The sequence below is a fragment of the Furipterus horrens genome, unplaced genomic scaffold (assembly GCF_987537825.1).
Source record: "Furipterus horrens unplaced genomic scaffold, mFurHor1.1.pri manual_scaffold_6, whole genome shotgun sequence".
Classification (NCBI taxonomy): Eukaryota; Metazoa; Chordata; class Mammalia; order Chiroptera; family Furipteridae; genus Furipterus; species Furipterus horrens.
Window position 1 is genome coordinate 125,239,424 of NW_028327176.1, and position 72,089 is coordinate 125,311,512.

Sequence of the window (72,089 nt, forward strand, 5' to 3'; positions counted from 1 at the left end):
CAAATGATGCATGCTTTATTACTCAGGTGAATTTTCCCCAATACTTTCAGTTCAGTAATATCTTGAATTATAAAAAGGAAATAAAACGCCCTTTCCTTCTCTTTCTTTTTTTAAGAAAAAGAAAAAAGAAAAACACCTTTAATGCCTTGGTAAATTCAAATAATCTTTGATTTCAGCTCCTGAAAAAATTTTCTTGATAGTTAAACCAGTAAGAAACTAATTTCAGAAATGTGATTGCAAAGGAAAAGAAATTATAAAAGGTATTTAAATTTCCTTCTCAGTACAGCTATATAAGTAACTTAGGCTAAGTAAAGCATGGAGAACCCACATAACACACATAACACAAGGGAAAACATGACAAAAACTATGAAAGTAGTGTTGCCAACTTAACACTAGTGGTGCTTGATTAGTGGTCTATGGACATAGTATTAAATAGCTGGCTTCCAATCTTTCTAAATTCAAGAAAGAGAAAAATCCCTGGTGGTCATCTTTAGCACCTTGCCAATGCTTGCTAATCTAATCATTAAAGAAGAAAAGAGCAGACTTTTAATATAAAAAGTTTGCATGCAGTAGTATCTAGCTAAAATGTAATAACTATGTTTAAATTCTATCAACTTTCATAATTTCTTTCCATTTATAAATAACACTGACTTTTCAGTGATGTAAAGTTTCCTTATATTAATACTGTAAGTGACACAAAGAAATAGCAAAGATCCTGAAGGCAGTAGTCATGGGAAACCCAGTGCTCTACAGTTGGCTACAGGCATCACCTAAGACCCTGTATCTCTTTCTGGGGGCAGGGGTGGTATGAGGAACATATATTTACACACTTTAAAAAAAAAAGCTATTATCTCTATTGTCCTGCTTCAAAAGTCTGGACAGTCAATCATTAGTGATTAGTAAACCTTGGGGAAAAATATTATATGAAATATCTAGACTAGGCAAACTCATAGAGACAAAAAGCAGAATAAAGGAAACTAAGGGACTGAAGAGGGGAGAATGGGAATTATTACCTAATGGATACCAAATTTTTATTTGGAATAATGAAACATTCAATGGACAGGGGTCGTGGTTATGCAACATTCTGAATGTCTTAATGACAATGAATTTTATACTTAAAAAAGGCAAATTTTATGTACAATTATGTATATTTTACCACAATTTTAAAAATATTGCTATTTATGGCTCTTGTTAGTCTTGGCGAAAGAAGTTTTAGTAAACTGACATAGGCAGACACTAGTGATGGGTCAGAGAATCTGGCATTAGAGTTTAGTGAAGCTGACATGCACAGGATGTCCTTTCTGAAAATTCAAAGGCAAGCAGGACCTGTGGCAAGTCTGGGCTTTAGCTGAGTATCAGGAACCACACAATTCACTGCTAGATCCTGCGACAGGAAGGAGGGATCTGGCTGTGAGGCTCAGGTAAGAAATCCAACTGCAGAAAGCATGAGCCCATTTGTCTTGTTCGGCCTCACTGAACTCTCTTCTTATCAAGGGCATAATGGTCAATTGCCTGCTCTCAGTGACAGAAAAGAGTGAACCTGAGGTCATGGTATCTGGACCAGGGAGCAGGGGAGGGAGAACAGGGTAGTCAGTTTCATGTGCCTTGGTCCAGGCTATAACAGCAAAATTATAATTGGGAAAAAAAGCCAGGTAGACTTTAACACTATGACATTATACAAGACATTTAGAAAAACCATAATAGTTGGATGACTTAAGAAGACTTTTTTTCAGGTAATACAAATTAAAAAATACAAATAGTGTAGTGAAAAAATAATTGAATTTGAAAATGTCTTTAACCTTTCCCTTTTTTACTTTTGCTAAGTGGAATGTGATGTGGGATGACTCCTGTTGCCCCAGAACTGGCCACTGCCCAAAGTTGAAATCATTCTCTAAATAATTAGCACTCAAAACCTTCTGCAGCAAAATCTCAGATATTACTTGTAGAAATTTTTGTCAGATATATCTCCCCAGGCAAGGGAAACAAAAGAAAACATAAACAGATCAGACTACATCAAACTAAAAATTTTTGCACAGCAAAGGAAATCATCAACAAAATAAAGACAATCCACAGAATAGGAGAACATATTTGCCAATACATCTGATAAGGGGTTACTTTCCAAAATTTATAAAGTACTTATAAAACTCAACACCAAAAAAACAAACAACCCAATTAAAAAATGGGCAAAGGACCAGAATAGACATTTCTCCAAACAGGACATACAGATGGCCAATAGACATATAAAAAGATGCTCAATGTCACTAATCATCAGAGATGCAAATTAAAACCACTATGAGATAGCACCTCACACCTGTCAGAACGGCCATCATCAATAAATCAACAAACAACAAATGCTGGCGAGGATGTGGAGAAAGGAGAACCCTAGTGCACTGCTGGTGGGAATGCAGACTGGTGCAGCCACTGTAGAAAGCAGTATGGAGATACCTCAAAAAATTAAAAATGGATCTGCCTTTTAACCCAGTAATCCCACTTCTGGGAATATATCCAAAGGAACCCAAGACATTAATTTGAAAGAACATAAGCACTCCTATGTTCATTGCAGCATTATTTACATTCACCAAGATTGGAGGCAGCCCAAGTGCCCATCAGTAGATGAGTGGATAAAACAACTATGAGTCATTTACACAATGGAATTCCACTCAGATGTAAAAAAGAAGAAAATTTTACCCTTTGCGACAGTATGGATGGACCTGGAGAACACTATGCTAAGTGAAATAAGCCAGTCAGAGAAAGACAAATACCATATGATCCCACTCATATATAAAATGTAGTGAACAAACTGAACTAACAAGCGAAACAGAGTCAGACTCATAAATAGAAAGCAGATGACAGCTAAAGGCAGGGGTAGTTTAGGGGGTGGAGGGATTGAGCAATAAGGACAAAGGATTCATGGATATGGACAACAGTGCTGGGGGTAGGGGAGTAAAAGGGGACTAAATGATAATGGAAAAAAATACAGTAAATATTAAATTTAAAAAAGAAAAGAAAAATGTCTACAAGTAACCTAACCGCTATCAACCACACTCTAGGAAACTCCTCTCTTTGCCCTCACTTTGCCAAAGGAAAGGCTTAGTGTGTGGTAATGAGGGGAGGAGATCCAGAAGAATAATTCACAGGGATTCTTAAATTGCCTTGAAGAAGGGGAGACTGACATCTCATTCCCTGACTGATGCCTGCTAAGTTGCAGCCTATTTGTAACTTTGTGCTGGCCCTAGAATAAAGCATTTGAGGCCATTCTTTGTAGAGTTTCACACTGTTCTTGGGGCATCCATAGAGAAAAATGTCTGCTTCTAGTCTAAAAAATTCTGAAGGTGGGAATAGAAAAACCACTGCCAACAAGGTTTAATGATGTAGTATACCTAGAAGAAGAGGAGGGCTCCTGCCCACAATCTGGTTCTCCATGACCTTAAAAGTATATGGCAAGAGCATCTGAAGTTTTATGATTCCATGGGAAAGAGTAGGAAGTTAGAGGAGAAGCAGAAGAGCATGAGGCTGTCCAGGAGGCTGCTGGTGGTAGATGCACAACCCAGATAAGAAGCTGGGAAAATGAGCTGTTGATAGACTTGAGGAAAATCTTCTCTCTTCCTCACAGCAACAGAGCGGCCTGGGTAAATCTGAGCATTGTCCCAAGGAAACCACACTCCACCTCCTTGGATACCAATTCCTCACTAGCATCAGGTATGAACTTGTTAAACCAGAGTGAGGCCAGTGAGGCCTCCTCACCCTTGACCCTTCTACCATAGCCAGCTGCACTGCCTCCCTTACTTCTACTGCGTCGGGGAGAGAAAAGCAATGGGATCAGAAACAAGACTAAAGGTTTGTTTTTTTATTTTTTATTTATTTATTGTTTTTCTATTACAGTTGTTCCACTTTTTCCCCCGTTGCTCCCCTCTACCCCTTCTCCCACAGTCAATCCCCACCTCGTTGTACATGTCCACGGGTTATTTATACCAGTTCCTTTACTAAACCCTTCCTCTACTTATCCCGTTTCTATCCCTCCCCCCGTCCTCCCTGGTAACTGTTAGTCTGTTCCTTGTTTACATGCCTGTGGTTCAATTCTGCTTGTTTGTGTTGTTCATTAGTTTTCTGTATGGTGATATTGAAGTTTTAAAAATAGACTATACTTCAAAAATGGAAATTAACCAGAATATTATGGAATCTGTCCAAGATGTTAATCTGAGCTTCAATACAGCACAGCTGAAAATAACAATTGACAAAAAGCAATACTATTTTTATTATAATTACACTAAGCTGAAATAGCTCAATTATCACTCAGAGTCAAACTATATACATAACTTTATACTGTGATTTTTCACTTAATAATAACAATTTTTCATCTTAAAACATCTTCATAAATATCATTTATAATAGTCTCATATTTCCCTTTTACAGATGTGTCATAATTTATTTAACCATTACTTTATTGTAGGACACTGATGTTCTCAAATTTTAAGAATTAAATTATAATATTTATTTATTCCTTTCATATGATTATTAGTATTAGTAATATTAAATAGCCACTGATCTATGAACAAAGGGATTCTGACTTCCCAGTGATTCATCAGGAAACAATCTGGGGTGTTGATAGGCTAGCCAACAGCTCTAATGATGTGTTTACTAAGCTGGCAGCATTACCCATTTTATCTTTCTAGTGTTTGCCAGTTGTGTGGAGCTGACAACTATAGTCCTACAGGATATAACGTATCCCTGCCTTGTAGAACAGAGGTCCCCGAACATTTTGGCACCAGGGACTGGTTTCATGGAAGACAATTCTTCCATGGACCAAGGTGGGAGGAGGATGGTTTACAGATGATTCAATAGCATTACATTCAAATTCACCTCATGTGGTGCAGCCAGTTCCTAACAGGCCTGGATTGGTACTAGTTGGCCAGGAGGTTGGGGACCCCCACTCTAGAATATAAGGGCCACCAGGATGGGAATTTGTTTCTGTTTCATTTTCTGCTATATGCCTAGCACCTGAAACAGACCCAGCACAGGGTAGGCACTAAAAAAATATTTCTTAAAAATAAATAAGTAAATGTGATTATAAGTAGGAGTGAGGCATAATTACTCCTGAATTTCCCTTCAATTTCTGCATAATAGATTTATGAGAACCACCTAAGTAGGCAGTTAAGGTAAGAATGGATCTAACAGAAGAAACAGTGGAGGCAGGGCATAGAGCAGAAGTCAGAGACAAGGAGAAGAATGAGCTTCAGGGCCCTGGAATGTGAAAAAATATTGATGTGATCTTATAGCTTTGTTTTTATTAAGATCTAAATTAATTAATCCAATTAGTAAGATATGAGTCTCATAATAAGATGGCTGAAACTGAACAATGACTACATGGGGGAAAATTATTCCTAGTGTTGCCAAGTGGTGAACTGAATATATATGTTAAATTGCTGCCTCCCAGAGTCCCCGTGAAATAACAGAAAAGCTATAAAATAAATGAAAAAAAAAGTTTAAAGATTAAAAATATAGCATCAAGGGATAGGGATTCCCAGTCAGGGCACATGCCTGAGTTTTAGGCCAGGTCCCTAGTTGGTGGGGCATGAGAGGCAAGCACACATTGATGTTTCTCTCCTTCTCTTTCTCTCCCTTCCCCTTTCTCTAAAAATAAATAAATAAAATGTTTTTTTTTAAAAGAAACTAATAGGATCATACTGAAGGAACAAATAGAGGAATATAAAACTACAGCCTAAAACTTCATAGATAAGAAAACTCCTTTCTAAATGATGCCCAGAAATATTTCAAGTTCAGAGACGATATTAGCAAAAGTCCGTTCTGAATAGGAATATCATCAGCAGTTAACTAAAGAAGTGCTGTGGCAATTGGGTCCTGCTTGATTCCCTTTCCCTCTCTTTTCCCTAGGTTTACATTTCTATACTCAGTTTATAAACACAGCACACACAGCTACTTAAAGTCCTGAGACAATATCAACATTATAAACTTCAACAATTAAAAAATACAGAAGTCAGGAAGGAGGAGGATGGAAGAATATGTTTTCCTAATTTGCTCATCTTTCATAACAAGTTGATGAATACTTGTCTAAAATTAGTAAGTCAAGAAATGGTAGTAAAACCTATTATTGGAGGCTAAAGAGTAACCACCACACACAAACAAAAATCCCTTAAAAACATTCAGTGTCTACTGAAGAAAATCTATATCTCTGTGTAGTGAGATTTAGCACAGGATGTTGGGGAAGGGGCAAGGAGTCTTAGACACATTTGCATAATTTAAAGGTTTTCTGAGTTTTGATATTGCTTTAATAAAAACATAATTTTAAGTGCTTAGTAAGAAGAAAATGTAAAGAAATACACTGAAGTTAATAGTGATTGTTTTTGAGTAAGAACTACAGACAATTTTTATTTCAGTTTTCTATAATTCTACATTTTCCAAATTTCCTATCTTCATTATTTCTACAATAGAAAAAAAAACACAATTAAGAAAATGTTGTGATCATAGGTTTTTTTGTAAAGTACTTCACATATGATGCTTAGCTGAAAAGAGAGAATCAGAGACCAACAGGGAAGGCTGGAATTTGTAGCTACTGGTAACAGGGAAGGACAGACATTGGAACTGAACAGAGGAAGTTTGCACCAATTTCATAAAGGAACAAGTTTTGAATATACACTGGAATGGAAAGTTTGACCAGCCATGGAGTTTACTGAGTCACTCCTGGATTTTTCCCCATTGTGATCTTCTGCTTATTTAGATTGTTCTGTATGATGAGACATGCATATGTACCCCACTCCATGTTTATCACAACCAGTTAAAAATCTCACCACTGCAGAGATCACAAATTAGAACTTCCCCATTAGGACAATACCTGGAGCTGCTTGCTTCCTGCTTTTGTACTCATGGGTCATGTCCACCACAGGTCAGACATGATCTTACAGAGTTAGCTTCGTGATCTCCTGACTGCTGTTCCTACGTGATCAAGGAGTCAGGGCCATGCAGGCTGTTGAGTTCTTCTACAGGATGGTCACTACATATGGTGTGGCTAGTGTGGAATATTATCAGAAAGTAAATGATTACTATATGAGTGCCTCTGCACAGCAACCGCAACTATTAGTGCCTCCAGCAAAACTGTCTTAACTTGAACTTCAATGTCATGACCATGGCATCTATCTCTGTGTATTTCCTTTAATATTTTTTTGGCCAATGTCCCAGGAGAGCATATTCTATCATGCAATATTCGGCAAAGATCTACAAAAGCCAGTGGTCATGGATGCAGTGTTAATTGAACACCAAAAGGAGAGCATGCCAGCCTACTATAAACAAAGAGCCCCTTTAGAAATATTCACCATGTCAGGCGACATGATGAAGGCCATTTGAGAATTTTCATGCAATGTTTCCAAAATTTGAAGAACTATTACTTTTTGAAGGACCTTTGACTAACCCTCTGGTGGCCTCTTGCATTGCAGACTATAGACATCTTAAACTATGCACAAGTTCTTTGGAGTTACAAAGTCTCATCCCCAAATTCTTTAATATATAATGGAGCAGTAGCAGGTATTGAAATATTAAGGGAGCTGCGGCTACCTTCAACTGTGGGCTAAATAAAAGTCAGCTAGGATCTTTTTTAGTCAGGATCTTGCTTCTCAAAGTGGGAACAAGCAATGTCAGCACTGCTGTGAATTGCTCAGAATCTCAGGCCCCACCTGAGACCTACAGAATAAGAATCTTTATCCCAGGTGATTTGTATGCACAGTAAAGTCTGAAAAGGACTGGCTTAGGAGAATCCAAGGTTGCTTTGGGAAAGTTCTCAGCTGTCAGAACAGAGTTGCTACATCTTATGAATTTCATAACTAACTTCTGGGCATACTATACTGGTGATTTGATATTCAAGGTAGGTTAGGTACTTCTCATAATGATAGCAGTATTTCAGATTGCAGTTATTCTAAGCATGGCATGCTATGATTCATTGCCTTGGTGATTCAGACCCTTTTAATTGTGATAGCAGGTCAGAGAAGATTTCATCTCCCAAAGCGTATTCAGTTGTTGGTATGGAAGCTGCTTTCCAGTCATTGCTGAAATTTTTCTTTGAGAAGTACTTACATAATTTACACAGTCAAACAAAAAAAAAGACAGAGCTCACAACTGATGTAAGTCAAAGAACAAAGTTCTAGTTTTACCACCTTACTTGCCTCGGCCTCTGAGTCTGTACCTGCCAGTCCCGATGTTACACTGATCAAAAATACAGCACATTAAGGAAGATGGTGTTTGTATGTTTTTTTAATGCATGGAAATACTGGATTCTGATTAATCTTTTCAAAATGACAACAAATCCTCAGTTTTAGTTTCTCTCCCTCTCTTTCTCCTTTCCCCTCTCTCTAAAAATAAAATAAATAAACAAAAATCCCTCAGTTTTAGATGAGATATGTACATGTTCATCATCTAAATGAAAATAATCCATGGTTGTGGCTCTAGTGAAAAGAAGGGACTCAAAAATTCATTATGTATTTTTGAATTTTGCTTGCTTCTTCAAATTCACTTTTTTATCACTTGAAAAAACATGAAGACATGATGTATCAAAACAAGGAGGGTAGCTCTTGCAGCCATGATGGACAGAACCCTCAGAACACCAAAGATCTTGAGTGATTCAATTTTGTAAGTCTAAGTGTTTTCCTTCCTTTCCATTATGTTCCATAACGTACAGTTTTGTGAAAATTATATGGTCTGGTCTCATTTTATAAGGACTCTTCTTCATTCTCAAGAAATGTTACAGTTGTTCATAAGCTATTTTGCAAAAGATTTTATTTATTTATTTTTAGAGGGAGGGAAAAGGAGGGAGACAAACATCAATGTGTGAGAGAAACATTGACCTGTAGCCTCTCGCACTTCCCGAGCCGGGGACCTGGCCAGCAACCCAGACATGTGCCCTGACCAGAATCAAACTGGAAAACTTTTGGTTTGCAGGATGACATCCAATGCACTGAGTCACATCAGTTAGGGCTGTAAGCTATTATTTTATACATCATCAAACATTTCTTAAAGGTCATTTTAAAATTCTGTGGTCAGTTGAGGAGTTGCAGTTCATGAGTACAATTCTTAAAAGTCTTTGGAGAATCAAATGACCTGGCTTTACTTATTTTTCCTGTTGTGACCACAGTAAGTATTTTAATACTATGTCATTTTGATGGTTGTCTAATGTATGAAAAAATTAAGTAGGAATTTCTGAAGTGTCTAATTTTTTTATGTAAGAAATGCCAGGGGGGCAGTATGTGTGAAGGGGACATACTTTTTAAATCACAAAGTTTGTGCTAAGGATAAAATGTATGCATAAATATTAATAGAGCCTTTCTAATCTTCTTTTGACAAATTCTCCTGGCAATCAATTGAGAGTTCTTGTTTTAGGGGTATTCTTTGAAATTCAATAGAGGATTTATTGAGGAGTCTGCAACATGGAATAAAGAATGTTGTTTTGAAATTTGTAATTCAAATGTACTTTTCTCTAAATCCTAAAATCCAGTCAATAGGAATGAAAGTTAAAAATACAAAATTTAATAGCCTTCATGTTGCTGAGTAGTGCAATTAAGAACACAGACTTTGAAGTCAGAGGTTAGAGAGACTTGGGGCTATCACTCAAAAATTACAAATTGAACATGTTACTCAAACTCTCTAAGTCTTAGGTTTTTTTCTGTAAAATAGAAACCATCATGTCCACTTCCTCAGATTATTTTGAAAATATAGTAAAATACTTGCTTAGTAAACCCCAAGGCTAACAAATGTAGATATTATAATATTATTATTATACAGAGTAGAGCAAAAGTAGGTTTACAGTTATATGGAAAATTATACAATAATTAATAAATGATAATACAAGAATAAACTGTGTTTCACATACTCATAACTGTATATACCTACTTTTGCCCCACTCTGCATACCTGGCAATAAATATCAAGCTAGACAATGAGAGAGATAAATATTATTATATAGATATGTTTATTACAGATATTATTATATATATCTGTCTTGATAATGTAAAAGACAAGATATTTCACTCACAATAGTCATATTCCATGACCTACATAGGGAAAAAAAACCCTAAAAATATACCATGTCTCTGGAAAGAAAAACTGAATAATTTAAAGATATCAAATCATTCCAAAGTGATTTATATGCTCACCATTTCTTTAAATTTTTCAAGATGATCTCAAAATATATTTAGATAAACACTCAAAGTAAATAATTATTATATGAGGAGTTATAATATGTCCAAATATTAAAATATTACAATGCTACAACAATTAAAATATATGATAAAGAAAAGTCCTCAAATCAACAAAAAAGAAAAAAGAAAAAAAAAGAAAGATTATTCATTAATGACTCTAGGACAAATCATGAGTGTAGTGTGTTTTTTTTAATAACCTTTACTCATACCATTTTATTAACTACATACCAAATAAATTTAAGAAGTGTACAAATTCAAAATATAAAAAGCAAGCATAAATTTGAAGTAAGTAATTACCAAATTTCTGCAAGAAGGATACTTCCTAAAATCACAAATGATGAAACAAGTCTCCACTAAACAAATGTACAAATGATATGAACAGGTAATGGGCCAAAGATAAATTAATACATGTTCACAAATGTGGAAAAGTCTAATATCAGTAGAAGTCTTTTTTAAAATTCCAAAATAAAATTATTAGATCTAAGCAGATTTTGCTTTTATCTCTCCACTTATTTACTATTTCAATAATAAAAATACTGAACACTGGTAAGAAGGTAATATGAACAGGCACTCTTATACTCTAGAAAAGTGATAAATTGGTTTAAACCTTTTTGTTAGCAATATGTCAGAAGTCTTAAAGCAATTGTATCCCTTAACTGAACAATTTGACTTTTAGAATTATTCTCCTTTAAGTCATTCCTAAATACAAATTGTAAAATGCAAATATGCACTTACAGTATCACAAAATTATTTTTGAAAGAAAATAGAAGATACCATTAATTATAGTGTAGTTAAATATAGTTCATAGTTAAATTTTGAAAAACATTAAAAATGTTCATAAGATTTATAATGATAAGCGAAAATAAATACAATAAATTTTTTTAAAGAAACAAATTTGAATATAAAAGTATAAAAAATGTGCGAAAATATTAACTGTCTTTGGATGGCAGAACTAAGGAATTTTTTGTATTTATTTATTTTTAATATATTTTCTGATTTCTCTATCATGGACATATTTAACTTTATGATTACAAAATAATAAAGTAGTTCTGAAAACTCCAAAGTAACATATTTACTTTTATAACAATGCTTTTCTGGTTATGTAAGAAATATACAGAATAACCAATTGTCAATTTCTATTTCCTCTCTGACCACATACATAATTATAGACTCTTAGGTGTCCACATAGAATGATATATACATGTCAACAAAATTTGATAAGCAACATGAAAAATTTTAGTATTAATCTGTAGATATAAGGAGTATTTGCAATTTATATTTTCTACAATATTTTACAGGCCATTTAAAAACTAACTAATGATAAATAAGGTGATTGGGAAAAGAAGGAGAAATACAGAATTATAACTAAGTCAAATTTTAATTTTTATTAAAATACTTATTTGCAATTTTTGCCTTTTTTAAGTTATGATCATTTTAGTGATTCATGACAAAAATTAAAATTTATGACTAGAAAGGAGATATTGATTTTTCAAAATTATTCAAATATGATTTAAATTTCTATTGAGTAATGAAAAGCATTGAGCATATGCTTTAGAACATTTGCAAGATGAAAAAAAAAATGGGAGGGACTATTAACAGAGAAATGAGAGAACTGGAGCATTCCACTGGGAATGTTCCCAGAGAGTAACCTTCCAAGGGTAATTATGTTTGGAATATTTACACTTAGGCTAAATGTGCACTGGAGGCAAGTGCTTTGTAATTAGTAGTGAATAAGTTTGCTAAGATACAACTTTGCTTCAGCCAGCAAACATTAGGTGTCCAGAGAATGTCCTGTTTCTAAGTAAACTTTAATATTTTGTGAGACAGTTATTCACTTTTATTTCTCATTTGGCATGCATAAATTTTTCCAGAGTGGTTCCAAGAGAAAAGTTACCCTGATTGGAGGGAGTTTGGGATTAATCAGGCTGGAATGTACAGACTATTATGTACATGACAGTTTATTATTTTCAACCTCACTGGTTTTTGACTTATGATTATTCAAATCTGACTGGGCTCTTATTTTCCTTGGAATCATCAGGAAGAAAATGTTTACAATGCAAATTAATATCTTTTTAAATTTATTTATCTATCTATCTATCTATCTATCTATCTATCTATCTATCTATCTATCTATCTATCTATCTACCTACCTACCTATCAGAGAGGGGAAGGGAGGGAGAAAGAGAGGGAAAAAACATTGATGTGAAAGAGATGATCCTTTACCTCTCATATGCGCCCCAACCCGGACCGAAAGCATGTGCCCTAACCAGGGATTGAATCGGCAACCTTTCACTTTGCAGGATGATGCCACACCAGTCAGGGCACAGATTAATATCTTAAATGAGAATCTCCTAAAGAGAAAACTGATTTAAACACATCAGCACCTTGTTTTGTTAGGAGGGTCAAATGAGTTTCACTTGCATGAGCAATACATGCAAGGAAGGAGGTGACACAGCCAGAGAAACAAATGGCAGGGGGGAGGATGTGTGCAGTTTGCTGCTGTAATTGCTTAGACAGTTCGGCTCAGCAGATGATGGCCTGCAGAGTCAGCACCATTTGAGCACAGGTCATCCTTACACAGGAGGGCCAACCACTATCAAATAAACACATTGTATTCGGGTGTTTCGTGCCGATGCATTATGGCAGGAGTGGGTGATTTTTAAAAATATGTGCACGAATTTTGTTGTTAAGTAAAATCACTATAAATTGAAAACTACTTTGCACTTTTTTTAAATGAAAGTTTGATTTTCTTACCTTAGAATGTATTCTTCATCGTTATTATAAAAGATAAAGGCACTCTAGGCAGTTGGAGAAAAATGTAATTTTACATGTCCCGACAACAATGTATATAAATAGGCAATGGCTTAGGGTGTTGCATACATTAGGATAGCACTAGATCCTGGCCTCAAAACTAGCATTCCATGGTTGCATAACTACATAACATAAATGTAAGTTTCAGAGTTGTTTTTGAAAGAATTTTATTTAAGGATAAAGCAAAGAATTCATTCATTAAATAGAGTCATTTACTTCAAAAAATGAAAACTCTAAAAAAGCTCTCCGTAAAAAAGACCTTCTCACCAAATGGTGAAACAGCTATTGCTTGGCAAAAGTTTCTGATCACAAACTGACATGAATCTATAAGATGCATTTTTGGCCCTTTGGATGTTTTCTTAACTTTTCATTACGAAAATGTTCAAATATAGGCAAAAATAGAGCGACTAGTATAATGAATCTCCACATATCTACTACCAATGAGAGGTTGGCAAAAGCAGGTTTACAGTTGTGAGTGACATTCTTTTTGAGTTAATAAAGCTACTGAAGTAATCACAACCTGCATGTCTTTTTATGCAGAACTGTAAAAATCCTACTTTTGCCAACCCTTGTATGTGAGCCATTCTCGCATGTGTGGACTCCTTATAGACCCCGTTTGGTTCTTCTCTAACTTCTCCTCTTGGAGTTGTACCTGATTTTATTACCAGTTTTCATTGAATCCATTGGGGAATGGGCTGATTCTGCTTCTTAGCCAGGAACCACCTGATCCTGAAAATCTTGTGAGAAGCCATGGTGAAGAAGAACCAACCTCATGCACCACGATGGTGGAAAAAGAGAACCTGTGGTACTTTGGAAGATAGAAAACATGCCTAATAAATTTGTGGAACCAACTAAAGAGATATCCAGTGCCAACTGGTTTCTGCTAGCTGTGTATTAGAAAACATTGTAAGATACAGATGAACTAAAGAAGGGACTATTGGGTTTGTAGATAGGATTTAGAAGACAATGGCCTTTATGCCTGGCAGGAGAAACTTTGAGAATATAAAGTACTATATTTTATCATATTTTTAGTTTTTTTAATTCAACATTAATTTGTACTTTCCCTGAATTTGTAAATTTTGTATCCATCACTAATTCTGCCATGACATTTTCTTAGAAAATGCTAATCTCTGGGGCTACAGATGAGGCAAGCAAAGCTATTTGCCCAATTACACAGTTAGTAGTAAAGCCATGATTTGATCTTGAACTATCAAAATTCAAAATTAGTACTCATTCCTTCTTCCTTGTTTCCAAAATTATTTCAACAATTTACGAGTTACTTTACTTAAACTAAATGTATACTATATTTTCATTTATAACTGATTCTCGAGAACTACACGAGTTTCACAGACTTGAATCCTTTTAATATTCAAGATGGGTGACAGAATGATACATTATGTATGAAGGGCTAAAATATGCTTTCCCACTTTTGTAATTATAATAGGGAGGAAATTATTGTGCCCCAGCAGTTTCAGCTGTTGAAGGTGAACTCTCTTTGATATCTGACCCGGAATGCTCTCCTGGTATATCTCCTGCTGCTTCTGACTTAGTATCTTCCATTTACTCTGGGTAAGCTTTCTCTCTCTTTTTATTCAGATAATTCCCATTTAGATTAATGAAACGAAATTTTCCCTGGCAGAACAAGGAAGAAATGGATTTTCAACAACAGGAGGATATAATATTTAAACCTGCTTAGGAAGAGAGGAATACATTCAGCTATGATAATTGCTCTTTTTTGCCTCTACAAAGGAAAGAAAACTCTATTCTTAAAAAATGATTTATATGTTATTTTTCCTGGAATCATAGAACATAGATAATAAATTTCTTTAAGTTCTTTATTCTCTGAATTGCCTCAATCACCATTCTTTTGGGATTTGGAAAAGAGAACATTCTCTACCTCTTTAAAACACGAATATAATAATAATTAGGCTTCCTACAATGAACTTTCTGTGTGGCAGTAGAGACTTTAAGAATAAAATTGCATTGTATTTTTTCAATTTTTCATTTTTTTAAAATTCAGCCTTAGTTTGTACTTTTGTTGAGTTTAAAGATTAAGCATTTTACTAGTTTTGCCATGATATCTGATTTAAAAATTAATGCTCCAAATATAGTTGTTTTGTCATTTATCAAATATCTTCAGTATTACAGAAGAAAGAGAAATAGAGCACATTTCATAGTTTGTCATATTATTTGGCATCATAATAATGCACGGTTTCTCAATAGAAGCACTATTTATTAGCATTTTGGCAGAAAAATAATTTCTTGTGTGAGACTGTCCAGAGCATTGCATAAGCTTATCATCACTGATCCCAACACCCTAAATGTCTATAGGACCCAAGAGTCATTGTGTTAAGTAAAAATGCCTATATACATTTAGGGTTACCCTTTTTGGGTATTGTCTCCAACTGAATGAGATTCATTGGTATAATGCAAATTTGAGAAGTCCACAACTCTCATTCTCCCCTCTAAATTTCTCCCAACAATTGTGGGAGTCCCTGCGGAGCATCTCACATGTGCTAATGGACTAGTCCTCTCCTCTCCCGTAAGGCAGAAACAAATTTCCTTCTTCCTGTTTCAACTTTCTACAGTGATATCCAGTTCATCATTGCTGCTGCTTTTTCCTACATCTCTTCTTGAGTATGCACTGAACCAACGTATTCATCACATTCCTATGGTTAGTATTAAGTGAGATGAGTGTCACATCATGGCTAGTTTTGGAGTGAGGAGGATGGGAACCAAAGGAATGAAGAAGCTGAGAGCTCTCTCCGTCCATCTCAGAACCTGTGCCACGCTGTACTCCCTTACGGTGAGTTACTTTTCAAGAGCATCTCAGCCTACCAGATTCTGGATTCCATGGGAACAGAGACTTCTGAAGAAAAATATCTGGCTTCTTGCTGGTGTCAAATATTTGAGGTTGGAATTACATAGAATCCATACATTAACCCCCCTGAATTAACCAGGAGCCTCTAGCAGACCTGTAGATACACTCAGTGTTCCATCCAAACACAGCCTTACTTAAATTCTCAGGCTGAGACCCCACTATAATTTTAGCTTTTAAAAACAGAGTAGACAGCTCAACTATATTTTCATCTCATGTGTCTAACTGCTTATATTTTTCTACTGTCCCAAACTCAGTATGTCCAGAACAAAAGTATTTTCTTTGCCATCAAACCTGTTAGGTCCTTCCAAGTTCTTCATTAGTGGAGGAGGGAGAGGAATCCATAGTAAAATCATACTCCATGAATCCCTTGTGAGAAAATTTGAGGTAACCTTTGTAATTTTGTGTTACAAAAAGGATTTCTTAAGACAAAAAAGAAGTGGAACCCATAAAATAAAAGAGATAAATACAAGTCTATTAACATAAGAATTTGTTTATTAAAAGACACTATTTTAAAAGTGTGAAAAGAAAAAACACTAGTGGAGGTGGGTTGGGTAGGAGGCTTATGTGTTCCAATCTTTGACGTATATCTGAACAAAGTATTATATATATATGCCAGTATGATATATAATGCTCCAGTGTGTGTGTTTGAGGGTGAGTATATGTGATAAAAAGCTAAGCAAAGCAATTAAAAAATGGGCGAAAAGCACGGATGCCCATTTCACAGGAGAGAGAAAATGAATGATTAGTAAATGTATAAAATGTATACAAATATGTCCAACTTCGCTCATAATTAGGAAAAGGCTGAAATACCATTTTACATCAAAATATTGGCAAAAATTGTGAAGCCTGACAGATCAACTGTGTTTGACAATAGGAACTCTCGTATACTGCTAGTGAGAGATAAATATGTCCAGACCCGCTGTAAGAATAATTTGACATTATCTAGTGAAGTTGAAGTTCACCCATCTAACAGTAAGCAATTCGAATTCTAGATAAATATTCTAGACTAGGGAAAATCTCACATATTTGCAACAGAATACAGGTACTAAAATATTCATTGCAGCACTGTTTTTAATAGTAAAAGACTGGAACCAACCCAAAGAACCATTGCAAGAGACTAGATAAATAGGTGGTGGTATATACTTATAATGTGGTACTTACTATACAGCAGTGAGAACAAATGGACTGTAGTTTTATGCATCCATACAAAGGAAACACAATGCTGATGAAAGAGAAAGTGACAGAGAACACAGAGTTTGCAGTTCCAATTATATAAAATTCAAACATACACCCAACAAACATTATTTAGGGATACATGAGTTTTTTTAAAACTACCCCAAAAATGATAAACTGTAATTCAAGGTAATAGTTGCCTAGGAAGCAAGGAGTGGAGTAAGTTGAGAGGGTGGTGATGCTAGGTGAGGTACATAGAAGGGACTTCAAAATGTTAGTTTTCATTCTTAAGCTGAGTGTGGATAAGAAAGTTTATTTTATTTTTCTTATTTATACTGTACATATATATTATATTCTTTACATATATGAAATAATTAAAAATAAATTTTTCGTTAGCAGGTGTACTAAACATTTAGCTAAATACCTCTCCCTCTGGTTTGTAACCAGATTCTAAAGTGAGTTTGTCTAAATTGTCTGGATATGTACCTGCAGTGGTCACTTTAAGCACGATTTCTGCTTTGTACGTATGGTTTTCAATGACTGTATGTAAAAACAATTAGTTCTTTACAACTCTATATGCCTTCACAGGAAATTTACTCCCCAACTCTCAAGTAAGACTACCAATGGGAACATGCAGAAAGTCAGGGTAGTTTGCTAAAATTGAGGGCAGGGATTATTTATATTAACTCTATATAAATAATCTGGGAGATCTTCATTTTGCTCTGTGCTGAGTGGTAATGGTCTGTATGTCTACAATTTTAAAATACCATTTTCAAAAGTAATCCCCTCTCCCCCCTTTTACAACTCTCCTCACACTAATTATCTTTGGGAACATATGCCGTCTACTGGGTGTGTTGGTTCTGGAAACTCTTGAGAGGGGCTCTGGTGCTGTCCAAGGTCAGCTGTCATTTGTTCTTGGCTTGAGAATGCCTAGAAGGAGCTACAGTGTTATCTGTGGTTGGTTGCTAGGTTTGGAGGCACTTGCCAGAGGATATGTTGTGAACTGAAGCCAGCTGCCACTAGCACCATACGTGAGACCTGTGGTGGGTACCAAAATGTGAGTAAGGCCAGCTGCCTCGTGCTGGGTTGGTGGCTGCTTAGTCGAAGCTATGTACCAGGGCAACACTAGCTGCAGCTAATGCTGGGATTGGGATCAAGTGATAGGAGTTATAATGCAAATTAAGACTGGTCTCCCCTTGTGCTAGTGTTGGGGCTGTTTAGCAAGAGGTACAGAGCACGCCAGTCAGCTGCTCCTTGTTTAGGACATGTCAATCTTTGATTTTAGCAAGGTCTACAGTGTGAGCTAAGGTAAGGCTACCTTTGTGGAAAAGCTGGTGGAAGCGATTTGTCAGCGCATGAGAGTTGGGTTGGGTTTCAAAGACTCACTAGGGTGGTGTGGTGTTAGCCAAGTTAATGGAGAGCTCAGATTTGGGGAGGCCTCAAGAAAGAAGCAATGGCACCTGCCACCGCCTCTGTCCTCCAAGAGAACCACCCTGATCCCTGCCCTCTCAACCCTGAAGCCAGTCAATTCAGCTCCTCTATATCCCTGGCACTGTTCAAGCTGTCACCTCATACTGGAGCCCAGAGCGAATGAGGCTGTGAGTAAATCTGTGTGCAAGCCCTCAAGAGAAATGCCTGGGATTCCGGCAGTCCTTCATCTCACTTGGGTGTGATCCCCACAGGTATTCAGAGCCAGATGTTGTGGGGACTCTTTCTGGCACTGGTGCCCTGAGCAGGGGAGGCAGGTTGTGAGGATGGAAACTCTTGCTCCTCAAGCATAGCGCTGCATCCCAGATATCCCTCCTGTTTCTGTGTCTCTGCCCCTCCTACAAGTCTCCTTGTGGCTTCTTTATAACCTTAGTTTTAGGACTTAAATTCAGCTAGTCTTCATGTGGTTTTCAACGATTGGTGTATATTTTAGTGCTAATTTTGATGTGGTCATGGGAAGAGGCAAGCACAGCATGTAGCTACTCTGCCATCTTGACCAAAGTCAGCCTCTGATCTATTTTTTAAATTGTGTCCTAAAAGAAACGTGTGATTAGCTATAACAGCTGTTGTTTACTGAATGCTTATAATGTACCACATAACCAGCCAATATTAACCTCAGTTTTTCATTCACTCTTTAAAACCACCTTATGATTTTAAAAGACCAGTAACAGCTGAGGAACCCAAAGATACTCAGGGAAGGCGGGTGGGTGAATGGGCAGAGATGGCTCACCGTGTCCTGCATCCAGTCTGTGAGGGCAGGGGACACATGTGTCCTACTCTCCTGGCATCTAATACAGTACAGCACACCCAGGAAACACTCATAACACAGGGGAACAATTTTAACATAATTCCTGGTATGTTCGATTTTTCATCTGTTTTAGAATTAAAATACCTTAGTATGTTTCTTTGGTAGCAGAACTTTATTACTTGTACACAATTAGACTTACAGTAACAATATATAGCCTTTATATGAATAACTCTAAATAAACAGTATATTCAGGTAATTTTTCGTTTATTTTCCTTTGTATGTACATTTCGTCTGATTTTGGGGACAAAGGGAGGGTATCCTGTACCTTTAAAAGTTGACGTGATAGAGTAGCGTTGGGGCTGGAATGTGAGGAGAATCCTAGCACTGAGCCGTTTGTGGCCGTTTGTAGCAGTTTGTGGCCGTTTGTAGCCGTTTCTGGGCCGCCAGTTTCCCTGCCTTCCACCCTGGCGCCCCCAAGTCCTGGCTCCTCAGCCTCGCTGCCCCGTGCATCTACACCTTGTGGGCTCAGTGGGCTTAACCTGCGCAGCGCCTCCTCCATGTTCAGCAAGCCTCTTCAGGGGCTCACAGTGGCCTCCGTGACCCCCACGCCGCTGCCAGGAGGCAAGGATCGTCGAGGCTGAGTACGGACTTGGCGTCCTGATGGGTAAGGGGGGCTTTGGCACTGCCCTCGCAGGACATCGCAGCACAGATGGACTCCAGGTGGCCCTCAAAGTGATCCCACGGAACTGCGTGCGGGGCTGGCTTACTGTCAGACTTGGTCACATGCCCACTGGGAGTGGCACTGCTATGGAAGGTGGGTGAAGGTGGTGGACACCCTGGTGTGATCTGCCTGCTGACTGGTTTGAGACACCAGAGGGCTTCTTGCTGGTCCTCGAGTGGCCTTTGCCAGCCCAGGATCTCTTTGACTACATCACAGAACAGGGCCCGTTGGGTGAAGCCCAAAGCCATTGCCCCTTTGCCCAGGCAGTGGCAGCCGTTTGGCACTGCCATGCCCATGGAGTTGTTCATCGTGACATCAAAGATGAAAACATCCTGATAGACCTCCGCCGAGTCTGTGTCAAACTCAAAGGTTTTGGTTCCGGTGCCCTGCTTCATGACGGACCCTGCACTGGCTTTGATGGGACAAGTGTGTACCGCCCCGCGGAGCGGATCTCTCACAACCAGTACCATGCACTCCCAGCCACGGTCTGGTCACTATGACAAGGTGTGCAGCGACATTCCCTTCGAGAGGGACCAGGAGATTACGGAAGGTGCCTGGCCCCCAAACCTTCTGCCCGACCTTCACTGGAGCAGATCCTGCTGGAGCCCCGGATGCAGACACCAACGGAGGATGTACCCCCCAATGACCCTAAAGGGAGTCCTACCCCTTTGGTCTGGTCTCTGCCGTCCTAGTTGGGCTAGCCATCCTATGGCCATGTCACAGGGATAGAAGGACCTCTGTTGACCTGGTTTTACAGGTTGTTAAAAATCCAGTGTTACTAGGGTCAGAGATTGGGGACCTGGGCTCAGAAAACATAAGCCAAGTTTGCCCAGTCCCCATCCCAGTCCTGATAAGGAGCCTTCCTGACAGAACTTACGGTTTTTATTCTGGAGGGAAGACTTCCTTGCTTCTCGTTTGGCTAAGGATGTTTATTTGGTTGAAGTTAATTTCATTCTGAGCCCCAGAGTCTTATTCTGATGTGTTAGAACCCTTACACTGGCACCTTCTGCCTGCTACCATCACACTAACTTCAAATGCTCTAACTTGGGCAAGGGTGCTTTCCTTTCAATACCCCAGCAGTTCTTGCTTTAGTAAAGGGACTCTACTCTAGCCTAGGGTTCCACATTAGGTCAAACTGCTTGCCTACCTCACTCAGCCCAGGGATGCTTATTCTGGGGAAGGTGACGCCCTCTTGTTATCTCAGGGCTTTTTATTTTTTTAATTTTTGTTTGTTTGTTTTTGGTGAAGGGACCCTACTCTGTTATTCCAAGTGCTCTTATTCTGGTGAAGAGAAACCCTACTTCCAAGATTTGGGAAGGAATGGGAGATGGACACCACCAGAGTACACTAGGATGGGGTGGATGGGTTTTTTTGCGGGGGTGGGGTGGGGGATAAGTCTTGCTGTTTGTTATCCTGGGGTCTCCTCCTCCACCTTTTTTGGATTCTTGCTGCCTTCTTCTGAGCCAGGATTGTCCAATTGCTGAAATGTAAATACTTGTGTATTGGGAAGAAGGGAGCTCCAAATGTGTCATCCTCTCTGGTTTTCCACCTGCCTGGATTTTTTAAAAAGCCATGTGTGGTGGAAACCCACTATTTAATAAATGTAATAGAATTAAAAAAAAAAAAAGTTGATGTGATAGATAAAAACTGGGGTCATTTTTGGATTCAGATGCCAAAAGTTAAGTCAAAAACAAGCGCATATCTAACTCAATGAAAATCGTGTCCCCCAGGATAATGAATGAATGCATACTCTTTACTAAAAGGAGAGCACTTCCAAAGGATATAATGGAGACTTTACTGTGAAAAGGGTGTTTATTGTGTAGGAAGGAAAAAGCTTTAAAGGCAGGTTCTTTCTTGACAATATATGGTACCTTTTTTAATCCTAAAAGTCCATATAGTTTCCCTAATACGCATTTCCCTTTCCTTTTTTATCAGGCAGGTACCCAATTAACACCCAGCAAGGGATACCAGCAGTTTAGTACGCCTGAATATGAGATGAAGAAGGTTAAAAAAAAACCCCAGCAAGTCAGCCATAAAATAAGTTTATGATTCAATGTAATTCTCTTCACCCCCACCTTTTTAAATATTATGAGCAATATATGCCACTATGATAGCTATTAGGGGTGAGAGGATTAATTAAAACTATAATTATCTGATAAGACTAGCATACTGTCTAATGAGATCTTAGGCAAATTCATCTACTTCAGCTAAAAATACTGGACAGAAAAAGAAGGTGAATAATGAAATAAAAATTAACTCTGCAGGTCTTTTTCCCACGACATTCCCATGACCTAAGGCATCATTCAAGCAAAGAGTCACAGTGTGTTTCTAACTTTTATTAAAAGAGTTCTGAGTACAAATAAAAAATTTAACTTGACATTTAGAAAAAAATTACTCTAAGGTTTGTTCATAAAGAGAAACCTGTTCTGTACATTTTAATCTCCAATTTAATAGTTTACATCATGGTGCTTCTAAGTCTATAACTTAATTTTAGGTTTAAACTTAATAATTTGTCTTGGTTTATGCTTTGCGGTTTTTAATCTTTGTATGCTTGGATTAAAACTTCCTTCGCTGAGGAAAAACGTCATCTTCATTATGTTCTCTACTCCTGCTGCTTTTGTCCCCAGGGGGGAAACTTAAAGGGTCAAAGTCTCCTTTGCCCGCAGCCAGAGAGCTCTGGTCACTTCTTTTAGAGGAAACGGTGCTGCTGTGACTGGCACCAAAGAGCTGTTCCATCAGATTAGCTTTTTTCTCTTTTCTTGTAGTTACATCTACACTGTCCTTACTGAGTTTTTCTATACTATTTGACTTCCCTGATGTTTTTGCAAATGAAGGCACATAGCTGCCAAATACAAGCTGATCTGGAGAGACTGGGCTTCTGCTATTTCCTGGACTCTGGCCGTCTCCATCTGAGGTTAAAAGCCTGATGTCTTGCAAATGATGGCTATTGAATAATCTCTCTGAGGATTCAGAGAACATGTATGTTTTGGGGCTTTTCTGCAGGGAGGACAGTTCAGATTGCAAATCTGGTAGCAATGGTAGAGAAGGAAATTTTAGATTCTGAGAATCTTGGAGTTCTCTGTTGATTCCATTCAGTTTAGCAAGTAGCAATTCTCTCTTCAGTCTTTCTTCTTCCTCTTCTTGAATTTGGTACAGTTTCGCTTGGTATCTTCCAGTTTCCAATGCTGGCTTGGATTCTCTCTTCAGCGTAGATGTCTTGTCTTTTTGATTTTTAGCAAGTTCTTCTCTTTCCCAGTCTGTATAAAATGAAATTTTACAGCAGTCAATATTTTTAAACTGGAAACCTCATCTCTCAAAACAAAACAACAGTCTTTATTTAATTTGGGTATTAATAGTATAGTGAAAAGGGACACCATGAATTTCATTTCTATACTTGATATTCTGGATTCAAAAAGAATTTGCTTAATCAATGTGTATTGTGTTTAAGCTTCACAATTCACATTTAAAGAAAAATTCTGTTCTTCAAATAAAGGGGTGGGGAAGAAGGTTCTCTGCCCATTTCTTATACCTGATATTATAGTGCTGCACACTGAATAAAGGGAGGTGGGATGGATGGAGAAAATACTTTTTTAAAAAACTTAAAAGTAAATTGAAACTCCTGACGTTACAGAGTGGGGGTGTCCAAAAATCTCCAGAGCCTGAGGGTTGGGGGATGGGGAAAAGGAAACAGCTTTTAAGATGCCTCCACATGCCTGTGGCTAGTGGCTAGTGTCTTTCTTACATAAATGGCTTTGATACTTCCAAGGCCCCAAGAAGATGGGAGGGGTTTTTGGACCAGGGAATGGTACAGAGAGCACACAGAGCCTGTACAAGGAACTGTGAATGGTTAGAACTGGTTACCGCGCCCACTGCAGTCAGGGATTTAAAATTATGCGGCAGACGTTTTAGCTAGGATCTCCATAGGGCTTTAAAAGGGCAAAGGGAGAACCATGCGTGATCCAGTGCAACATGGCACATGTTTTCCTGGACGGTTATACGGAGGCTGGTGACATCGTACCCCAGTTCCTAAAGGAGACAGCTGACAGATAAGGGATGGGGAACTTCTGGGCATGTTTTTGGCTTCTAGCCTTTTAGGGAGCAAGGGAAGTGCTGGGTCCTGTGCAAGAACAGGGCTCTGAGCTGAAGTGCTCACACTCCTCCCCAGGTTGGAATATTGTAAATAAAAACCTGTTTTCCTCAATACTACTTGTTGGGTTTTACACCAAGGCGCCACATGAAAGAAGCCCCTTTCGCTCTGTAACACTGATGTCATACCCTTAGAAAGACACATCACTTATGCAGTATGCCAACAGATGCATTAACCTGAATCTAAGAGAACACTTCAGATAAATCTCAAGCGAGGAACACTCTATTAATAAACAAAAAGGGTCTGTATTCATCAGTAATGTAGATCTCACAATATTTTTTTTAAGGCGAAGAAGCTATTCCAGATAAGAAAATGCTATAATGGACAATACTGTGTCAGCTGACAAAACTAGTATAGGCAGCCAATTAGAGAAATGGGTTGTAGCAAAGTCAAATTTCCTGAGGTAGACTACCATACCGCAATGACACAATGTAAGAGAATGTCCTTATTTTGGAGAAATAGACATGGAAATATTTTAGGGTATGGGCATGAGGTATACAACTTAATCTTAAACAGTTCTTTGGCTATTATTGCTGCTTTGCTCTAATTTTGATATTATTTCCAAATAAAAACATTTAAAATATTAAAAAATAGAAGAACACTATGTAATTGTAGTAAATGGCATACATTCTCACTGATGTCAGATCATTCCATATAGACTCCAGGGGGAAAAAAGTCAGTCAAAAAGGACAAGGAAAGTGACAGTCTATACTTTATTCCTTTTCCTGGAACCTAGACAGAATTGAACGTAACACCCGATTTTCTACTCTGTAGTTTAACATGAGAAAGCATCTCCCTTTGTGCATTAGCCAACAGTGATGTAAATATAGCTTCCATTCAACTGTTACATTGTTTTAAATACACACAAATATACATACATTAATTTACGTAACAATTAAGTCATGATTTTATGTTCCATTAACTTTAAAGGGAAAAAATTTTCTCTGTAAGCATCTACTATATAATTAACAGAATACATTCAAAGGCTTGGTCTCACCTATACCTTTAAGACATTTTATCCAGATGGAAATAAATTTATTCCTGAACTTCATTTCCAGTATCTGAAATCATGTGAGTTTGTTCACTGAACTTCCACACTAATGGTTGAACACATTAAAGATTTACTTTACAAATTAAAACCAAAGAAAAATTATAGGAATATATTCGGGACCTCATAATTCACTGATTTTAACTCTTGGGCTACTCTACACACTAGAGAGTTTCAAAGTCAAGCCAATAAAAACAGCTATACTTCAGCTATATCTTCATCATGCTTTAGTTAATACACAAAGAATTTCTTTTCCCTTTGTCTGAATTTTCTGAAGGTAGCTTTGTCGTTATTCCCTAACCCAAACTGCAACTGAAATACACTCTTCATTTTTTTTGCTTTCTTTAGTAACTTCATTCAAATGCTTGTGATTCCTGATAGAACCTTCCCTTAACACTGTATCAACCTTTTCTTGTTCTGTATATCCAAGTCATTCTTCACCTGGAAGGCATTAGGGGACGTTAACCCTTTCTTTCCCAAGGGATGCTGACTCATCACATGCTTAAACAAACTCTTACCATACTCCAGCTTCTCAGCCTCTTGTTTTAAAACATGGATTCCTTGACCTTTAACAAATTTTTCTTCTCTTTGCACAACTGGGTTTAGAATCCCTGTCTCTTCATGTTCATTTCTCTCTTCGGATTTCAGGTCCTATTACATGGTTTTTTAAAAAATGCAAGTTCACATGAAGAAAAGGAAAAGAAGCTACTTAAATATTACAGATTTATCTCCCATTAAGCATGATACCAACTAAGTTAGAAATTAAAGCAAATTTTCAGCTAATAAATTAATAAATCAGAAGTTACCACCCTTTGAAAGATGCTTCAAAAGCACACGTTTATTTACTTTATTTAAACTTTTAAAGAAGCATTTCTAAGCTATATTAAAACCAATATAATAGAAATAAAGTCACTACCCTACATAAAATTAGAGAGAAGTTTCAGAAGTATTCTTGCTTTGTACATTTCACAACAAAATCTGATTAATTCGGTTAACTGGAAACGCTATTAACCAACTATAAGGGCCAAATGAGATGGCATTAAACTAAAACACAGGCAGAGAAAATTACATGGAATCTTTTCATTTATACTAGGATATGAGTCTCACCTACACCTTTAGGCCAAAAGCCTTCAATTAATTAATTCTGTAATATTTAAATCAAGTAAAAAATATAACCTGAAATTCCTTGTTTCATATGGTTTCTTTCACGTGTATAATTTTTCCTAATGAAAGTAAAATATCTATTATTAGTAGACTTGTGTAGTAGAGCACTGTTCCCTAGTATCCATCTTCCCCTTCTTCCTTTTAGTTACAAATACCTTGAATTTTAGCAGAGCGTAGGGCTGCTCAACTGGAGACTATATTGACTGCCTCCCTTGCAGCTAGACAAGACTAATAGGGTATGAATGGAAGTATGTATATAATTTCTGATCACATTTGTAAAAGCAAAGACTGCTTGCCCTTCACCTCCTCATTTCTCCTTCTCATAAGGGTAGTGAGCCAGTTCCAAGCACAGAGATTAGGAGGGAAGAGCAATAAGACAGAGGATGAGTACCATGAAACAACACTTTCTGCCTCTTCTGGACTACCCTTTGACCTTCAGTCTATTATAAGAGAAAGAAACTTGTATTTTTCTTGAGCCATTGTATTCTGAGTCTCTTTCCAATAGCAACTTAGCCTGCACTTTAACACATTCTTGAGGCTCTATAAAATGTCATGATCAGTCCTAAGAACTTCATAAACTTAATGATTACTTATTCCCACAAACCTAAAAGGTAACACACCCCCATTTAATAAACTGGGGAAATTGAAGCTCCAAGAAGTCACACAACGAAAATGTCAGAACCAGAATTTAAAAAGCAATGCTAATCCTAAGGCTATACTCTTTTCTCGATATCAAGCTGCCTCCTATTGAAACTTATAAATACCAAATATTTTCATCACCTTAAAAGAATTACTTTGGGGAATTCCAGCCAAGATGGAGGCTTAGACAGACTGCACAGCTCACAATTTTAGCGCCGGGGAAAAATAAAGCCTCATTGCTTTTGACTGTGCAAACCAGTGAAGGTTGGGGCAGAGGAAGAAACAGCTGGTCTCTCAGCAGAGTCCGCTTGTTTAAAGGGCCCCACGGTCCTAAAACGTCCGCAGACCCACCGACCGTGGGAACAACAGCCAGGGAAACAACTAGAGAGGTGCCAGTCCCATACAGAAGTGGGAGAAGTTCCTGGAAAAGGGACGAGTGCTGAGCAAGTGGCATTGTTCCCTCTCGGAACCCTCCCCCACATACAGCGCCACAACGTGGTGAAATGGGTCGCCCTGTACTGACGAATCCCTAAGGCTCCGCCCCTTACAATGTAACAGGAGTGACAGTTCTACCTAAGAGACAGAAACAAACAAACACAGGAGCCTGTCAAGATGAGGAAACAGAGAAGTATGGCCACAAAGAGGGAATGGATCAAGGTTCCAGTGGGAGAAATAAGCAACAAGGAGATAGCCAACCTAACAGACTTGGAGTTCAAAACACTGGTGAGAAAGATGGTCATAGGCTTTACAGATATGCTTAATTATGGCAGACCCATAAAGGAAGAAGTGAAGGCTATGCTAAATGAAACAAAGGAAAATCCACACAAAACCAATGGCGAAGGGAAGGAAACCAGGGTTCAAATCAATGATTTGGAACATAAGGAGGAGGAAGAAAAAAAACAGTCAACCAGTGCAGAATGAGGAAACAAGAATTGAAAAAAACGAGAGGCTTAGGAACCTCTGGGACAACTTTAAACACACCAACATCAAAATCATAGGGGTGCCAGAAGGAGAAGAGGAACAGCAAGAAAGTGAAAGCTTAAGTGAAAAAATAATGAAGGAAAACTTACCAAATTTGGCAAAGGAAATAGATATATAAGTCCAGGAAGCACAGAGAGTCCCAAACAGGCTAGACTCAAGAAAGCCCACACCAAGACACATCATAATTAAAAAGCCAAAGGTTCAAGATAAAGGGAGAGTCTTAAAAGTAGCAAGAGAAAAGCAGAGAGTTACCTACAAAGGGGTGCCTATAAGACTGTCAGCTGATTTCTCAAAAGAAACTTTGCAGGCAAGAAGGGACTAGCAAGAAGTATTCAAGGTGATGAAAAGCAAGGACCTACAACCAAGATTACTCTATCCAGCAAAGCTATCGTTTAGAATGGAAGGACAGATGAAGTGCTTCCCAGACAAGGTAAAGCTAAAGGAGTTCATCATCACCAAGTCATTATTATATTTAATGTTAAAGGGACTTACGTACGAAAAAGAAGGTCAAAACTATGAACGTTAAAATGACAAGTTACAGCATCAACTACTGAATCTAAAAAATAAAAACAAAATCCAACTAAGCAAACCAGAATAGGAACAGAATCACAGGTATGGGGATCATTTGGAGGGTTATCAGCTGGGAGAGGGGAAGGGGAGAAATGTGGAAATGGTGCAGGGATTAAGAAGCATAATTTGTTGGTACAAAACAGACAGGTGCAAGTTAAGAATAATATAGGAAAGGATGAAGCCAAAGAACTTATATGCACAACCCATGGACATGAACTAAAGAGGGTGGGATTGCTAGAGGGAAGGGGGGTACTGCGCAGAGGGGAGCAAAGGGAATAAAATTGGGACTACTGTAATAACATAATCAATAAAATAAACTTTAAAAAAAGGAATTATTTTATTAGTTCACATTTTATCCTTTCAAAAAGACTAATTAACATTATATCTAGTCTCCATGAGAGTGTAAATATAGGAAGAAATACATCATATACAACTAAGTTGTTTAAATTAAAACAAAATTAATAAACAAAAAACTAGAGTACGCACAGGAACCAAATCAGTTCATCCTTTCTTTTACACAACAGGAGACCTCAGAGTCATGGGGAAACTTACAAGGCACGAAAATACAGAATTATGATGAAGTAAGTATGATGGCTCTCTAGTAGGTGTTTCTTTTGGATTTTAAACACTAAAGAGAAAATCTCGTAGAGAAAAGGGCGTTCCAGTAGTGAGAATACTAGTCTTCTTAAGTGAAGGTCCAACACAGACCCACTGTATGCACTTTAATTCGAATGGTATGAAGTCAGATTTCACTGCAATTACTTTGCTCAGCATTCAGCTAACTTGTAAAATTCTCCCCCCAGTTAAATGTAGTCAAATTCTAACAAATCATTTGAAAACTACTCTAATTTGCTTTTAAACTTAAAAGCAAGGAGGGTTTTTAGAGACTATCTAGGTACATACAAGGTGAGAAACTTAGAAAATAAAATTTTCTTCCCTTCTACCTTCAACCCAGAAGGTACAAACACGCTTAATAAAGCATTTGAAAGATGCAATGTGAACTAAGGTCAATCCAAAGGAATTTAATAAAAACATACAAATTGTTATCTGTCTCTTTGAAAGGCTAGTTGCATATTTATAGATATAGCATTAGTGTCACTGCTGAAATTTTAAAATCTTTGCTATTGTATTTTGGAAAAAACGTCAAACCTAGACTTTGGTACCTAATCATATTGCTAAACTCACCAAAGAAAGATGTTTGGGTTCCCATTTCTTTTCATAATACGTAACTCTTTCGGGTGTACTAGGAAGCTCTTCCAGCTTGGAGTCTTCACTGGTTTGTACTCCTTTTGTACACTGGTATGTAAAATCACATTGGCATGCAGCTACCATGGAAATTATAAAATAATTTTTCTAATTGTAGTTAATATTGCTAAAATATATGGAATTCAGCTGGTATAAATATTCACCATATAAATGAGGTAATGCACGTTTTGCTCAGCTCCATGACTACTCACATTAGTTTTCGTTTCTAGGATTTACTGGCAATTATGTAATTTGATGACAATTCTGACTGGTAAATCCTATTAAGCTTTTACAAAGTTTATGTTTTTAAACTTTTGTAATTTACAGAAGAGTGAAGTTATACTTTTGTTTAAAAAAAGATAAAGATATGCATAGCAATACCAAAGTATTTATGAGTGAAATAAAAGATCTGGATTTTGCTTTACAATACTCGGGAAAATATTTTTTAAAATAGCTAAAATAAGATTAGCAAAATGTATTAACTGTTAAAGCTAGCCGATATGTAAATAAAGGTTCATTATACTATAATCTCTAGTTTGGTGTGGGCTTATAAAGAAAACTTTTTAGAAATTACGTAAAATATAACTTCTATGAACTCAGGGTAAAAACTTGAGAATGTTGGAAGAATTTCTGAAAACTATTTAATATTAAATTAGTCAATAGTTTAAAGGAAAATTAAATTTATTTCAATGTAGTTCTTTCCCCTTTGCCTTCCTTTTATTTCAGAATGTATTTTGTTGCTAGTAATAGCTACCACATGTTTTTCAACAATAATAGCTACTATACCATTTTTTCTTGAAACATGTTCTTTTTCTTTCTTTGGAGAACACTTTGGTAGACGATTAGAATATATGTTTTTTGTGTCCAGTTCTCTCTCCTTTTCCTGAAAACAAACCCAGTACAATTAAGAACACAGACACTCAGTTTAAAAACGAACAGAAATCCTTCCCTTGTCAATTGGTATTTTACTTACCACATTGGAATATGCCTACTTCAGCTTCCCTTTGTATTTATCTAACTATAGAAAGGAATATCTCTAGGATATTTAGGACTGGGTAGAGCAATGACTCTCCCGACCAAGTCCAATATACACTCGCAGTCAAAAAAGTAAGAGGAAATAAGGCAATATTCATTTTCTACTCACTCCTTCCTGATAGCTAGTATTGTCTTACAGTTTTAGCAAAAAGACAAAAAATTAGTTAGCATCTCTCAAATGTTAGTTATAAATTATTAATGAGTTAAAAATTAAACCTTTAAAAACAAACACAAATGTTCTTGACCATTTTGGGGCTACAACTTTCTCTGAGAATTTGATTTAAAAAGTAAAAATTCTATGCAAGATAATGCATAAACACTAAATTTCGCACAAAATTTCAAACCATAAATGATCTCAGAAGAGAATTAAGAACAGCTGTTTTAACAAAACTAACTAATTTGAATGCTTCCTCTAAATACTTTGAAAATTAAAGGCATTATTTACAATAACTTTAAAATTAATTAATTATGGAGTTATCTGAGGAAGAAGACTGGATTATTTGGATTATTCAACCATGTAAGAGAAAAACTCCAGTTCCCATATAATTTATTTTCAGAATTTAAAAAATTATTTCAGTTATATAATTCCTCTTAGTGTATTCAATGTTTTATTTTTGATATGCGTTATAGTGATTATATCAACAAACCTTTTCCTGATAAGTGCTAAATATGGTGTTAGAATTTTGTAAATGATACTGTCCCACTTATAAATATGAAAGGTAACAGTGTTGTAAAAATATTGAGTTTTCATCTAATATATATTATAGAGAGAAATAATGAAATTTAAAGTAGAGTGCTCACCTGTAGTTTATGACGTAGTTGGTCCAGCTTGTTTTGAAGAACTTTATTTTCATCATGAGCATCAGACGCCCTTTTCCTTTCAGCAAGTAATTGCCGTTGGAAACTGTTTTCACTCAGTTCAAGGTTTTTCATTACTTTCTATGATATGTGTGCAAACACATAAAAATTGTACTTAAAAATAATCAAACAGCAAAATATTTCACTTAGCATCAAAATGATTTTTTAGAAGCACTGTACAAGACATACAAACCAGGCTGGGATTAGGTTTCTAAATAAAATAAACTGTGAAACAGACTGACAATTTAGTACTAGGCTATATTTCTTTCTTTGTTTTTCTCGATGACTTATAATTTCTTAAGCATTTGTCTGAGGCATGCCATATATGGATAGTCATTTAAGTTGGGAGCAAAAGACAACTAAAGGCCGTGATAAAAAACACGGGCTTTTGAGAATCATTGTTTGGGCAAACAGATACGAAGATAGCTGTGTAAAATTACACAGCACTATTCAAAGTGCAGAGATTACCTTGTAAAATATTTCTAAATAAAAAGAATAGGCATCTCCATGGTCTTCAACATGTTCCATGAAGTTTAAGAAATAATTTATGTTAAAATATTTTCTTTTAGGTGAAAACATCACAGTGGCGTGAGTCATTCTTTTTTCCTCTCCTCTGATTTACAACTAATTGGACATCCATAATGAACAAAAGTGCCCTTCTGCACAGCACAAGATACTCAAGAGATCCATCCATCTGTACACCCAAAAGTAGGTGGACTGCATCTCAGAGAAGGCTGCAGAACCAGGAGAGCGACAGTGGCACCACAGGTAGGTCGGCATGACCTTTCTGGCAGAGGATGTGGAGGGTGAAGGCAGTGAGTGGAAGGTCGGCCCTGCTATGCATGCTGAGGCTGGAGGAACCTGTTGCTCTCTCTGAAAGAGACCACAGTCACAGGTGGAGGAAAAGAAATGGAAGAAGGCAGACAAAGAGAGATGAAGGGATATGTTTCCTTCTGTGCACCCCAGGATATTGACAAAAGATCCACTGGAGGATCCCCCAACATGGGCAACACCCAAAGCTGCACACACCTCCCCTCACTATACTACCACCATATCTTTTTCTCCTCCAGTGTTTTTTGTTGTTGTTGTTGTTTTTTTTAATGCATGAGCTCCCAACTTGACTGGTGAGGTAAGAGAAAGCAAAATGTGTGCTATAGAGCCACCTTCTAGAAAAACAAAAGAAAACCTCCTAATTATGAACCTGCTAAACCGTTAGAATCAAAGTGAACAAAGGTATTCACTACTTCAAATGCAGCAGCAGAGGGACTTTTCATCAGAAACAATAAAAAAAAATATGGTAACATAATACCACAAAAAGAAAATGACAATTTCCTAACAATCACACCCCAAAATATGGAACATAGTGATCTCACTGATAAAGAATTCAAAATAGTTGTTAAAAAGAAATCTAACAAGATAAAGAAAACTCAAAGGCAATACAATGGCTTCAGAACAAAATTAATGGTAAAAGGAGTACTTTATAAAGATTGTGCAATTATGAAGAATGCTTTACAAAAAACTGGGAAGAGAAGAGATCAGATGAAAAAATATGCTAGCATAAGGATAGGAATTTAGGAATGATTCATGTGGAACAGGAGAACTAAGATCTTTTACAAGTGAAGAAACCTACAAGAACTGTCAGACTGCATTCAGAGAGCCAAAATTAGATTAATGGGTAAAGCAAAAGGAGGAGAGGAAAAAGGGAGCAGAGACTTAAATACATGAGAGTTGAGAAATTCTCAAACCTGAGAGAGAAACTGTACATTCAAGTCCATGAAGCTAATAAAAACACTACATTATCTCAACACAAAAAAAAGACCAAGTAAAAGTCAATGGCAAAGAACATATTTCAAAGGCAACGGAGTGGGAAAGAACACCTTGGGAACCCACAAAGGAACAACATTAGGCTATCGTAGAATACTCAGCAGAAACTCTATAAGCCAGGAGAGAGGGGAAGAACATATTCAAAGTATTGAAAGACTAAAATTGCCAGCCAAGAATACTCCAGCAGCAAAGCTACCCTTCAGATATGAAAAGGAAATAAGGTTTTTGCAAACAAAAGCTGAGGGGTTCACCATAACTAGACCTGCCTTACAAGAACTGTTGAAAGAAGCTCTTCAACTTGACATGACAAACAAACAAACAAAAAGTACACAAAACTGTAAGGCGATAGTCAAAATTGAAAAACTATAACATTTTTTAAGAACAGTATGTTAAACAATTATAGCATGAAGTTTAAAGGGAAAGAACATTAAAAATAACTATAACTACAACTTGGTAACAAAATCACAGCATGAAAGATAATTTGTGACATCAGAAATATAAGGGGGAGGATAAAAAGATGGAACATTTGATGGTGAATAAAAATAATTGGTGAATCTGGTCAAGATGGCAGTGTAGGCAGACATCAAAATTACAACTAAAATACAGAACCATCACCCAGAACTGTAAAAAAAACAAGCTAGGTGGAAGTTTGACAACTATGGAATTAAAGAAACCACATCCATTAAGATGGAGCTGGCAAACTGCTGGCATATCTGAGACTCCATCAACCTGGCTACCACTGTTTGACCCGCCTTGGAGCTCCCCAGAGACTCCACCCCACCCAATTTACAGGCCCGCCCAAGCTGCTTGTTCATATAAATGGCTGGTCTTGGCTTCACAACTTCCTAAATCCCATCCAACAAGCAACAGTTGGCCTCTCTGAGCTCAAGGCAGGGCAATACCAGCTGCCAGTTTAGATACACAGCTTGGCTTCACCTGGAAATCTCCAAGCCCAGCACAAGCAACAGCCATCTCAGATTGCTTTATAGCTCAGGAAGGGTGCCCCTGGCCAAATGCAGGTAGCGGATAACCTTGACCTGAATCACCCGGAAAACCCCAGGGCCAGCGCACCCAGTGGACAGCTACAGAGCATGCCAGAGCATCAGTACCCTGTCCCTGCACAGCTGATCCTCCACAGAAGGCGGAGGTTGGTGGTCGGTGGTCACAGCCAGTCCCTGCAGCTGACTGGTCTGGGTAAATCCCTCCCATTGATCTGCAACAGCAGCCAGGGCTCAACCAGGGGAGGCTGTGCCACTGGACCCTACAGGACACCTATTACGTTAGGTCATACTACCAAGACATGGTGTCAAAGCAGCCTTACCCAATGCACAGAAACAAGCACAGGGAGGCGGCCAAATTGAGGAGGCAAAGAAATATGGCCCAATGAAAGAACAGAACAAAACTCCAGAAAAAGAACTAAACAAAATGAAGATAGAAAACTAACACATGCAGAGTTCAAAATGATGGTGATAGTATGCTCAGAAATGATTGAGTATTGTCATCAAATAAAGGAAGAAGTAAAGGTTATAGAAAATGGAATAAAGACAAATATACAGGGAACCAACAGCGATGGGAAGGAAGCCAGGATTCAAATCCACAACTGGAACAAAAGGAAGAAATAAACACTCACCCAGAACAGAAAGAACTGAAAAAAAGGAGGACAGGATTAGGAACCTCTGAGACTAAGCTTTAAACATACCAACATCCAAATCATAGGGGTGCCCGAGTTAAACAAACAACAAAAAAAAAACTTCTAAGCAAATAAAAACGGATATACAACACGCAAATCTTGTGGCATGCAACCAAAGCACTTCTGAAAGAAAAATTTATAGCAGTAAACGAACAAAGAAACCAGAAAAACTTCAAATAAACAACTTAGCTTTACACTCCAATGAACCAAAGACAAGTTAATCCCAAAGTTAGAACAAGGAAGGAAAAAGTAAATATCTGTGATATGTAGCAGAAACAAAGGGAAGCAGCCAAAATGGGGAGATGAAGAAATGAAAGAGCAGGACAAAGCTCTAGAAAGAGAAAAACAATCTACCAGATACAGACTTTAAAACACTGATTATAAGGATGCTCCATTAACTTAGAGAAAGGATAGATGTACTCAGTGAGAACTTCAACAAAGAGATAGAAACCATAGGGGAAAAATAACAGAAATGAAGAATACACCCTGACCAGTGCAGCTCAGTTGGTTGGGCACTGTCCAAAAAGCAAAAGGTCATTGGTTTGATTCCCAATTAGGGTACATGCCTGGATGTGGATTCGGTCCCCAGTTGGGGTACATATGAGAGGCAACCAACTGATGTGTCTCTCTCACATCAATGTTTCTCTCCCTCTCTTTCTTCCTCCCTTTACCCTCTCTCTAAAATAAATAAATGAAATCTTAAAAAAGAAATATAGAATACAATAAATGAAATGGGATATACGGGAGGGAATCAACAGCAAATTAAATGAAGAGGAGGACTGAACCAGGAATCTGTAACAAGGTGGAGGGAGACACCCAATTGGAACAGCAAAAAGAAAAACAACTGAAAAAATAAAGACAGTTTAAGGTACCTCTGGGATAACATCAAGTGCACGAAAATTTGAATTATAGGAGGACCAGAAGAAGAGAGAATAGGAATTCAAAACCTATCAGAAGACATAATGACCGAAAACATCCCTAAACCTGGATAAGAAAATAGACATACAAGTCCAAGGAGCTCAGAGAGTCCCAAACAAGATGAACCCAAAGAGGCCTACATTCAACATATCATAAATAAAATGCCAAAGTGAGACTATTAAAAGTAGCTAGAGAAAAGCAGTTAGTTACAATGGAGCTTCCCATTAGACTATCAGCAAATTCTCAACCCAAACTTTGCAGATCAGAAGGTACTGACACAACCAAGATTACTCTACCTAGCAAGGCTATGAATTAGAATCCAAAAGTAGATAAAGAGTTTCCCAGACAAGAAAAAGGTTAAGGTTTTCATTACCACTAAACCAGTATTACAAGAAAAGTTAAAGGAACTTCTTTAAGTAGAAATGATGAAACATATAAGAAAATAGAGGAAAGAAAAAATTTTTCACTGGCAAGGACAAACACTTAATAAGCAGTAGATTAACCCATTATATAGTACAAAGGTTAAGAGGCAAAGTAGGAAGATCATGTGTAATTATAACAATAAATTAAGAAACACACAAAAGTAAAAAATAATGAAAACACAAACATGGAGGAGGTGAGTAAAATAATGTAGTGATTTCAGAATGTGCTGGAATTTAAGCAATAATCACCTTAAAATGCACAGATATAAACATAGCTTGGAATCTGTGAAGCACATGGTAACCACAAACCAAAGTCTACAGGAGATATACAAGAAATAAATAGAAGGAATCCAGACCAACACGACAGAAAGTCATCAACATACAAGAGAAGAGAACAAGAGATAAGAAAGGAACAGAGAAGAATTACAAAAATAACCAGGAAACAATTAACAAAATGGTACCTGGCACAAATTACTTTAAATGTCAATGGATTAAATGCTCCAATCCAAACATATAGAGTGGCTGAATGGATCAAAAAACAAGACCTGTACTTATACTTCCTACAAGGGTCCCACTTCAGATTGAAAGACACACAGAGACTGAAAATAAAAGGATGGAAATAGACATGTCATGCAAATAGACATCTTTAAAAAAGCTGGTGTAGCAATACTTCTTTCAGACAAAATAGACTTTAAAACAAGGGCTGTTAAAACAGATAAAAGGGCATTTCATAAAGGGATCCATCCAACAAGAGGATGTAACTCTTGTAAACATCTACACACCCAACATAGGAACATCTAAATGCATAAAGCAAATATTGACAGATATAATAGGAGAGATCAACAGTAATGCAGTCATAGTAGGGGACTTCAACACCCCATGGAGATCAATATGGAGATCATTTGAACAGAAAATCAACAAGATAAAAAGTTGTCTTGAACTAAGTGGCTCGGTTGGCGAAATATGGGGTGGTCTGTGGGCTTCACTTTAAAACTGGTTTCTCTTTTCTATTTTAATGGCTTGGACGAAAGAGCCCAGATGTCTGAGAGTGGGGAAACCTAAAATATTTCCCTCAGCCCAAACTTAGTGGGCAAAAAAGTTTTGGACAGGTGAGATGTGTCTGGCACACCTTCCTCCAAGGAAGTCCTTTTTTACCCTAATGTGGGACGTTGAAAAATTATTTCCTGCCTTTTGTCATCTAGTGGTTACGGACTGAATGATGTCTTTTAACCCTGTTGCCAAATCTGTTGCCCCCAGAATACAACAAGAATGCCAGCCTGTTAAACCAAGCACACCGTTGTCTGGGGATAGCCAACTGACCTGGAATCTGCATGATCCTTCCCCATGTGGGAAGGCCACCCTACACTCCACACCCCCACTCTTATTAGGGATTTCTGGACCCAAGGGTAGGTTGGACAATGACCATGTCCAGCTTGAAGCAGCTAGAGGAGCTTGAGACCTTCGCCCATTGTCCTTTATAAGATTAAAAAGGGTTTTAAGTCTGAGAGGGAGGGATTGTTATTTTTTATTGCTAAAATAATTAATTGTTTTTTAAAAAAAGAAGAAGAAGAAGAATATATGAAAGGGTGAAGCGGGAGAGCTTGTATGTACGACCCTTGGGCATGGACTTGGGGGAGGGATTGCTGGGGGAGGGGGGTGCTGGGCGGAGGGGAGCAAAGGGGAAAAAATTGGAACTATTGTAAAATATACTTTAAAATATACTTAAAAAAAAAGAAAAATGTAGTCTTAAATGACACATACATTTAATTGATATTTTAAGTGACACAGACACTTAATAATATTTTGGGAGGATTTCAGCCCAAAGCAGCAGAACAATACATTTTTTTCTAGTGTAAATGAAACATTTTCCAGGATAGACCACATGATAGGCCACAAACAAATGTCAATATTTAAGAAGATTTAAATCATATCAGAAGTCTTCTCCAATCAAAATGGCAGAAAACTAGAAATCAAGTACAAGGAGAAAACTGAAAAACACACAAACACTTGGAGACTGAATAACATGTTACTAAACAACGAATGGGTTAATAATGAGATCAAGGAAGAAATCAAAATATACCTGACACAAATGAAAATATAAACATAATGGCCCAAAATGTAGAGGACACAGTAAAAAAATAGTTCTTAAAAGGCAATATACAGTAATACATGCCTACCTCAAGTAACAAGAAAAATCTCAAATAGACAATCTAACCTTAAACTTAAAGGAATTAGAAATAGAACAAACACAGCCCAAAGTGAATAGAAGAAAAAATAATAAAGATCAGATTGGGAATAACAGAATAGAAAAAAGAAAAAGAAGAAAGAAGGAGAAGAAGATGGAAAAGAAGAAGAAAATATCAATAAAAACCAAGTACTGGCTCTTTCGAAAGATAAACAAAAGTCACACATCTTTAGCCAGACTCATCAAGAAAAAATGAGAAAGGGTCCAAATAAATAAAATCAGAAATGAAACAGAAGTGACAACTGACATCAAAGAAATACAAAGGACTGTAATGAAATAATAGGGAACAATTACGTACCAGTAAATTTTACCACCGGGATGAAATGGATAAATTCCTAGAAACACACAATGTTCCACGGCTGAATCAGGAAGAAACAGACAATGTGAACAGACAGATAACTACTACCAAAATCAAATCAGTAATCAAAAAACTCCCAACAAACAAAAGCCCTGGGTCAGCTGGCTTCCCAAGAGAATTCTACCAAAGATTCAAAGAAAAAAAATTAGTACCTATCCTTCTCAAACTATTCCAAAACACTGAAGAGGATGGAAGGCTCTCAAACTTATTTCACAGGGCCAGCATTAACCTGTTCCAAAACCGGACAAAGACTCTACTAAAAAAAAAAAAATTGGAGGCCAATATCCCTGATAAACATAGATGGGGCAAATATCCTCAAAAGTATATTAGCAAACCAATTTCAGCAATACATTAAAAATATCATACACCTAGATTAAGTGAGATTTATTTCTGGGATGCAAGGTTGGTTCTATATCCTCAAATCAATTAACATGATACACCACATAAACAAAATGAAGTTTAAAAATCACATAATCATATCAGTAGATGCAGAAAAGGCATCTGACAAAATCTCACTTCCATTTATGAGAAAAGCTCTCAGCCATGTACAGTAGGTACCTCGGTACTCGTTGTTAATTCGTTCCAGAACTCATGATGAGTGCCAAAAACGAGGAGTAACCAATGGTGAAGCATTTTCTCTTGTGGGGCGGCGCTGTGACTCATACAAGTTCTAGCAAGTGCAACATCCTGAGCCAAGAGCAGAGTGCCGGAACATTTTTTTCTCATCAAAATGTGACAAGTACAGTGTTTGACAAATTCTGAAGCCAACAAGAACCGAGGTATGACTGTATTAAAAACACCTAATATATTACAAAAAGCTAATTTATTTATAGTTATGACTTCCCTTTGCTCAGAGAGCTCTCAGCAAACTTTATTCCCATGGTTTTTCCTTACCTTTGCTTTCCAAACTACATGCCAATTATTAGCAATTCTAGCCTTAACCCAGGTCTTCCGTTTGATACACATATATAGCAGGTAATTTCTAATATAAGTTCCCTGTGTAACAGTTATGGGGTAGTAGTACCTTTTCCTCTTTCAAGAAAAAAAAAAACAAACGTTTAAAAAACATCTGCAGTATTTTCAGACTAGTAACTCAACATTCTTCCACCCACCTCTCATATCAGTTTTCATTTGGGGGAGTAAGGGCACACCTGCTCCAAAAGATGTTTTCCAGAAATGTTCAAAAAAATAAAAACAAAGTATTGCTCATGTGGCATTTCCTATACAATAGTCCCAAAATGGCAGTTTCAAACACTGTAGCTGTTATACAGTATTTTCAATTTAGAGAAACAATCACATAAACAGTGTATTTCCCCCAAATAACGATGATCCACAGAATTAAACATTCATCCATTAACTTCTGGCCCTTAATGTATACAGTCTTTTGCATCTTTCTCTTAAAAATACAATGTTTAATTTTTCCTAATCTCTGAGGAAAATAATTCTAAAAAAAAAGTCTTCGTTTCCAAGCAAATCATGAACTTCAATAAGCTACCTTACTAGAGCACATTAAACGCCCAATGAAAAATACAAGACAGCACAATTAGAAGCTGTAGAAATTTTACCTTGATTCTTTTTTCACTGTTGGCTAATTTTAACTCTGCTGCAACTACTTTCTTTGCCAAATCATCTCGTTCAGGTAGGTGTCTAGCCTCAGAGGTCTTTTTGAATTTCTGTAGGGAACATTTTGTCCTACACAGTTCATCTTCTGTTTCTTTCAACCTTTTCTCAGTCGCCTGTTCTTTCACTTGAGCTCTTCTTAAGAGTTCTTTGAGTGCTGTAATCTCATTATTATGACGAGCAATAAGTTGTGAGACTTCATCTCCTGTATATTCAAATTTATTCAGGGTTTTCTCAAGTCTGTATTGAAGCCTTTTCAAAGTTTTATTTTCTTTTAGCGCCTCAGTTAATTTGACCCGGACTTCAATTATTTCATTCCGCAATTTATTGATTTTTAGCAGTCTTGCAGAAAGAACCTGTTCTGTACCAAGATCAGTACCTTTCCGAGGTGGTTCCCTACTGAGGCTCTGAGAGCAAAATCCCACTCCTTTTCTGTTTGGTGGGCCCTTAGGACTTGGTTTCCTAGGGGCTAAAAAAGAAACAATAATAATGTGAAGTGAAAGCTGTACCAAATGTAGCACTACTTTTCATCCTAGCAGGTGGATACGTATCATTCTTTAGTTATTTTGTTCCTTAAAATATGATTTTACAATATTTAGTTAAATATCAGATTTTACTTAGAGCTCTTAATATAATGTTTTTATTAAGAAAGGTTTGGAATCTTTTCTGAAAGTTCAAGAATATTCTGATCCATCAAAATTATACCACAATAGTTTATAGGGAATTATTTTATATTAGGATTTACCATATTTAACTTTACAGTAAGATGACAAGTCAGAATTCAAACCTGGGCTTCATCAAAATTAGCATAGTGCCTAATGAACAATAGACAAAATACTGTGATATTCAAGTAATTTGTGCCAAGATATTTGGCCAAGATCATCATTTGAAATGTGGAAGTGTAAGTTTTCTCTAAGTTAATTAGAACTCTTTTTCTTTATTTGGTGAAATAGGATGACAACATGTATAGTCAGAAAATTTGGGTTTGGGATTCAGATTTACCACTAAATAACTCCTTGGGCAATTCAACTAAACCTTTCCAGGTCCATTTTTCCGACCATGGAATGAGGATACCACCACCTACATAATTATACTGTTCTGAAGATTAAATCAAGTATACTTGTAAAACAAAATTCTCCATAAATATTCTGTGTCAGTAATAAGAACTTCAGCAGTACCAATGTAATTCTAAATGCTTTCTCGGGGGCTTTCTTTAGTGTGATGTTCATTTCAAAAATATCTGACATAATTTGAGGACAAGATAAAAACTAAACACTACATCCTAAAAATATAAGCATATGAAATCCTTAAAGTGTACTTATTACATTTCAACATTTCACAAAATTCTGGAATGTTATTATTTTTACTAAAAGCTCATTAAACTTAGGCCTCCATATACAGAACACCTGCCTTTTAAAAAAATGCTTCTGGACACCGGCCACACTTCAGAATAATGAACTTTAAGCTCCAAGGTAACTGCATTTTTTTTTTTCCAAGAAGGAACTGCATTCCAAAGTAATAAAGGAAAAAAAAGAAAAGAAAAACTAGAAAATCCAGCCTTTCCCTACTTACCTCACCTGCGATGAATACCCTAATTCCATTATGTAAACAAGCAAAGATTAGCAGGTATCATTTGCAATTGAACATAAAGCTTCATTTAAAAAGACAGATTGTAAAGAAAGTGTTTTGAATGTATACTGATTTGGAATTTCAGCTCTAATAATGCTTGAATACATCAAAGGAAATGGTAATAAAAATAAATGAGAAAAAACCTACTTGCAACTTCAAAATTATACTATCCAATGTTAGCCCCACACAGCTACTGAGAAATCTGAAGTATAGGTAGTACAAACAGATACGCCACAGCTGTGAAATGCACATTGGAATTCAAACACTTCTGTCTTCAAGATGAATGCAGAGTATTTCAAACACAAGGTTTTATATAAACTATATTTAGTGACATTTTGGGTAAGTTAGGTTAAATAAAGTATATTAAAATTTAGTTCACCTGTTTTTAAAATGTGGTTACTAAATAATATAAAATTGTATGTGTGGCTTGCATTTGTGACTTGCATTGTATTTCCACTGTGACTTGCATTGTATTTTTAAATCGGACAGTTCATCATTTCAATTTTCTTTCTTTTCCAACAAACTGAATTAACAGAGTTTGGGTATTTGTATGATATTATGGAGTATATACTCAGCTCTTGGAATGACAGAAACTTTATACATAAAATGATTATACAGAGAGATAAATGTTAATCATTCCAAATCTCTGAATTTTATGTAAAAAGTTACATCGCTCTACAAACAAAATTTTCTCTCAGCAGAAATTTGTTTATTTAAAAGTTGAAGCCTATGTAAGAATCAGGATAAAAATTTTCAGTCAGACAGAAAAGGCTATCACAACCAACTTCTTGACATCCTAAAAATCTGAACATTTACTTTCAGCATATTCTGTTTGTATGACTACAAACTAATAAAAGTATGCTTAATTTGAACTCAAAAATTTTTACCAGTTTTCATCAACCTTTTTTTACTTTAATTTTAAAGCTATCAAGACGAAATGTAGTGCTAATAGGGTGAGAAGAAATATGACTGACTGCCATGGATATTATTATTCATCTGCTCCTTAAGTCACCACCAAAAACAAGAATGAGAAAATAATGCCTCTTTTTCTTACTTCAAGAATTAAAAATAAAATATGACATTTAAAAAATGTTGTAAAGATAAACTATGTAGCTACCAAAAACTTAAGATGTTTATTTTACTGATAAAACAAGTAGAATAAATGTGTAATATACAAACATGCATAATTATTAAACTACTGTTAAATTTTGTCATATACATAACTTGTGATGGAACACAATTTTATTTTTTAAAATAATAAAATGTGCTGAAATAAAAAGGAGAAAGAATTGCTACCAACCACGCAAATCTGTGAATTCAAGTGTTCAAGATACTGTTTTAATCACGTTTGTTCTTTCCTTAGTTTAGTCTACACTGGTGATTGAAGCATAAACCAAGGGACTTTAACTTAGTGTTTAAGGAAAGGTGTTAATTCGGTCCTGTTGCTTGATCTAGGATAGACAAGTTACCATAGATTCTAATTCGGAAGACAATGCAAAGCAGAAAACTGTACGTCAGATTGAAGACCATAATTGAAATTCTTATAGGTGATGTTAGCATTTTTTCACAGCTTTTTCTCAGTGATCTTTTCAAATAAGATAAGGCTTAAAAAGTTCTGACTCCTTAATTGTGTGGACTCTGAAACTGCCCTGGGGAAGGAATGAAAAAAATCAAAGAATTCCTACCAATAAATCCCTAAGTATTTAAGTTACTTATTGGGAATAAATAAGCATTTTCCAATATTTAATCCTAAAGTCTGTTTGTTTTTAACTATATAGAGCAAAAGTTTAATATCAGATTATGCTCTTAACCACAAAATCAAAACAAGAGGCTCACACTGAGACAGACTTGGAGGAAGAGGCCAAAATCCTGCAGCACTGCACTGTCCAAAAAAAAAAAAAGGAAAAGGGAGGAAGAGAGTGAAGGAAGGACTGGCAGACTGGCAGACTAGCACCCAATTGATAAAAATATGAGCATCTCTGAGAAGTGAGATCAGGGATCCATGAAAGGGCTGTTTTCAAAAGAAACATATTCTTGTAGGTTTTTTAGAAAGCAAATATTACTTTGCAAAGTAAAAATCTATATAGGCAATTTTAATTATACCCCTACTTAAATCTTATCAATGACTTAACTATTCCCCCACAGTAACGATCAATGTATTAGCATAGGATTCAAGCTGTTGTTTCATGATCTGGCCCCTGTTTTCCTTTCCAGATTTCAATTTCACCACTCCATGCCTTGCAATGTCCACTCCCACCATTCCAAGCTACTGCTGTTACAGCTGTGCCGCATTTATTAATGCACACTATAACCACTTCATTTAACTTAGCTCATTTTCTATGGTGTACTTGTGGTACTCACACATTTTATTACTAAGTACACACTGGGGTTTTCTTCACCGGGGATTTAAGATGCAGAGATTTCTAGAATATTACGTAGTCAAATGTGTATTAGTACCAGTTCCACCCTAGTAACACTTTAACCAGAAAAATTATTTCTAATTACTAATCTTGCATCCATTATAATACAGTTAAATAGAAAACAGACTGGTGATCTCAAGTCCCAAATTCTATTTCTAGGGTTAATTTGAACTTTTGCAGTAAACACTGCATTACTAGGGGAATTAATTTTACTCAGTGAAAAAGAATTGCCCCTTAACCATTTTATAGCAATACTTTTCACTACTTCTTAAAAATGAAGACAAATTAAGGTACAAACATTTTGATATGTTTTTACCTTTACAGTACTGATAAAACTCCAAAACAAGCATTTATGTAGGAAGAAAACAAAATGCTGAGCCTTAATTACGGTTCTTTCTTTTGTATACAGAATGACTTTGAATATAACAAAGGCTAATGCACAACACCATGAGCAACACTTAAATTAAAAAATATATATTCTATTTAAAATGTAAATTAAGCTGTTCCATGCTTATATTAATATACATAAGAATAACAGAGTTTGCTTCATACAAGCTTTCCTAAGTAATCAAAAGGAGTCTTCTAGGTCTACTGGATTCTCTTAAAGAATGCTTACCTTGGTGATGCACTTGGCTATTTGAAATTTGTCTTTTAGGATGTTTTCCCTTGATACTCATAGGTGTGGAAAGACTGACCAGTGATGACTGGCCAGAAGACTGTGGTGTAGTTCCAAAATCAGATGAATAGTAACAGTAATGGTGTTCGCCTGTCTTACGTTCTTGGTCAGTATCTGGACTTCTTTCTCTTTCCCCCATGGTTTTGAAAATAAATCTATTCACATAATTTCACAGATTCTTTCTTCCAGAAAAATCCATGAGAAGTCTGAGGAACACTTTCTAGAGTCTTTAGATCCTCGTGAAAATATTTATATCTCTTCAATTTGTTTTCTCTATATCTCTGTACTCCACAATTCACATTAACAAGCAGAAGAAATACTTTTTTCCTCTACAGTTAGGGAAGGGAGAAGGAAACTCATCATATTTCATGAAATAGATTTCTACAGTTAATTACAATGAAAGATACTAAAAGCTAAATAATATACTACTTACAATTTTAAAAAGAGGCTATAATTTAATTTGTCTATATTTTAAGTTATTTACAATATTTGGAAAAAGTCTCTCATAGTTAAGAAAGAGAACATGTACAGTACCTGACATATAACTGCTTCTGAATAAATGTTAACTGTATTTGACCCCCTTGAATATTAAGATTTATAATAAATACAAAAGCTGATTTTTAACAGGTGAATAATGATCAAATAACCAGTGTTTTTTTTTGTGGGGGTGGGGGGGGTCAGTGTGGTGGGCTGGTAAAGAACCAGCCTGCTAATAAGAACAAGGAAAAATAGATCTAAGATTGACTACATAAAAATGTAAAACTAAAGTATGTAAATGTTAATCAAATTAAAACACTTGATGAAAAACACTTGCAACACAACAGGAAAATGGTTACCATCCTTAACACATAAATAACCCATTCCACCCCATAAGAAAAATAGGAGGCCAAAAATTAAATGGCGAAATATTTATATGTTAAGACCTGTAGCAGGCAATACAAATAATAGGCACATAAAAACATTCAACCTCAGCCCTGGCTAGTGTGGCTCAGTGGACTGAACACCGGCCAGGGAATCAAAGGGTTACTGGTTCGATTCCCAGTCAGGGAACATGCCTGGGTTGTTGGCCAGGTCCCTGGTGGGGGGAACTCAAGAGGCAACCACACATTGATGTTTCCACCCCTCTCTTTCTTACTCCCTTAAGCTCTCTCTAAAAATAAATAAAATCTTAAAAAACAAAATTCAATTTTAATACCATTTTTAAACCTATCAAATTATTAAAGACTTTTCGAAACAACACTCCATGCTGCCACAATAACTCTCAAGAAGAGCCACAGCATTTTTTGAAAAATCACTGGCAAGATAAATTAAAATTTTAATTATGCTTTTAATCTTTGATCTAATAATTCTATTACTGGATACCAAAATAATAGCCCTAAAAATGGGAGAGAAGTTATACGCATGTGTTTAATGCAGAATATTAAAATAAAACAAAAAAGTAACCTGAATGTCTAATCATTGTGTAATAATTAAGAACAACATTGTAAAAATCAATACAAGCATAGTATCATGCAGCTGTTAGAAATGTTTACAAAAAGTCAGTCTTAACAAGAAAAGTCTTTATACTATTACAGTAAAGAAAAAATTCAAATGGGTATACACAATATGATCTCGACTATATATATTCATTAAAAAAATACTGAGTGTTTAATCTCAATTCAGGAACTGAAAAAAATTTTCGAAGTAAACGGTATATATACACCAAAATACTGTCTGTCGGGCAACATGAATTTTAGATGATTTTATTTCTCTCTTAATTTATTTTTATTTTTAAAACAATAAAATTAATTTTTATAATTAGAATATTTTTTAATAATTAGAAGAAACGAAAATCCTATTGATGAAATTAGTGTTAAAACTGTAGTGGTTCTAGTAACATGAAAAAAGACACAACACAAGGCAGCACTACTACTATTCACTGCAGCACTACTGTAGCAGTTAAGGACTAAAACAATCAAAATGACCGTCAATAAAGAACTGGCTACATATACCTAAATATCCACACAATGAAGTACAGTATTATGAAGGGCTATCTGTGTATATTCTCTGCAGTCTGGAGTGATCTTCAGGATATATTACAAAAAAAGAAGACAGAGAAAGCATGTATAATATACTACCATTTATCAAAGAAAAAGGGTTATAAATATACACAACTATTTCTTTACATTTTTAACAAGTAAAACAATAAGTTAAATACCTAATTTTAAAAAGCTAGGGTTCTGTAGCGCAGGGCTAACCAACAGAACTTTCAGCAAGAATGGAAATGGTCTATAACCTGTGTGGTCCAATATAGCAGCTGGCCACTTTTAGCTGTTGAGAACTTAAAATGTGGCAAGGGAGACCAAGGAACTCATTTTTAATTTATTTGAATTTTAATTAATTTAAAATTTAAAAGCCACATGTACTGCTGGTTACCTGATTGAACAAACAGCTGTAGAGGAAGAGAGGAAGCAGAGTTTAGGGGTAGGGATAGGAGCTAGACTTCTTTGTCTGTAACTTCTGTAGAACTGAATATGGAAGTTATAATTTTTAGAAATCAGATTTTGAAAAAGAAATTCCTATAAGATAAAAGGAAACAAATCAATATACAAATAGATATACAGTTTGTGGCAAAACCACAGATGAACCAGCTCAAATGACTTTAAAACTCGATGATCTGACTTTCTATACTTAGTGAGATACATCCTACCAACAAAAAACGTGCAATTTTTTCAACATAGGAAGAAACAAATATAAGCTAATACGGGTTTTTAAAACTCAGTAATCTAAACTTTGAATTAGGAGTGTTAAGTATGAATTTATGATGGATTTTATATCAAGAAAAACTATTTGCTAGCTCTGTCTGTTGAAAAATCCTAAAACAAGGAACAAATAAATTGCAAACAACATTCTGAGCACCCAGATGTAGTATCTAAATACTATTTCCCTTTAAAAGAAACTAATGCTCCAAGTGAAATATCTTATTCCACATCTAGGGGAGGACACATACAAGATGAATCTATGAATCTGTAAGTGTGTTTATACTAGAGAGTGAGGAAGCTGTCAGACACTAGGTGGGGTGTCAAAAGGGCTCAGAAGCCAACTGAAGGAACTCATACTAGCAAAAGATGAAGCTTCACCATCAGTAACGATTATGTCAGAAAACGATTAAGACATAGCAGATATGTTTACATCCATGAGGTCACATAATACTTTAAAAAACTAAGTAGTTATCTTTGGAAGGGAATCAACTTATTCACCTGACAATTGGTATAATAAAGAGAAAAAAATCAAACATGTATCTTGCCTATATTGTTATAAGCTGTATCACAAAATAACAAAACAGAAGTAGCTTAATGCAAAAGAGTTCTTTACAGAATTATTCTAATAAATGAAAAAGAAAATTTAGAATGACAGAATTAGAATATTGCCATTTTGTAGCTACTAATGAAATAATGAAGCTAGATAGTCATCACTAATGACTGATAACACTACAAAACAGAAATAAGCAGACACTGTGTGCGTCCAGATAGGACACAATGATACCTCTGAAGTAATCTGCTCCCCCTACAAGAAAACCTAAATCTGATTCTGATCAAATATATAAATGTAAATGATATTTTACAGAAAATACAAGAGACAGATGTACAAGGAAGCAAAATTCTGACTGTGGCAAATTCTATTAGGAAAAACTGGTTTCTTTAACGCAAGCAGAAAAAGAAAAGATGGGGAGTTATCTATACATTAACAAAGTCTTAAGGGAAACAAGCAATTACAACCTATGAAACTTATTTCAATCCTAATGCAAACAAAATATGGAAAAGATGCCCTGGCTGGTGTGACTCAGTGGACTGAGCGCCAGCCTGTGAACCAAAGGTTGCCAGTTCGATGCCCAGTCAAGGCACATGCCTGGGTTGCAAGCCAGGTCCCCAGTTGAGGGTGTGCGAAAGGCAACTACACATCGATGTTTCTCTCCCCTTATTTCTCCTCCTTAACCCAATAAAAATAAATAAAACCTTTAAAAATAAAGAAAACTGTAAGATAATAGAAAAAATTTAAACCATGAATTGACATTTAATGGTATTAAGGAATTACTATTGCTTTAGTTGAGATAAGGATATTGTGCTTATATTTAAAAGAGATTCCTTAGTTGTAGATAAAATTAAGTAATGTCTGAATTTTGCCTCAAAATAAAGCAGAGGGAAGCAGATGAAATAAAAATTGGCCATGAGTTAATAGTTGAGTAAGTAGATGACAGAGACATGCAGTTTCACTACTGTAATGTCTCTACTTCTGTATTTGTTTGAAATTTTCCATAGTGAAAAAAATTTTTTTTAAATAAGCAGGGAAAGAAACTTTAATTTTATTTCCTGCTGTATTTAGTGCCTGGCAATCAATCTCATTCTTTGTTACAATTAGATATTAGATCTGAAATCAGCAATTCCAAGGACAAGCACTAATATTTTAGAAATAAATAAACAAATAAATAAAAATAAAAATAAAAGAAATATGTAAATTGGCCTGCAGTCATGAAAGAAAATACACATTTAAAAATCGCCTAGAAAAAAAGGCTGATAGACTAGAGAAATTAAGTGACTCCACCACTTACTAGCTAAGTGATCTAGAGAAGTCACCTAACTTCTCAATCTAAATTTGAATTTCAATTTTGTCATGTATAAAATAAGAATAATAATTTCTTTAGAGGATTGTTGAAATAATTAAAAGGGATAATTCAATCATTGTCACACATAAGTACTCAGAAATATCAACAATTATATTTATAATTCAAACGTACAAGATAACTCGGTAAATTCTGATTCATGTTCCTTGTCAAAGTCTTTCAGTTTTAATTCCAATAATATAATTAAAAGTTGATTATATGGTAGAGATGAGGATTATTAGATTTAAAGCAGAAGCTGTTCAACCATCTAAGTCAAAGGTGCCACCTAAATTTTCATTGCAAAGGATAAGAATCCACAAAACAACATTACCTGCCACCCATCTCTTATGCATCAGCACTCTTCCCATCCCAAAGATATGTATATATTCCTAATTTTTTAAAAATCCACTACCCCAATATCCAAGTCCTGATCCCTGAGACAACTGTTTTAATGGCTTCTATTTTTATGCTTATATAGTTCTTGAATTAGCAATATGAGACTAAGAAAGATAAGGACTTAATTAGCACCTCATTTTATTTATTTATTTATTTTCTTTTATTTTTTGGTTTTTCAATTACAGTTGTCTCATTTTTCCCCCATTGCTCCCCCCACCCAGCCCATCCCTTCTCCCACAATCATATCCCTCCCCATTGTCCATGTCCATGAGTCCTTTATACACGTTCCTTGACTAAACCCTTCCCTTCCTTATCCCCCTTCTCTTCCTCCCCCCTCCCCCCTACTGACTACTATTCTACCCTTTGTCCTATTTAGTTCGTTTGTTTGTGTTGCTCTTTAGTTTCCTGTATTAGGTGATATCATATGATATTTTGCTTTCTTTGCCTGGCTTATTTCACTAAGCATAATTCTCTCTAGTTCCATCCATGTTGTCGCAAATGGCAGGCGTTCCTTCTTTCTTTCTGCTATATAGTATTCCATTGTGTAAATGTACCACAGTTTTTTAATCCACTCATCTACAGGTGGGCACTTAGGCTGTTTCCAGCACTTAGCTATTGTAAACAGGGCTGCTATGAACATAGGGGTGCATAAGTTTTTTTGAATTAGGGTTTTAGGATTTTTCAGGTATAATCCTAGCAGTGGAATTGTTGGTTCAAAAGGCAGTTCCATTTTTAGTTTTTTGAGGTAATTCCATACTGTTTTCCATAGTGGCTGCACTAGTCTGCATTCCCACCAACAATGCAGTAGGGTTCCGGTTTCTCCACATCCTCGCCAGCATTTGTTGTTTGTTGATTTGTTGATGATGGCCATTCTGACAGGTGTAAAGTGGTATCTCATTGTGGTTTTTATTTGCATCTCTCTGATGGCCAATGATGTTGAGCATTTTTTCATGTGCCTATGGACCTTCTGTATGTCCTCTTCGGGTAAGTGTTTGTTCAGGTCCTTTGCCCATTTTTTAATTGGGTTGTTTTCTTGATGTTGAGTCATATAAGCTCTTTATACATTTTGGAGATCAGTCCCCTGTCTGAGATATCACTGGCAAATATGTTTTCCCATATGGTTGGTTTCCTTTTCATCTTGCTGATATTTTCTTTTGCTGAGCAGAAACTCTTTAGTTTGATGTAGTCCCATTTGTTTATTTTTTCCTTTATTTCTCTTACCTTAGGAGATGTATCCGTGAAGATATTGTTACGTGTGATATCTGAAATTTTCCTGCCTATGTTTTCCTCTAGGACTTTTATGGTGTCACAGCTTACATTTAAGTCTTTAATCCATCTTGAGTTTATTCTTGTGTGTGGTGTAAGTTGGTGGTCTAGTTTCATTTTTTTGCACGTCCCTGTCCAGTTCTCCCAGCACCATTTGTTAAAGAGGCTCTTCTCACTCCATTTTATGGTCCTTCCTCCTTTATCAAATATTAGTTGACCATAGAGGCCTGGGTTTATTTCTGGGCTCTCTATTCTGTTCCACTGATCTGTATGTCTGTTCTCATGCCAGTACCAGACTGTTTTGATCACAGTGGCTTTGTAGTATTGTTTGATGTCTGGTATCGTGATTCCTCCTGCTGTGTTCTTCTGTTTCAAGATTGCTTTTGCTATTCGGGGTCTTTTTTGGTTCCATATGAATTTTTGGAGTATTTGTTCGAGGTCAGTGAAATATGTCATTGGTATTTTAATAGGGATTGCATTGAATCTGTAAATTGCTTTGGGTAGTATGGCCATTTTGATGATGTTGATTCTTCCCATCCAAGAACACGGTATTTGCTTCCATTTACTTGTATCTTTCTTAATTTCTTTCTTCACTGTTGCGTAATTTTCAGTGTACAGGTCTTTTATCTCTTTGGTTAAGTTTATTCCTAGGTATTTTCTTTTTCTTGTTGCTATAGTGAATGGTATTTTCTTTTTTGCCTCTGTCTCCGATATTTTATTGTTGGTGTACAGAAATGCCTTAGATTTCTGTATATTTATTTTGTACCCTGCTATTTTGCCAAATTCACTTATTATATCAAGTAGTCTTTTAGTGGAGTTTATAGGGTTTTCTAGGTATACTATCATGTCATCTGCAAATAGTGATAGTTTTACTTCTTCTTTCCCAATTTGGATGCCTTTTATTTCTTTGTCTTGTCTCATTGCTGTGGCTAGGACTTCCAACACTATGTTGAATAGTAGTGGAGAGAGTGGACAGCCTTGTCTAGTTCCTGATTTCAGGGGGAATGCTTTCAGTTTTTGTCCATTGAGTATGATGTTGGCTTCAGGCTTCTCATATATAGCCTTAATTATGTTAAGGTACACTCCCTCTATTCCCATTTTGCTGAGTGTTTTCATCATAAATGGGTGTTGTACTTTATCAAATGCTTTTTCTGCATCTATAGATATGATCCTGTGATTTTTGTTTTTCATTTTCTTTAGGTGATGTATTATATTTATTGATTTGCGAATATTAAACCATCCTTGCATCCCTGGGATGAATCCCACTTGATCGTGGTGTATGACCTTTTTGATGTATTGCTGGATCCTGTTTGCCAAAATTTTATTGAGGATTTTAGCATCTATGTTCATCAGTGATATTGGCCTGTAGTTTCCTTTCTTTGTGGTGTCTTGACCTGGTTTTGGGATTAGGGTAATACTGGCTTCATAGAAAGAGTTTGGGATTTTTTGGAATAGTTTGAGGAGCGTCTAAGTTAGTTCTTCCCTAAATGTTTTGTAAAATTCACCTGTGAAGCCATCCGGTCCAGGGCTTTGGTGTGCAGGGAGATTTCTGATTACTGTTTCAATTTCCTTCTTTGTTATTGGTCTGTTGAGACTTTCTACTTCTTCTTGATTCAATTTTGGAAGGTTATATGTTTCTAGAAATTTGTCCATTTCTTCTAGGTTGTCAAATTTCTTGCCATACAGTTGTTTGTAGTAATTTCTTACAATTGTTTGTATTTCTGAGGTATCAGTCGTGATTTCTCCTCTTTCATTTCTGATTTTGTTTATTTGGATCTTGTCTCTTTTTTTTTTTCTTGATGAGCCTGGCTAGAGGCTTGTCGATTTTATTTATTTTTTCAAAGAACCAGCTCCTAGTTTCGTTGATTTTTTGGATTGTTTGTTTAGTCTCTATGTCGTTTAATTCTGCTTTGATTTTGATGATTTCTTCTTCTTGCCCTAAGCTCTGTTTGTTGTTGTTGTTCTAGTTCTTGTAGCTTTAGGATTAGATTTTTTATTTGAGATTCTTCTATCCTTTTCAGATATGCCTGTATTGCTATGAACTTCCCTCTTAGGACTGCTTTTGCTGTGTCCCATAGGTTTTGGGCTGTTCTGTGTTGTCATTAGTTTCTAGAAATTTCTAGATTTCCTCTTTGATGTCATTGTTAACCCATTCATTATTTAATAGTGTGTTATTCATTCTCCATGAGTTTGGGTGTCTTTGATTTTTTTCTCTGAGGTTGATTTTTAGTTTCAAGGCATTGTGGTCTGAAAAGATGCTTGATATGTTTTCAATTTTCTTGAATTTGTTGAGGCTTGTTTTGTGTCCTATTATGTGGTCTATCTTTGAAAATGTCCCATGTGCCTTTGAAAAAAATGTATATTTTGCTTCTTTAGGGTGAAAAGTTCTATATATATCAGTTAAGTCCATGTGGTTTAGTGTGTTGTTCAATGTCTGTATATCCTTGGTGTTTCTTTGCTGGGATGATCCGTCTATTGTTGATAATGGAGTGTTGAAGTCCCCTACTATGAGTGTGTTGTTGTTAATATCTCTCTTGTGGTCTTCCAGTATTTTTTTTATGTATTTGGGTGCTCCTATGTTGGGTGCATATATGTTTATCAGTGTTATATCTTCTTGATGGATTGTTCCTTTAAGTATTATGAAATGTCCTTCTTTGTCTCTTTTTATTGCCCTTGCTTTGAAATCCGTTTTGTCTGATATGAGGACTGGTACCCCAGCTTTTTTTTCAGGTCCGTTTGCTTGGAATATTTTTTTATATCCCTTTACTTTCAGTCTATGTAAATCTTTTGTTTTGAGGTGTGTTTTTTTTAGACAGCAAATATGCTTTTAGTCTTCCTTTGTCTGAGACACTTATTTCACCTTCTATTTTGAATGAGAGCCTTGCTGGGTAGAGTATTCTTGGTTGTAGGCCTCTGTTTTTCATTGCTTGAAATATTTTTGACCATTTCCTTCTGGCTTGTAGTGTATCTGTTGAGAAATCGGTCGATAGCCTTATTGGAGCTCCTTTGTAAGTTATTTGCTGATTTTAGGATTCTCTCTTTGTCTTGGAATGCCGCAGGCGCACACCATTCCGGCAGACGCCCACCGTTCCCGAACCCGCCTGGGCAGGCGCGAGCAGAGCCTGAGCAAATGTTTTGCGCTCTGGCCTGGCACTCGGGCCTGGCGCCCACTCGAGCTGGCCAGGGGCGACTGCGCACAGTCTTCTGCATATCCAGTGGGCCCTCCCTGCGCCCGTTGGGGCACTGATCTTATGTCTGTTGGGGTGTGTCCGAGGGGCACCTGGATTCGCGGCCCTGTGCACCTGGGCCAGTGAATGAGGGCACTTCCCTATGCACGCCCGCGACCCAAGGGGAAGATTGGGGAGTGGGCGCGCGCACTTCTGCGCCTGCGCTCCTCAAGAATGTCCTATCACCCCCAAACTTTCCCCCCCTCTCCACAGTTCACAAGAGAAAAATACAAAGGAAAAATTACGATTTCACTTGCTCAGCAGCACGCTGTCTCCCGTCTTCCAGCGCCAATGCCGCCTGGTCGCGTCCCGTCTCTGCCAGCGGGCAGAGATCCGCTCTCCTCCCGACTCCTCTCTGGGGTAGCCTGTGGTCATCAAAAAGCCTTTGTGTACTTCCAGCTGCAGCTCAGGCAGCCATCCCAATCAGGAATCCCGTTTCGTCCCCTTTTCCTCCGCTATCCTCACTGAACAGGTTGTTCCCAGATGTTTTTTCTCTAATCCAGCAATGCCAAGGCTCAACTCCTGCCAGTGTCCAGCTGCTCACTGAGATGTTCTGTCTGCAATTAGTCCAAACTACAGACGGGTCTCAGGAGCCTGAGAGTGCAGCCTCCCCTCACTCCTCCGTCATCTTCCCTCAGCACCTCATTTTAAATGGTCATCAAGTACATGTTGGTTAGGCAGGGGTTTTCCCTTAGAATTTCTAATTGTCCTTTATTCCTGATTGAAAGGAAAAAAACATCCTTCTTATCCTCACTTAATTCTACCAGTCATTGTATCTACAACCTGGTCTTCCTCTTTAAGATATATATATCTTCATAAATATATACATATATATTTGGAAACCAATGATTTCCTATTCTAAATTAAACCAATTATTGGGTTGGCCAAAAAATTCATTTGCTTTTTTTTCTGTAAGATGGCTCCAGTAGTACTTAGTCATCTTTAACTTCATTTGGAACAATTTTGTTAGATAGTATTGATGGCTGTTGTAGCAGTGTGAATTAAAAAAAAAAAAAAAATCAAAGTTGGTGAATATTTTGTGTACCCATTTTAATATTGAAGATGGGAGAAAACATGCGTTTTCAGCATATTATGCTTTAGTAGTTCAAGAAAGGTAAAAACACAAGTAAAATGCAATAAAAGATTTGTGCAGTGTATTGACTGATCAAACTTGTCAAAAATGGTCTGCAAACTTTCCTGGTACTATTCATATTTTGGCCAAATAATTCTTTGCTGTGGGACTGCCTTATGCATTGGAAGATGTTTAGCAGCATCTCTGGCCTCTACTGTTAGAAGCCAATAGTGGGAGAGAGCCGACATACTCAAAATACCCAAATCAATGAAGTTATTGGTGAAAATGAAAAATCTGTCTTTTATTTTACAGAAAAAAACTAAATGGACTTTTGGGCCAACCAAATACATGAGAACACTCTCTTAATAGTGATAAATTCAAGAATAGTGCCAGGAACAGTAGACAATACTTTTTTACCTTTGCCAAGCTTCTGTTTCCTTAGGATCTATTTTAAAATAAGACAGATATTTCTAACCTACATATACTTGGTATCATCCTGTACTCCGTTACAACTCTTCAAGACAACAAACAAGTGTCCCTTAGAAAACCCACCAACCCAAAGATTTAGGCCTTCCTAGACAATAGAAACTTAAGACACTTATGAAAAATCACTTTTAAAAACTTGGTCTTTATTCCCTATAAAAACATGGTTGTCTGGCTGACAATGCTGTCAGAAAAAGTTTAAACAAGCAAATAGTCAAACAAAAGTTAAGAAAAGACATGAAATGTTAGACCAAAAAAGAAAGAGATAAAAAAAGGTAAGACACCTATTAGGATGATAACTATTAATTTTCCTTATGAAGTATTAAAAAAACAAAGTATAAGAGCTTAATATGGTAACATAACAATTTAGCACTGGAAGGAACCCTAGGGAACCACTCCTTTCTTCACACAGATTAAGGAAACTAAGGCTCACAAAAGCAAAGCAACTTACCCAAGATCACAATTTATCTAAGATCTCAGAACTAAGTTACTAAAACTTTAAATAGACTACAAATTCTCCAAATCTTAATTCAGTAACCTATTCAATATTTCACTGTCAACAATGAGAATTACCTCATCTTTGAAGCTACCTGCTCTCTCCTTGATAAAACTGAAGAAGCATTTCTACTTTTTTTCTTTAGAGCTAAATCTTTCACCGGTCTTCCCCACACCTTCTCTCCATCTCAAAAATTTTGCTCCTGCAATTGTGTCCTCTCTATAGGATCATTCCTATCAACAAAGAGGCTCTAAATCGCTTGACTGCACGTGTTACTGCATTTACAGCCCAATTTTTCTCCAATTTTCAAGTAAAAAATTTTAAGAATAATCTCTAATCTAGAATATCTCTACTTCTTTTGCACCTATTTTCTTCTGAATCCACACTAGTCAGGTTGTCGTACGCACTGAAATAGCTTTTATCAAAATAGACAATGATGTTCGTCTTGACTAAACGCAATAGCCAATTTACTGTCCTATTTGTGCTTGACCTCACAACAGCATTTGACACAACGAATCATTTCTCCCTTCCTAAAACACTCTCTTATTTAGCTTCCATACCTACCTGTTTTCCTTGTTTGCTTACTGCCTACTGGCTGTCTCCTCTCAGTCTCCTTTGTTAAATATGCCTCCTACTCTTGATCTCTTAATGTTGGAACACACAGGCATCATATATTGGTACGCTATACCTATCCTCCTTAGGTGATGTCGTCTAGACTTCTTTTACCCTGACTTCCAGATTTTCAGATCCACTTTCCTATCTGACAACTTTATCTAAAGATCATTTCACACTTGTATGTCCAAAACCAAAATCATGATCTGTCCCCCTTCTACCCCCACTATTTCCTATTTTTCTGATCTCATTAAACGACACCTTGATCTACTAAATGACTCATGTTGCATTCTAAGGATCATTCCGGATTCCTTCTTAAGCTCACATTCTACATCCAAACCATTTGTAAAACCAGGTGGTTTAATCACCAAATATATTCCAAATTTGATCATTTTCTCGCTTGAACTTCTGCAACAGGCTCCTAATCGATACTCTGCTTCCACCCAGGCTTCCCCAGTCAGAAAAAACTACTTGGCACAAAGTTCAATTAGCACAGCTCTCCTAATTAATACCCTTCAATGGCTTCCTACAGCCATCATACTCCTTAACTGAACCTGAAAACTCCTACAAGTACTAGCCCTTCTTGCCTACTTCTTCATCCTTATCTCACGCAACTCTTCCCATCATCTGCTTTTTCAGGCAAAGTGGCTTTCTTTTGTGCCTCAAGCATGCGGATCTTGTCACCAACTCAGAGACTTTGTACTTGCTGCACTGTTTACCTAAAATGCTTTTGCCTTAGAACATCACAAAGAGAAGTCCTTCTCTTTATCCTGGTCATAGCACAACCAGCACCCTCCCAAAGATGGCTCCCATAACAATTCCATTAAAGTGAGCCCAGTCACTCTATCTTATTACTGTTTTATTTTCTTCATAGACCTTGTTACTATAGGAAATAATCTTATATGTATTGCCTCTCCCACTAAATATAAGACCCATGAGAATAGAAATCTTTTCTAATTCACCATGGTAACCATACCACCACTTATTAATTTTTTGAAGAATAAGTGATTATTCTGTAATGCTATTTCAAATGGAATATTAATATTTCATTATATAAATTTGCCTTTCCGTTTTAATGTTAAATCTTCCCTCTTTCAAAAAATTGCATAAGGCTTACCTAAATCTCTAAAATTCCTAAGAGAAAAGCTGACAAATCAAAAAGTTTTGCTCACAACTATTATCATAGTAAAGATGTAATATTATTACTGGGTTAATTTTAAATAACTTAGATGCCCTAACAGGACTTCAGACAAATAAATTTCACCTGAATTTACAACAATAATTTGATTAATATAAACTAGTCACAATATAGTAACTAAGTAGAATTATTTTTTCTTAAAAAGAAAAAAGTTACCTGGATTAATAAAACTTTATATTTCATGTATAGTTCTCCAGCTAATTTAAACTAATTCTTTGTGACCACGAATGAAGCAGTTAAGAGTCGTTCCTCTGTTTCCCCTACTTGTACATGAGTAACTAGATAAAAGTGAAAAAGAAAAACTGTAAGTCTTGCCCAATTTTAATTCCTAAGAATTGTTTATTTTCTAAAAATGGCCAAGAGTTTTATTATGGCAATGCTAGAAAACATCAAGTCTAACAGCTGACGTTTTCATAAAAAACAAAAAAAACAAAAAACATTCTTCCTAAAAAAAGTCCCAAACAGTATGGGTCACACAAAACAGCTCAAAAAGAAAAAAAGATTAAGCTCCTTTAGAACCAGAATGCCTCCTTTATACAATTTCAAATAACTCAGAATGTAAAGCTAAAATATAGAGTCCGTGTATACGGAATATCATAATGATCTTCTGGTTTATGTGACTTTAAAAGGTTGTTAGTTTTAAAAAAATAACTGTATAAAACCAAATAACTGTTCCTGTTATTTCCCTATGTTCAGCTTCTTCATATAAAACATTGCTGCCTGGCTACCTCTGCTGCCAACAAAAGAACTCACACAATGGGCAACTAGATGAGTATTATAAAAGTAAACTAAGAAAGAAAAATATAAATAAGGAGTTCTCTCTCCTCAAAAGAAAAATAACCGAAGATAGATAAAGGTAAAAACAATATTGCTGTCATAAAACTGCAACTGCTTTTCTCCTATAGAGGAGATAATGGTTAGAAATAACATTTTCCATTCCTGTACTTATTTGTTCCAGGATATTCCTAAAGCATTTCCTCATCCTACATTTACTTATGACACCTACTCTTGCTTAAAAAAAAAAAAAAAAATCCAACTATGCTTAGATTTTAAGTGTGGTTTCATAGACTCTTGGTCAGATCACAGTAAATGCTAGACTTAAAATTTAAGGCATAATCAAGCTTCTCTTAAACAGCATTTTGAATCAATGGGTCAAATTAAGGCATTTTTTTAAAAGTATATTTTATTGATTATGCTATTAGTTGTCTCAATTTTTCCCGCCTTGTGCTCCACTGCCTGGTATCCCCCTTCCCTCCAGTTCAGTCCATGGGTCGTGCATATAAGTTCTTTGGCTTCCCCATTTCCTATACTATTCTTAACATCCCCCTGTCTATTTGTACCTATCAATTATGCTACTTAATTCCTGCATCTCTTCTCACATTCTCTCCCTTCCCCCTCCCGGCTGATAACTCACCATATGATTTCCATATCTATGATTCTGTTCCTGTTTGCTTAGTTTGTTTTAGTTTTTGTTTCTTAGATTCAGTTGATAGTTGTGAGTTTGTTGTCATTTTAATGTTCATAGCTTTGATCTTCTTTTTCTTAAGTCCTTTTAACATTTCATATAATAAGGGCTTGGTGATGATGAACTCCTTTAGCTTTACCTTGTCTGGGAAGCACTTTATCTGTTCTTCTATTCTAAATGTTCTAAATGATAGCTTTGTTGGATACAGTAGTCTTGGCTGTAGGTCCTTGCTTTTCATCACTTTGAATACTTCTTGCCAGCCCCTCCATGCTTGCAAAATTTCTTTTGAGAAATCAGCTGATAGTCTTATGGGAACTCCTTTGGAGGTAACTTTTCTCTTGCTGCTTTTAAGATTCTCTCTTTATCTCTGTCTTGATGTGGTCCTCTCTGGGTCGAATTTGTTTGGGACTACGTGCTTCCTGGACTTGTATGTCTATTTTCATCACCAAATTAGGGAAGTTTTCTTTCATAATTTTTTCAAATGAATTTTCAATTTCTTGTTCTTTCTCTACTCCTTCTGGCATCCCTATGATTTGGATGTCGGCACTTTTGGAGATGTCCCAGAGTCTTCTTATTCTCTCATTAAAAAAAAAAAAATTCTTGTTTCTTCATTCTGTACTCATTGACTATTTATTTCTTCCTTATGTTCCAAATAATGATTTGAACCCTGGCTTCCTTCCCTTCACTATTGGTTCCCTGTGGGTTTTTCTTTATTTCACTTAGGTAGCCTTCACCTCTTCCCTTATGTGTTAAATACTCAATGAGTTCTCTGAGTATCTTTATCACCAGTGTTTTGAGCTCTGCATCTGATAGGTTGGCTACCTCCATTTCACTTAGTTCTTTTTCTGGAGTTTTAATCTGTTCTTTCATTTACATCATATTTCTTTGTCTCAATTTGGCAGCCTCCATGTGTTTGTTTCTGTGTATTAGGTAAAGCTGCTTTGGCTCCCTATCTTGGCGCAACTCTTACGTTGCAAGGGGTGGAGCCTTAGGTATTCACTAGGGTGGGGCAACCTGTTTCATTGCTTTGTGGCTCTGTATTTCGGGGAGAGGTCAGAGAGAACAATGCCGCTTGCTCAGCACTCACCCCGTTTCCAGTCACTTCACCCACTTCTTGTATGTGACACTTGTTCCTCTAGCTGTTGCTGTGGCAGTGGTTCCTAATGGGGTGGGTTTTGTGCACACTCTATGACTTGCAGGCCCTCTAAATGAACTCTCCTGAGAGATGGGCAGTTTCTTCTGCTACCCAAAACCCCACTGGGTTTCATAGACAGAACCTATGTGGCTTTATTTTCTCTGTGCTGGAACCCTGGACTGTACAATCTGACCTGGGGCTGGGATCTCTCCCCATGTGTCCCTCCAGGCTGTCTGCCACACGTGAATGTGGGACTGCCCATTCCTTGCCATAACCTCACCACCATCACTGTGTGTCCTCTCTACCCCAGCTCCCTGTCTCTGCCTCTTCTACCTGTCTGGATACTTCTTCTCTAAATCCTTGGTATCACACTTTTATGCAGTTCAATTTTCTGGCAGTTCTGGTTGTTTTTGTTTTGAGGTCAGCTGTAATCCTTCTTATGGTTATGCAAGGAGGCAAAGCATGTCTACCTACACCTCCATCTTGGCCGGAAGTCCCCAGTGTATTTTTTAATAAGCCCAGGTTGCTGCCACCGCCTATTTTCAAATTAAGGCATTTTAATTACATTATATATTCTTAAACTTTAGGCAGTCAAATAAAAACATTAGAGACCGTTCATTCATAAAGTATTTACTGAACACCTACTGAACTGGAGAGCTGGAGATACAAAAATGAGTAAAACACAGTGATCTCCTACTAGTAAGAAACTCCCAGCCAAGAAGAAAAGGTAACACAAGAGTATAGGTACTAATGACAAAGTGAAGGAGGCTAAGTAAATTCAAAACTAAGATTAGAAGACAGAAGGGAATTTGGAAAGGTTTCCAGAGGAAGTAATGCCTAATATGAATCTTTATATACTAGTAGATTAAGCACAAGTATGATTCGAGTTGTATGTTTGTGTTTTAGGGGGGTGGGACAGTAGATGAGGTTAGTAAAAGAAGGCAGGTGGTGGGGGAAGACCCTATTTCAGTAAGAGGAAGCAAAATGTACAAAAGTAAAAGGCATGAAACTGCTGGCTTCTAAGTAATCAATGCCACTCCTGACTGCATCCAGGTAGGAATGCAGCTTCATCTCCAGGCTGCTCTGGGAGTCATTGCCTCCTGGATTACTCACTACACTTGGGCAAGCCTTTTCTTCAGCCATGCCAGAGGAATTTCGGTCTCGAAATACCAGTGTTCTCTTTTCATGTTTCCCAGGCTCATGTAAGTTAGTTTCCACAATACGTGCAGTGAGGTTTGGAGGAGAGTGAGGACTGTGGAAGCCCTGGAGGGCAGTGTTGGGCACATAGCCCACAGTACCACCACCTGCAGCAGAGGGGCTCGTGTGATTGTATCTGCAGTGAGTCCCACAGGTGCAGGAGCCCTTTTGCTAGTACCTGCAGTTGGTAGATGGCTTGCTGTTTGCCAAGTCTGCTGAGAAGAAGCACTGGTTTGCTCCCCAACACACACGATGGGCATATAATCCAAGTACGGATATTTTACAACTGTACTGTCCATTATAGGGCTACTGAGCACTTGAAATGTAGTTAGTCAGAAGTGAGATATGCTGTAAGTATAAAATAGACGTGGGATTTTGAAAACTCTACATAAAAAATAAACACAAAATATCTCTTTAATAATCTTTTTTATATGTGTCATATGTTGAAAGAGCATTTTGGATATTCTGGGTTAAATAAAATATATTGAAATTAATTTTATCTGTTTGTATTTCCTTTAATGGCAATTGAAAATATGTTAAATCATGTCTATGGCTCATATTATATTTCTATTGAACAATGCAGGTTTAGAATGACTGCTCTGGCTGACAGGTAGTGGTAAAGTAATAATAAGTGGAAGAAATCATTAAAGGAAGTTCTTTATGTTATAATAACAAGTTGGTTCAAAACAAAGGGTCTTGCTTCATCTCTAACCCAAGAATTGGAAGGCAAAAGGCTGAAAGACGAAGACCAGCTGGTCTTGAAATTAAGTGCCAAGTAATAGTGGTCTGAAATGTTAGGCTAACTAGAGACAGAATGCAGAATTGATCCAGAAGTGTTTATCAAGTAAAATAAATTGGACCATTGGTGATGGATTTATATGTGGAATATAAGAAAAGAGCAGAACCTAAACGAGTTCCAAAGTTTGGGGCTTCCAAAATTGGGTGACTCAGCTAAGAAAAGAACACAGAGTGAAGAGAAAGCAGAAGACTGAATTATAAGGAAACAGAATAATTAAAAGGTGGGTAGAGGAGGAGGATCTCATTAAGGAGATGAAAAATGATAGGCAGGAGAAGAACCAGTATAAAAGGAAGCATCTTTCTCATACTGGACTTTTACTGTGTCTTATAAAATTATAGTCCCCCCCCCCCCCCCAAAAAAAATCTCTCTTCCAAAGCCACCAATTGTTGGGTTGGCCAAAAGTCCATTTAGTTTTTCCCATAAAGAGACATATTTTTAATTTTCACCAATAACTTTATTGGTTTGTACATTTTGAGTATGTCAGCTATCTCCCACATGGTATAAGGTTGATTGTTCTCAGTTAATGTCTCAGTTAATGTCTCTATTTGATCACTGTCAACTTCAACTGGTCTACCTGACCATGGAGAACTCTCCAGCACAAAACCACTTTTGACAATTCGATCAGTCACAGCACCTTCTCCCTACACTGCACAAATCTTTATTTTTCATTTCAGCTGCATTTTTACCTTTCTTGAAATTATAAAACATAATATGTTGAAAATACTGCTTATTTTCTTCCATCTTCAACATTAACATGGCTACACAAAAATTCACCAATTTTGATTAAATTTTTTAAAAAAATGCACACTGATATGACAGCTGTCACAATACAATCTAACAAAATTGTTTTGAATAATGTTAAGGCAACTAAGTGCTACTAGAGCCATCTTATAGAAAAAACCAAAGAAACTTTTTGGCCAACCCAACACTTTTTCATATTTGAAATGATACTTTCCCAACTTAGAAAATCAAAACAAACTATTATTTCTTATTACGTATTTGGATAAATATACAAGTAAACATGTTATTGCTTCTTGGCATTCTGGCTAACAGCAAGTGAAGTCAATGTGCCACAAAATCCCAAACTGAAATATTTAGAAAACTAACATAAAATTCAAATTTGAGATTACGACCTCAAAAAAATGCAGATTAAAATAACAATCACGCTAAAGAGAGAAATCTTTGAACCATACCTTTTTTTCAGTTTTACTGCTTTTCAAATATATGTAAGTCCAGTACTGCAAAAAAAAAAAAAAAAATAGAAAAAAAAGAAAAAGAAAAAAATCATTTAAATTATAAATTTTGATTCCAAAGAGATATGTAACCCGTTTTTAACCTGCTCCTGAAGGTAAACAATAGCAATAAATATGTTTGTGCCCAACTGTATTTCCCTAGGGATAATAACCAAAACTTTCTTCAGACTTTTGGGGGGAGGAGAGGTTCATGATGAAAAGATTATGAAAATAGCCAGTCAGTGCAGCCCCATCAAATAGCTCACACAAACCAAATTCCAGTAACAAATCCACTTTAACAAAACCACCCGTTTCTTTCTTGAGGCCAATTACAGGTACGAACATCTTGAAAAATTAATCTTCACAACAATATCTACTATTTCCACTCCCAAATGGAAAAAAAATATTACGCTACCAATGTGTTACTGCCCAGTAATCTGTCACTGGTTGACGTTAGCAATTTGCCCAAGGCTACAAAGTGAATGAGAGGGATTTAAACGCAGGTAAATTGGACCCGTTGTCTTCACAACGTTTAAACACTCACCTTGGCCCTCTCAACGTAAAACACAAACTATCTAAGCACCCATGCCAACGCCCATAAGCCAAGAAGGCACACTTCATGCCAATCCTCTTTCCTCCTCTCACCCTATCCCTGAAAGACGTGTAAAATTTTAAGAATCTTTCTACACTAACCGTAGTCTGAATCTCTTATTTGCTCTCCCAAAGCTACCAAAAGCCTCACACCCTCCTTGCCCTTCTAGGTCTTGTCTTCAAGGGCCTCTGAGGTTTTAAAGTACCGCCCAAGCCCTTCTCTACATCCTCCAGCAATTCGCTACCTTCCGTCTCTTCTAGGTCCTAACCAATAAAACCCGCTCCCAGCTCCTTCCCCAATCCCGCACCTGTCCGCCAACCTCCCCTCCTCCCGGCCCTCTCCCAGCTGCAGCCACTTCACTTACTTTCCTAGGACTTTCTTCTCCCCGAGTCCGCAAATCCTCCGACGTCTCTAATCCTCTCACCCTTCCCGCTTCAACAACTCTACTCACACGTTCCCACTACGGAACGCTGCATCGCCAGCTCCCCCACGTTCCAGTCCGACGTCATAGTACCCACCCCAAACCCCACCTTCAACCCTCCCCCTCCCCTCTGCAGAGGCTACCAGGTGTCCCACCTCCTTGCCTTCTGTGGACCAGTCTCCGCCGGGCCTCGGCGTCTCCCCGCCAAAGCGTGGGCTCCTGACTCCTGCGGAAGCTGCAGAGTCTGAGGGGTGGGGGCAGAGGTTGCCGGGGTGCGGAAGTTTGAATACAGGGCTGGAGTAGGGGCGGGGACAGCAGCTCTACGGGTAATAGCAGCGTGGCGCTTCGGCTCCAGGGTAACGGAGGCGGAGACCCAGACTCCACTGCAGGAGGGCCGCAGCCAATGGTACCCGCTCCGGTCTCCCATTGGGCTCTGTCGCCATATGGCCCCGTCTATTGGCTTAGGTGGAATTGGAAGGCGGGACTATGAGTACAGAAGAAGGCCGCCATTGGTTGACCGCTTAGCTGTAAGCGGCTACCGAGAACCGGGAAGTCTTCAGCACCAAAGCTCGGCAAAGCGCGCCTGCGGCTCTTTAAATTGTGCGGAGGGCGGTGCTACGGCAGGGCGTCCTGAGGCTCGGGTGGTGGGAACAGGATGATGGGCGCAGAGGGGACAGGGGATTCCCGAATCGTAGAAACTGGAGACTGAGCAGTTGAAAATATTAACAATGGTCTCGAATTCCTTTTGGAAAACGGCTGGTTTTTAATGAGAAATAAATAAATCTGTAGCTAGCTAGTTACTTCTCGGGCTTAGCCCTAAAATCGCTCATTGTCAGGAGGATATGGAGTTAATGCATTAATGCCCCTGCTTTGAGACAATGACTTTTGTAAATCACAAACGCGCCATGAATTTGACTTGAAAGTGATTTTTAGGTTTTGGTCCGGTTATGAGGTGGAATGACACTCGAAACCCTTGCCCATATTTTTAAAAGGAAACGTCTGTGGTGGACGTCAGCAAGCTACTGAGAGCTGTTGTATGGCATATTTTCCCCTTTTAAAAATGGCAGTGCATTAAACAGCATTAATTGATTGCAGGAAGTAGAGAAGGTGAAAAAAATCATCTCTTCGGTGAAGGTTATGTTAAGCATTTCTGAACCTTATGATGATCAGGATGGCTTAACAGTGTTTCCCTTTCTGGCCATTGTTAATGTCTTGAGAGCTATGTTTTACCTCCATCTGCAGAGAATCTGATTCATCAAGGTAAATGCATTCTAATCAGTCTTCTGACCATGAATTATGGGAATTCTGTTTCTTGCTTGACCTCGTTTTCCCAACTTTGCACTATTTCAGAGCTTTTATTTTATCCTGTCAATATATTTTATTTCAAGTTTCAGACTAACCCCCCTAAACAATACCACAATTAAATGTAATTTTTGGTAGAAGATAACAATTATCTGTCCGTGAAAAATAAATGAGTCATCCCTAAAACTGCACTGAAATAAGTTTTCATCAGTCTGTTTAAATCTGCTAATGCTCTTCGTTGAAATAGCTCACTGATTACTGACTCCATGAGAAGTAGTTTAATAAACGCATCAGTGGATTACTTTTAAAGAATTGCTATAAAGAGTCAAGAAACACGCTGTATTTAGGTGAAAAAACAAACGTCTCTCCCAGAGTCAAATGGGCGTTGTTAACACTCAAGAACAGCTGAGAATGAAACTAATTTATTCACTCACAATGTGCTAGGCAGTATAATCTCATTCCATCTTCAATCGTGACAGTAGACAGATATTGTTATTCATCATTATACCTGAGTAAACAGACTTAGAGAGGTTAAACAATGTACCACAAGGTAACTAAAGTAGTAAGTGGTAAGGCCAAGATTCAAGCCTACCTCTGCTTAATTCCAGGTTTCAAATTTAATGCCTTTAATAGAGTTTCACTTATAGGTTAACAGAGTTACTGGAAAGCAAGAAAGTCTCCAAAAGATTGTCTAATTGTATGTAACACATTTTCAAGATCTTTTCAATGTGCAGTTTTATTCACTCTATCGTATTTGGAATAACAGTGACTATCAACTTATTTGACATTAAAAAAAGACAAAAAGAATTATAAACCTACAGAAGTAAAAACCGGTTTATTGAACTACTTGTAAAAGGTTATACAAAATTATGTTTCAAGTTTTTATATTGTTTTACGTGGTTTTAATATAATCATTTTCACAGAATTAGAATTGTCTAAGATTATTGCATTTGCCATTTCATTTTACTATATGTACTACATAGTATTTAGTTTGTTTTTTTTTTAAATCGAAAGCCAATAATAAACCTACATTTTTATATTACTATTAACGTAAAATTATATTCAGCAGGAATCAGGTTTCTTATTGTTTGTAAAGATTATATTTATGAAATATACTAATAATCATTAAACACTTTGGAGTTTTATTTCAATATTCCTGGGCTTACATTGATACAGTAATATCACCAGATTTGTTATATTGCTAACTAAATGTTTACTTTCTACAGAACTCTCATTGTCTTGTTTTCTGCTATGTGTGAATGAGACAAATAATGCTAAAATTTTCCTAGAAATGCTTTCCAATAGAATTATTCCTATTTTCCATATAGGGAAACTAAAGCGTTTGGACAATTTGTTAGAAGTTACATAAAATTAATAGGCAAAGTCATAAGTAGACTTTCCAACTGTAGATAATCCTGAAATTACAATGATTATAATTTAAAAGAAACATACAATAAAGAAGCATGTCTTGAAAAGCACACCAGTATAATTATCCTTAGCTGACTTTCAGATGTTCATTTAATACCACTCTTAACAATAAAAAAATGAACAAAGAACAGTACTGTCATAGTTTTATATATTTTACCTAGGTATTTGGTAATACAAAATTCAAAAATTTAAAATTAATGTCTTGGTATCAATATTGCTAGAAAATTTTAAATTTAATAATAAATTCCAGAAAAACAGTAGGTTGTGAGCATACAATAACTTTTAACATGTGAGATGTTTAAAAGAAATTAAATAGCTTAGGAAAACTTGAGTTACATTTAGAGAACAATAAAATTGGAGACACAGAAAGTCCTCTACTCTTATAAAAAGAAATTTAGTCCAATTGTTATTATTTGGCTTTGCAGTACAGAAAGCTGATATCTTTTGATTATTGTTCTGTTTTGATCATTTGATGAAATTTATAAGCTAATTGTTTTGTTAGTGGAGAAAGAAAACTATTGAGATGTATACTAGTATTTTTCCTCTTTCATAATTAGGGAGTAAGTCATTAATAGTACCTCAATTTCATGGAGCTTATTGAATTTTCAGGGCTTTTGCTTTAGTTTTGCATAAAAAAGAACCAAACCAAAAGTTGGTTTGAGCAAGTTTTTAATACATGTTTTCATGTTTTGTTAATGCTATCCCAGTAGGTAAACACTGAAAGAAACCATAATTCTATTTGTACTCACATTGTTACCTGGCTGGTTTGGCCCAGTGGATTGAGCGTCGGCCTGCGAGCTAAGTGTCGCTGGTTCGATCTTCCAGTCAGGGCACATCAGAGAAGGAAAACTCTGACTCCAAAAAACCTCCGCTGCCTTGCGGCATACCTCTTCAGGGGAAAGGCTAAGGGAGTAAACCCCGACAGGAAATCCGGAGCCGGAGTCCCTAAGGCGGTTTGACGTTGTAGTCAACACCGGCAACTCCTGCGGCGCACCTGAACCCAAGCTGTATCGACTCTGTCTTTCCCTTGGACCCTTCAGCTGCGAAGAGAGGGGGGATCTGCTGCATGGGCAACAGCAGACCCTCCATATCACCCTGCCCAGGCTCTGTAGCTTCAGCGTCATCACAAGATGTCGATTCAACACGGGAGGAGACAGATACCATGTCACTCCCGAGTCGGACTGCACAGCCATTCTCGGCGGTGCAGATAGACTCTTAAGAAGCTACACCATCGTCTCTCGAGACGGACGGCTGCCGCCGCCGCCGACGACTTTCAATATTTCTTGCCAGTCCCTTCTTGCCTGCAGAGTTTCTTTTGAGAAATCAGCTGATAGTCTTAATGGGACCCCTTTGTACATACCTCTCTTCTTCTCTCTTCCTGCCTTTAAGATTCTCTTTCTCCTTAATTTTTGACATTTTGATTATAATGTGTCTTGGTGTGGTTCTCCCTGGGTCCAGTTGTTTTGGAACTCTCTGTGCTTCCTGGACCTGTAAGTCTATTTCCTTCCCCAAGTTCGGGAAGTTCTGCTTCATTATTTTTTCACATAATTTTTCAATTTCTAGTTCTTCTTCTTCACCTTCTGGCAACCCTATGATTCGGATGTTGGCCCGCTTATAGCTGTCTCATAGGTTTCTGAGCCTCTCCTCATTTTCCTCACTTTTTGTTTCCTCTTTCTGCACTGGTTGACTGTTTTTTCCTTCCCTATGTTCCAATTTGTTGATTTGAACCCTGGTTTTCCTTCCCTCACTACTTGCTTCATACATGTTTTCATTCATTTCAGCAGGACTAGCTTCATTCCTTTCCCATCTTGTTTAAGGTCTGCTATTCGGTCTGTAAGCATTCGTATAACCAAAGCTCTGAACTGTGCCTCAGAAAGATTTCCTATCTGCGGAGCTGTTAGATTAGATATTTGCTGTCTGGTCAGCTGCATAATTGGAATCTCTATCATGATCTCTGCCATCCTGACAGTTTTGTGTTTACCTTTGTTTCCTGGGCAGAGCTGTCACACCTCCTACAGTATAGGGGGCAGAGCCCCGTGCACTTGTCACTACCAGGAAACCCTTCTCACCACACTGTGGTGCTTTGTGTGGGGGTGGGGGTCCAAGATGGATTTCTGCCGTTCTCTCTCCACTGGGAGCCCGGGAGCCTCCTCCTCCGTCCCCACACCCTCCGGCCCTCACAGTCTGAGGCAATGGGGTCTGCCTTCCCTGGCACTGGAATCATGAGCTGATGGGTTTGGTCTGCAACCGGGGGTGCTCCCCAGGCATTTCTCACCTCCCCTTAAATACGGGTGTCTGTGCTTATCGCTGTCCCGCTGCCATTCCCACAGCTGCTGCCGCAAGCACAGCTTGACCTCTCTGTCCCGGCTTTGCCCCTCCTACCCATCTGGACGAGCACCACTTATTTATAACTTCATACATTGGAATTCCATGTAGCTTTATTTATTGGAACTTCTGGTTATTTGTGGTTTTGTGGTAGTTGTATTCCTTCTTGGTTGTGGAGGGAGACGGAGCATGTCAGTCTAGGCCTCCACTTTGGCTGGAAGTCAATAGTGCTTAATTTTACAATTATTTCTGTCTGGATGAGTATTCCTTCTTTATATTTTTGTTTGCTGGACTTCCATGCAGCTCGATATCCTGGAACTTCTGGTTGTTCCTAGTTTTGAGGTAGTTGTATTTCTTCTTAGTTGTGGAATGAGACTCAGCTTGTCTGTCTACGCCTTCATCTTGGCTGGAAGTCCATTAAATGGTGTTTATAATTTTTATTGAAATGTGCTTTCAATAGGGAGGACTAATTGGCATGCAACTTAAAATATTCAAGAAAGTAGTGTACAGGGCCAAGCCATTAGCTGTTACTAAAAAGCTTTGGAAGTCAGAACATAGATGCTATGCTTGAAAAAAGGAAAAAGTTATTTATGTTCATTTTTAATGAAAAATTGTGATAGCCCTGAAAATTACAGACAATTCAACTTCACCTAGAGTTCCAGAAAGATACTGGATTTAGTCATCACATGATCAATGCAGAAATATCAACAATGCTAAGTATGCTCAGCCTGACCCTGTGAAAGGAAATCTCATGAAACCTGTTTACTACTCCATGATACCCAGCCTGGCTATGTAGATAGGATGAATGCAACTGATGAAATGTTGTGGACTTGAACAAGATTTTAATTCTTGTAAGACCTGATCTTTTTCATTAACAGGAAAGATTTAGAATTATAGTGTCAGGTTTGTAAAACTTAGGTAAAGCCTTGTATCCAAAGAGTTAAAAAGTTCAAGGATTCAATATTGCCAGAGGACTTTTCTGGAAGTGCCCCATTTAAAGGCAGATATTTTGGTCACTACCTGCAGCCTCCTGAAGCACCACCCTGACTGGTTAGGACATTGCACCTTTCTCCCCAGCAGGTGGCTGGATTTCAGCCTCTGCTTAGGCCTCCCCAAACATCTTTGTGCAGGACACAGCTATACATGCAGGTGTCCTAATCACAGTTCCCTCCACCATCTCTCTGATCCTCTTCCTCTGTTAACTTTCTCTCTGAACATAAAACAGTCTGTAATATACTATATAAATTAACTTGTTTTGTTTATTTTTGGTCTCTTCACACTAGAATATATGAGTC

General features: G+C 37.0%; 3 pseudogenes across 1 annotated transcript; 1 reads left to right on the forward strand and 2 right to left on the reverse strand.

Annotated features, from left to right (window-relative positions):
* Positions 1–13,612: 13,612 nt before the first annotated feature.
* On the reverse strand, positions 13,613–13,761 carry LOC150007368 (large ribosomal subunit protein eL39-like; annotated as a pseudogene).
* A 5,978-nt stretch (positions 13,762–19,739) lies between these two features.
* LOC150007369 (serine/threonine-protein kinase pim-2 pseudogene) lies at positions 19,740–20,712 on the forward strand (annotated as a pseudogene).
* A 1,662-nt stretch (positions 20,713–22,374) lies between these two features.
* Positions 22,375–45,660, reverse strand: LOC150007370 (lebercilin-like; annotated as a pseudogene). The gene is made up of 7 exons (XR_016512025.1): positions 45,450–45,660; positions 40,730–41,253; positions 31,651–31,788; positions 30,601–30,697; positions 29,755–29,894; positions 25,734–25,866; positions 22,375–23,277 (listed from the first exon to the last, which is right to left on the reverse strand). The product of XR_016512025.1 is annotated as a lebercilin-like (transcript).
* Between the last annotated feature and the right edge of the window lie 26,429 nt (positions 45,661–72,089).